Source organism: Akebia trifoliata, chromosome 3 (genome assembly GCF_017979445.1).
Source record: "Akebia trifoliata isolate Shusen 1 chromosome 3, ASM1797944v1, whole genome shotgun sequence".
Lineage (NCBI taxonomy): Eukaryota > Viridiplantae > Streptophyta > Magnoliopsida > Ranunculales > Lardizabalaceae > Akebia > Akebia trifoliata.
Window position 1 is genome coordinate 37,826,078 of NC_141377.1, and position 72,089 is coordinate 37,898,166.

Genomic DNA, 72,089 nt, shown 5'->3' on the forward strand with positions numbered 1-72,089 from the left:
GGAGCTTAGGATATGCACGTGTTGTTCTTGGATATGGATAGTTTTACATAATTCTCCGAAACCATGAGAATGAGAGTTTAGGGCTAATTTTTTAGGATGATGAGTGAGGTAATTTCTAATGCTATTAATATTGGATTACAAGAATTATTTGTTACACATTTCACCAAGAGTTTTGATTCCATTTTTCTTAGTGTTGATGGAAATCATTTCTGATCGATAAATCCCTAACTCATCTCTACGTAGGTTCCAAAAATTAGTTTGGATTACCATATAAACAAAATTGTGTTTCATCATCATTAAAAGCTTATCCTTGAGATTTGGGGTTAACTAAATGGTTCTTGTTCTTTCATTCAATTTGTTAAGAGTCACGTCTTTTATTGTTGGAAATTTAGTTCATAAAATAGAAGAATATGGAGTTGGAAAAATAAAAGAAAAAACCAGTAGACTTTAAAGACTGGAACAATTGTGATTTCTTCAAAATCAATGTGCCATTGGACCGAAAATATTCTCAGACTATCGACCCATATTTTGATCTTTGCTAGAGATGGTCAATACACTGCAAATACATGATAGAATGGTTTTGACTAAATAAACCTCCTTGTTATAGTGAATATTTGAAATACCCCTTGTGTTTTTTCAAAATTTTGACACGTCCCTTGACCTTGACCTTCTCTTATAGACTAATAAAATATCATAAAATCTAAATGCCTTCCTTTTAAAATGAAACTTATATATTTTTAAATTATTGAACCTCATTTTCAATCTATTATGTTTTCTTCTACTTTTATCCATTTTAAGAAAACCCTTGACTTTTCAATCCAAAATTTCATACTCACCTACTTTAAAAACCCTATCTTATTTTAAAATTTTAAGTGGATAGAAGGTTGAAGACAAGGGTGAATCTTAAGGCCGAAGATTAGGGTAAAAGATCCCCCCCTTCAAAAAGTTGAAGGTGGCTGATTTTGAAAAAAAAATTAAAGATTTTTAATTACAAGTTTAAGCAAGAACACTACTCTCCCAAAATTATGCTGCGTGGGGATGAGACGTATCTCCAACCAAAACTTGAGGGACATGGGGTACGCTTTGAAAAGAAATTCGTGGAGCATGATGTGTGCCACCAATTGAAGTTAGAGGCGTAACGTTGGTCCCCAATAGGTACTAAAGATTGAAACTTGTGGAACATGAAATGTGCAACCAATGCCACAAAACAAAATGAGTTGTGATAAGTGGCATACTCAATTAACTCCTTTGATGTGATGTGTGCAAGAATCATCAATCTATATTTCTTGGGATACACAATTACACATCCCTATAAAAAGTATGATTATGTATCTCGAGGAATACAAATCTACGATTCTATCACATGTCATGTCAGAGGGAGTCGATTGAGTATGCCACGTGGGATAGTCAGATGATTATCTTGATTCATTCAATCAAACGAAATTGGAGTGGATCATGAGGGATGCTCATAAGTTTGGGGGACACAAGAAATGTGGTCCCACCTTTTGTTGTAGATATGTTTGGTGTTCGATGTATTTAGTGAAGAAATATGGCATGATTCCTCTCATCCAGACCCTTGACTTTAGTGATTGGAGGCATGATTGATGAAGACATACAAAATTTCTGAACACGGAGAGAGGATGGTATAACCTCTTAGTTAGGTGGTGGTATAACCTCTTAATTAGGTGGAAAAGGTCACGGAATTGGTGATGACTTATTAGTTACGTTTGTGACCCATCTACCATTCGACACTGTACAACTCTCTGTACCTAACATGGTTTTAAAACTTGGTTTGGCGTTGCATCTCATCTTGTCCAGATCCAATACCGAGTCGTCTCGAACGAGTTTTTCGATACGTCTCATGAGACAAATCAAAAAATTGAATATGAGTCTTAAATCTAGATCAAAAAATAATTTTGTGAGTTGGTCTCGTTCAACTCTGATATTGAATTAACTCGGACAATACGTCTCGGTCTCGAATGAATTTTAAAATCATGGTACCCACCTGTGAGTGATAATCCTACATTGCCTGGGTATCATAACCCTCGACCATATAAAGATCGAGGGCAATCCCCACCTCACAAGTTAATTTTGTAAGGCACTCTCCACTTAGTGCCAATTTATCATTATCACTTTTGTGCATGGTTTTAAAACTCTATATGAGATAGAGACGTATCATCCGAGTTAACTTGATATCGAAGTTGAACGAGACCAACTCACATGTCACTTTTTAACCAAGATTTAATATCTCACGTTCACTAGAGATTATCCTCACAAAAAATCAGCCCAATCCAAAACTTTAAGGTTATAGAAGATAAATTTTATCTCTTAACATTGTCCCTTAAGATTGTCTCTTAAGGTTATATATATTATTATCATTTATATCTATAGATATAAAATTAATTAATTAAATTTTAAATTATTATCATTTATATTATAAAAAAATAAAAATCCACAAAAATTGGTGGTTCACTAATTAAGAATTTAAATCGGACCACTAGTTCGATGTTTAATACACTAAAAAAAAGTTGATGAATAGTTATTTTAGGCTTGAAATGGTAGGCGAGTTAGCTATTATTTCCTTGTCGTGTTTTCCCATTTTCCTATCTAAATTGTACATTCTAAGTCGTACCAAACATCAAATACATGTCAGGAGTGTCGATTGAGTATGCCACGTGGGTAAGTCAGATTATTATGACTCTTTTTTTATGAGGTTAGACAATAAACTAATTGTGGAGTCTAGTACCTAAGAATCGTACTTTTTAATCGATGGTTCATGTAACTAAGCATGTTTCTACATGGAACTATCTAATTGGTCATTTGATTGAAATGTGTCCATGGAACAAATGAAGAAACCTTTTATAAAAGATGAAATATAACCTAACATTTAGTCCAAATCAGGTGTTTAAAAAAAGAATTTAAACGTGTTTAAATTCCACTTTGAAAAGTTAGGAGAATGTGGATTTCAATATGCAACTTTTATGACTTAGGTAGCGACTACTTTCCAAGAAAGGGGGTGATGGAATACTATTGTGGCAGTCGAAACCTATTTTAACTGGTTCGTTGGATCGTTCGATTTGAACTTGGGTTCGTGATTCGTCACTCTATAACGAACTCGGTTCGTAGAGATTGGTGGAGATAATTCATTTCTTGGTTCGCTTTGGTTTCCTAGACCGATTTGTTAGCTTGGTTCATTTGTGCTTATATATAATTCAAGTATTCAAGTTATAAGTACAATTATAATGTTAAAAAATTCCAAGTTAAATAGAAATAAATTAATAAAATAATCTAAATTTTTAATATGAATATATATACATATATAATCAATTGGCTTGGTTCACCAAACAATTTAAAAATTATTTGGTTCGATAAACCAAATTGTTGGGTTCGTCGATCTTAATGCTTTGGTTCATTGAACACAATCAAAATTCGATAGATTCGTGGTTCGTTTGATTTTACGAATCTAATACGAACCGTACCACGAATTGATTTGCTTCATACTAGTTCATAGTTTAGACTAGTAGCAACGAATTGGGTAACATAAGTTGAAACAACAGACTCACTTTACAATACCTTGCTCTTTATACAAGAGTGACTGGAAAAATATTTAATGTATCGTGAGCGATATACTTCAATCATTTATGATGATTCGTTCAAACAGGCACAAGCTCATCGTCAAATGCTATTTAATTTGTTATTTGGGAGATGGCATCCATATTTCAAAATTTGATTCAAGTGCATTAAATGTAAAATAAATGAGTGTTTTGACAAGTTAATTTTACAAACAAAAATGGAAAACGATGTACAAGGATAAATAAATGAGTTTTTTAATAAGTCGATGTCATAAACCAAAAAGATTTTTAAGGGTGGACCCTTTAAATTTAATGTTGCACACCTTACTATCTATGCTTTAAAATTCCTAAATATCTTGAAAATTATTTTTAATATTTTGAAATTTAAAATTAGTATTATATTCTATTTTAAAAAAGAATTATATATATGATTAGGATTCGTATAGACATAAAGCTACTCATAAAGGTACAACGTATTTTGTTTTATATGGGCAAAAATGTTTGGAATGGACTGATTTTTTGTGAGGATGATCTCTATAGTGAGGAGACCATCCTTGCCAAAAATCAGCCTATTATGAAACTTCTAACCCCATATTTACAAGATGAAAAATTTTAGACCATCCAATTTTTGTAAATCAGTTTTGATGGGGTTAGAAGTTTTGGAATGTGATGATTTTTTGCAAGGATGATCCTCTCACCATAGAGATCATCCTCACAAAAAATCAGCCTATTCTGAATCTTTTTAATCATATAAGACAAAAACATTGTAGCTTTATGCGTAGTTTTATGTGTCTACGGAACCCGACCCTTTTATATATATATATATATATATACCGTGGAGTCTATAACCCACAGTCAACTGGGTGGAGTTTCCATGTCGAATCAAAAAATTGATTCGGGCGAGTCCAATACAAACATAACTCAAAATTCAATCAAGTCAAGTCAATCGGAGAAGTTTTAAAATATAGGTTATATAGGATTGGGAGCTTAGGATATGGAAGTGTCGTTCTTGGATATGGATAGTTTTTACATAATTCTCCGAAACCACGAGAATGAGAGTTTAGGGCTAATTTGTTAGAATGATGAGCGAGGTAATTTCTAATCCTATTAATACTGGATTACAAGAATTATTTGTTACACATTTTTTGATTCCATTTTTCTTAGTGTTGATGGAAATCATTTCTGGTTGATAAATCCCTAACTCACCTCTATGTAGGTTCCAAAAATTAGTTTGGATTACCGTATAAACAAAATTGTGTTTCATCATTATTAAAAGCTTATCCTCGAGATTTGGGGTCGGCTAAATGGTTCTTGTTCCTTCATGCAATTTGTCGAGAGTCACGTCTTTTATTGTTGGAAATTTAGTTCATAAAATAGAAGAATATGGAGTGGGAAAAATAAAAGAAAAAACCAGTAGGCTTTAAAGATTGGAACAATTGCGATTTCTTTAAAATCAATTTACCATTGGACCAAAAATATTCTCAAACTATCGACCCATATTTTGATCTTTGCTAGAGATGGTCAATACACTGCAAATACACGATAGAATGATTTTGACTTAACAACCTCCATGTTTTAGTGAATATTTGAGATATCCCTTGTGTTTTTCAAAATTTTGACACGTCCATTGAGTTTGGCCTTCTCCTATAAACTAATAAAATATCCTAAAATCTAAATCCCTTCTTTTTAAAATGTAACTTATATATTTTTAAATTATTGAACCTCATTTTCAATCTATTATGTTTTCTCCCACCTTTATCCATTTTAAGAAAACCCTTGACTTTTCAATCCAAAATTTCATACTTACCTACTTTAAAAGTTCAATCTTATTTTGGAAATTTAAGCGGATAGCAGGTTGAAGACAAGGGTGAATCTTAAGGTTAACGATTAGGGTAAAAGATTTTTACAACCCGCCCACCCCCGCCCCCTGACAAAAATAAAATAAAATAATAATAATAAAAAAATAAAAAAATAAAAAATTGAAGGTGACTGATTTAAAAAAGGAACTCAAAGATTTTTAATTACAAGTTAAAGCAAGAATACTACTCTCCCAAATTTATGTTGGGTGGGGATGAGATGTAACCCCAACCAACACTTGAGGGAGATGGGGTATGCTTTGGAAAGAAATTCGTGGTGCATGATGTGTGCCACCAATTGAAGCTAGAGGAAGCTACGTTGGTCCCCAATACGTACTCGAGATTGAAACCTGTGGAACATGAGAAATGTGTAACGAATACCTCAAAACGAAATGAGTCGTGATAAATGGCATGCTCAATCAACTCCCTTGATGTGACATGTGCAAGAACCATAAATCTATACTCCTTAAGATACACAATTACACATCCCCATAAAAAGTACAGTAGTGTATCTCGAGGAGTACAGATTTACGATTCTATCGCATGTCATATCAGAGGGAGTCAATTGAGTATGCCACGTGAGATAGTCAGATGATTATCTCGATTCAATCAAACGAAATTGGAGTGGATCATGAGGGATGCTGATAAGTTTGGGGGACACATGAAATGTGGTCCCACGTTTTGTTGTAGATGTGTACTGTGTGTACTTGATTAAGAAGTTATGCAACACGTGTGTACGTATTAAATCGATCATGGTGATGGCCCTATTTGTTCAAATATATGGGCTTATATTATTATGCAACAGCATGAGATACATTGGATCACGACTACTCGTTAGTAGGCCGGGCTTGGGCCTAACCCATAGTGCATCAATTATTTGTAGTGTTACGATGGATGGACATCTCCCAATAACACTAGTGTATCTCGCGACAAATCCATTGTCCCAACTCATGTGACACTTTGACCACACTAGTGTCTCTTCTTCATGCAAGCAATTCGAAGATCTGATCTTGGCAGCCTCTCCCCATGAAGAGTCAATGATGGTGATGATCTAGCAGCTACAACTGTTTGATTAAGTAAGGTCTTTTAATCCATTGAAATGCATATCTCGAGGAATATGATCCTCAGAATTTCCATCACATAATTTAAATACTTTTGGTTAAATGGGGATCTATGAGAGACTCAAAAGTGTTTCATTGAAAACCAAGATAGTTCCATGCAAACGCAATTTCGACTTATCACTCTAGTTTTTGCTTGTTGCTCGATAAAACTTAATGCTAAGATAATTTACCTTGTTTCGAAACCTCAAATTGATTGTTTGGGCAATAAACTTTCTCCAAATCTATCTTGCTCTCTAAATATTAAAATCTAATTTGCAATATAAAAATCTTAGTCCATCTTGAGAAGTTTGGGGTGTCCAACTCAAAATCAATTGGCAATGAGTAGAGAGACCTAGGAGCTTATAAGGGGAGAGACAAGGCAATGACTGTTTGATGTGGGATTAAACTAAACACACTCCTCCAAGTACGTGGAGATATGAATTGGGTGACGTGGAGGGGAGAAAAACCCCCTTTGATACCATGATAAATTTGAGGGTCTAACTTGAAACCAATTGGCATTGAGTGGAAGGCCCATGAGCTTATAAGGAGAGAGACTAGGCAAATTTTCTCCAATGTGAGACTAAACTCAACATATCTCCAAATCTTGTTCACAACCCTTTTCCTATCTGATAGCATTAGCACTCAGTGGGAGTAATTGTGAGTCCTATTTCATCAACAAAACCACCAAGCAGTGCACGCCAAATCTGACAAACAAATTAGAAATTCTAGAATTGGCAATTACTTTATTTTATTTTATTTTATTTTAACATTGTGAGTTTGGATCAACATATTAGTCTTTGAGGTTCATGTTACTTCAATAAAATTAAGTTTCAACTTCTTAGAGGCACTATGAGTTGTAAGATAAGATTTGTCATTAATAAGGAGCATTTGGAACAGTGGGTGATGAGATGTGGTCAAGTGGTTGTTCAAACTTGTATGTATAAATTTGACTATCCAAAAAAGCTTTGGATCCTATGAATTATCTAACGTGTTATTGGAAGGTGCCACTTAGTAAAGTTGGTAAAGACTTGAGAAGAGTAAATCTCATGACCTAGGTTCAAATGCCATTGAACCCACCTTCATCTCTGCTAACCACTAACACATTGCTTGCCTAGAAAAAAAAAATCTAACGTGTTAACGAAAATTTTGATATTTACTTGATAAAAAATTATGGGAAATTACAAAACAAGGATAGTATGAATATGAAGCCAAAATTATTGTGTCATGGCACATTTTTGAAAAATTTAGAAGGTAGAAATGGAAGAATTATTTATTTATTAATATAAACCCTATCAGAATCATGTAATTAGAATCCAATAAAATCATGGTAGTCTAATGTCACATGCATCGATTTGATGAAACTAGATATGATATATTGATATTGTGAGATTAATTCATTGATTGATTTCTTCAAACCTTGATGAAGTACATGAGAAAAAAACATAACAAAGTACAAATTAAATAAAGAGACAAACTTTACCCCCACCACCATAACAACACACCTATCACAAGCCCTTAGAGCCAACCAACTTTGTAAACCCAAATGTTATAGCCATAGCTAACCATCCCCCAACCAAGACCCTTAAACAAGACCTCCTCACAGGTGCCCTCCCTAACACTGCCCCCACCCATCCAAACACCACCAAGGCTAAGCTCACTGCTCCAACCACCACTCCCAACCTCACATTGTGCTCCCTTATAAATGCAGCAGCTAGAAGCGGCACCATTGCTCCTACCGAAAACGCTAGGGCTGAAGCCGAAGCCGCTTGGACAGGATTTGGCAAATCAGTCTTACTCTCATCATCGTCATTGTTCCTCTTATCCCTCTTCATTTGAGCCAACTCTATGTCCAATTGAGAGTACACGGATACGAATTCTCCTATGGCCATACTACACGCCCCACCGATTAACCCTGCAAACCCACTTAGGATCATAACCTTGACATCCTCTCTCACAGCTCCAACTCCCATCATTAATGATGCTATGGAGACCAAGCCATCGTTGGCTCCAAGTACTGCGGCTCGAAGCCATTGTGCTCTTTGCGAGTAGTCGAATTCCTTTTCTTCAGGTTTTATGCTTGTTTGTTGCTCAACGTCATTAAAGGATGTTTGATCATGAGTTTGAAGGACTGCCATGAAGGGAAGGAAGGATAAATATTATATAAAATATTGAAGAGAAGAAGTGTGGAAGGCACACGCCCTCTACAAGGTATTTATGGAGATAAATTGAACTGTAGAGTTGATGGTGATGGGCAAAATGGAGCAAAGGTGGATGGCCTTATTAACAGAATGGGAAATGCTGGCCTCATTTAACAATAGTATACTACTTTTAGAAAAAAAATTTAAAGAAAAAAAAAAAAACTAAAAATAGAGAGATCCAACAAATTTTAAACTCAAATCTCATTTCATTTATCAAATAATAATAGTAAAAGCTTAATGGGTAATGATCCTTTTAATTAAGCCGATTATAATCATAGCTTCTTAAGGAGCATATTAGCTAGTCTATCATCCCTTCCTTGATCATGTCTTGAATAATCAAGAATAATCCTCTCGCCCTTCTTATTGGAAGTCGTTGAGCAAAAAATTTTTTGCTTTCTCTTGATCATTAATCACTTAGAGCATAAACTTAATTATACCGTCCTTCGATTGAAAGAGAAAGAACATCCATATTTTATCATACTCATTGGGGCCAAAAAGGGTTTTATCATTAGGACTTCTTTACTGTGTCCATCCATTAGACGCCACTCGATTGCATTTATAAAAAAAATTTAAATGGTAACTAATTATTTTTTTTTAGTAAACAATGTAATGGTCTATTTGGATTGATAATCTTAGAGCTTTTTATTTAAAGCTAATTTTTTTAAAAAAAATTTATGCAACAATGGCAATCCAAACATACTGTAAATATTGTAAAAAAGCATCTAAACCATCATCCAACAAAATGTTTTATATCTCCAGTGAGGAACAGAGAAAAAATGGAGGAATCTCATCTAAAAAGAGAAAAAAAGAAAAGGAAATGCTTTTAAGGCAGTTATACCAGACATATAGCTTCTTCATGACTTATGCATGACCAATGACTTAAAATAAGACAAAAGACCTGACCATATTTTGTCATGAAATGTTAAGATTTGAGAATCCTATACTCCAGGAGTTGAGTATCCTTAACTAACAAGTCTTTTTTAGTTATCAGGTGGCACATTTTTTCGGCCCACTAATTCATGAATGTTTTTATTTTTTTAAAAAGAAAAAAATGTTATTTATGTGGCATGGGTAGGCAGATATGAAAAGTATATGCTAAATGGTATTAAAAGAGATATGGATTGGGGTATCGTACACAACTCCTGGAGTAGAGAATAAGCACTCAAATGGAAATCAGGGAAGCGTTTCGAATTGATTTGTGACTCTTTTTGCTTTTTTTATTTTTCATTTTTTTCTTTCTAATTCTAAAGCAGAAATATTAGACAAGTAAATTAAATAGAATATAAGAGAAGTATATTTGATGGATGGATTGGTGAATAGGAAGGCACTTGGGAAAAGAGTAGTGGGAGATAATAATATTAGTAAATGGGAGGGAGGGAGTGTGCATTCCACACTACAGCCACCACCCCCACACAATTTTATAATTCAAAACCAACTTTGTGCGCTCACTTTATAGAATTCAAAGGCAAATTTGGTTCACACTTTCAAAAATCAAAACCACTTACCTCCCATTCAAAATCCCTTTTTATATTTTGTGGTGAATGTGATATGAATAAGGTGGTTGGTTGCTCATGTGACGCGCAATGATTAAGATAAGAGAAGGAAAATTCAGGTTCTCTCCACCATATTTGGATTGAGAGGAGAGAAATTGAGATAATTTTAAAATTTTAAAATTTTAAAATGTCTTAAACGAGATCTAGAGGCGGAGTTGGAATAATAAAATATTTTAAAAGGGTTTCTCTCCACTTTTGGAGAGAAAGAAAACTCACTTTTTTTTTCATTTCTTTTCTCTCCATTTTTCTCAATCCAAACACCTATGGACATTTGGTTGTTGTTTCTAATAGAATTATAACTAAATTTTCTCAAATATGTTCATTTCTAATTATCTTTCCTTGTTGTGCATGTCATTTATCATGTTGTCAAAATTCTCATTCAAATTGATTAGTACACAATCATCACAAATTCACTAGTAGTTCATCGACTTACCAGTCATACATATCTTGATCAATCTTTCCATACTAAACCTTACTTTTGAGAAAATTTACTAAAATGTATCGTTAAGAACATTGTTTCATGCTTTAAGCATTATTCATAGGAATACCTAAAAGAGGAGCATCATTATAAAAACCTTTGAAAAAACATCTCCTTTGCCTTACACTGGGTCTTCCACCTATTGGTGAAATTTTTGATATCCTTATGTTTTAAAAATTGATGACTTTGACCCTTGACCTCGGTCTCCATATAGATTAATGAAAAGGAGAAAATGAGCCAACACCCCTTCATTTTTTGTTCCTCTTGGATAAGGTTGGCAATGGGTTGGATAATATTTGATTAACTGATTCATCCGACCCAAGTTATTCGGGTATGTTTATAATTCTTTTTTACCCGATTAAAAATTTCGAGTAATTTTTTCTGTAATTATTTTATCTGAATTTTTTTTTTGAGTTGGATATGGGTAAGTAAACATCCTATCAGAATATGATAAATTCACAAACAAGATATCAAAAATTAAGGTTCTTCCATCATCTTCACAATGATGTATATATACTCGATTCAGACATCCTCTTGAAATTTGGGTACAAGTCAGATGTGGATATCCTCTAAAAAAAATTGGATAAATAGTTAAACGTGGGTATCCTTAGCAAAATTGGGTTAAAAATCAAATACAGATAATAAGATATAGAGTTGGATAAGGATTTGGATATATGCTTCATCCAACCCACACCCGATCCATTGCTAGCCCTACTCTTGGATGATGATGAGAGGGACAACAAGAGCATTGAGGTCATTTTATGTTTGTTTATTAGGGAAGACTAAGGTCAAGGGGAGCATCTCATTTGTGTGAAGTCCGCAGGCAACACAGTCTAGAAAGCATTTCTACTTTACAGTCCACATACATAGATTCAAAACATTTCTTCTTATCACAACAATTAATGAAATTGATTATCACACGCCCAAAAAAGAAGAAAAAAAACACCATTTCAGTGAAGCAACAATATCTAGGGGCGGCAATGGGTTGTCTTCGTGTTGTGTTGAGGTAAGGGTACTATGAAAATTTACTAAACCCAAACCCAACCTGAATAATCGTGTCAAAAACTTAAACCCCAACTGAACCCGTTTATAAATAGGTATACTTGACCTAACCCATATATAACTTATTTAATAAAATTCTAATATTTATTAGAAAACATAAGTTTCATTTCCACCACAAAAAATAAAATATCATTACTAAAAATAAGGTCACATAACTATAAACTAAGTTTAATGGTGAAAAATAACCTTCTTTTAAAAAAAAAAATTCAAAGTTCGTAGAATTTTGTCCTTTACAATCATGTGGCATCAAATGATGTTTTTTGGATGCCATAAGGTGATGTGGTAAAAAAATATCCTTCCTAACTGATTAAGGAAAGTGTTTTTCAATATTATTATTATTATTATACTTTCCAAAAATTATTATTATTACTAATATTATTGGCTAAGCAAAGTGCATTTCATTATCTCATGAGGCATAATAGCCTTACTTTGTGAGATCTTAAATCTTACTGAGGGTCATTTTGCCGATATTAGAAATCAAACACTATATACCTCTAAATTTTAAGGAAAAAAATGAAGTAAAAAAAAAATATAAATATAAATATAGATAAACAACTTATTAAGAGAAGTATTTTTTTTTTCCAAACTAAAGCTTAACCATTTATTAATTTTAAGATAAACACCCATTATATTTATAGAATTTGATATAAAAAAAATATATTATGAAAAAGTTCTAGGGAATTCTAGAAAAAAATGAGTGATTTAAACAATTCTTAAGTAATTATTGATATATTTAAAATTACATGTTAATGATGAATAACTAAACGTGTCTAAACAGGTTAGGTGGATTGACGCCTATAACTCAAACCCAACCCATTTAATAATCGTGTTAGACGGGTTGACACTATTATGACCCAAACCCATTAATTTCGTGTCGTTTTCAAGTCGTGATCGTGGATCATATTGAGATTACCACCCTTAACAATATCCCTCTAAACACTATGCTCTCCTCATTCTCACACTCAGCATCCTCCTAAATCAATTCTCATATTTTTCCCACTAGTTTATTGTGCATTCTGTCTCAAGCAAGAAGAAGAAGAAGAAGAAGAAGAAAAGGATTAGAACACCGTAAAGTTAAAAAAATAATACTTATATCTTATATGTGTTAGAATAGTTCCACATCTCTTGGGTACTATTGGGATGTGCAATATATAAAGTGGGGGAAGCCACTCCTTGCAAGTCGGTTTTCAAGGATGAGTTAGGTCTATGGGCTTTAACATGGTATGAAAGCTGATGTACCTCAAGAATGGGTTGAGTTGGGTTAGTATCTCCACCCCTACGTGAAGGGGGAGAGGCGAGTGTCTCTAGCCTTGGCTTTGAGGGGGAAGTGTTGGAATAGGCTCATATCACATGAGTACTATTGGGATGTGCTCCAACCTTGAATGGAGAGAGAGAGAGCTGAGTGTCTCCAGCCCTTATGCTAAGCCGGTTTTCAAGGATGAATTAAGCCCATGGGCTTTAACAATATTGACCTATGACCCCTCTCATTTGACTGTGGCGTTACAAGTAAAAGTTGACCAAATATATAGGCTCCCTCTCAAAAAATAAAATAAAAATTATTATAATATTTTTATAACGGATTCATTTGCTGCAACACGGGGTTGTGTCGGTGTGACTTGTGAAGCCTCATAAAAGACTAAACGGTGTCGTTGATAAAGTAAGATAAACACAAAAGAAAAAGAGAGTTTTTATTGCCACACCAACTTTTGTTAACTTCATACCAATATGTGTGCTAATTCTTATGAATTGTGGCTAGGTTAGAAAAAGTTGGTGTGACAATAGAATCTCTCAAGAAAAATGAACTTATTAAAGGAAATTGTGAGTGAGCTTGGTGTGTCACAAGTTTAACCCCAATCGCACATGTATTACTTTAGCCCCTTTTTGATTTTATTGATTTGTTGGTTAATTTTCTTATTTCATTTCTCAATATATTTAATTATTAAAATTTGAAATTTGTCAATTATTATTTCAATTTTATTAGGAAGTTCTCAATAAGAAAAATACTTCTTTTATATGTTTAGATTTTATTACAATTAGGTCACGAGTCTCATGTCAATTGCGAAATACCCCATTTGTTTCAACACTTCTTAGAAAAAAGGGGGCTTCCATTGGACAAAGAACGGGAAGAAAGAAAGCAAGTGTAACTGCAAATTTCCTCATCCTCAAATCAGTCCTTCCCATAGAGTATTGTCTTAATGAATAAGTGATCGTTGGAATAAAATCTTGATAGAATTTGAAAAAGTTGGAATAAAATCTTGATAGAATTCGAAAAAGCAAGCACCAAGTCTAGGGCAATAAAATAAAATAAAGAAAAGGCCGTTCACATTTCTAGGATTAAACAAAAGGATTCGCAAACACAAGCGCTAATGCCACAAACAATCCATAAATTGTTAAAGCTTCCATTAAAGCTAGACTTATGAAAGCAAAACCCAGACAGGTGTCTCCAATTCCACTGTACACTTGGATTAAGTTCAAGACATTAAGGCAATTGAAGAGAGGAGTATAAAAAATGGGTTTCTCTAGGGAGCTTTTGTTGCTCAATCTTTCTAGGTACTCATAGGAAACAATGCTGCTTGACAAAACTAACTAATTTGTTTTGATTCCAAGCATAGATGTAGATGCAAAAAATCTGGCACTACCTCGAGATCTACAATCACCTTATTGATTCTCCCTTGCTCCTGTGAATCCTCCTGGGTGTACCTATACGACAAAGCCTCTGACGACCAAGTTAAACCATAAAACAATTTTAGCAGAGTTTCAATATATGAAATTGTATATCTTTCATTGGCATGGGTGTACCCTTTTTATAGACAATGAGACGAGAATTCTCTCTTCTATACGTTTTCAAATCCATCCTCATCTTGACTAAGTAACCTTATTTAGTTAGAATTTTACCCTATTTTACGATCCTTATCCATTTAAAACCCTTCTATTAACGAAATCTTCTAATTAAACACTCAAATCCTCCGTGGTAACACTCTATTCAAGAGGATACCCTCGACCTTATACATTCTGACTCCGTCTTCCTATTACCCGTGCTCTAAATCACCCTTCCCCGATCTCTGAGATTGGTACCTTAATCTTACAATCGACCTACACGTATCTCTAAAAGACACATGTCAATCTTGGAGCTTACATTTTTGACCCTCAACAATAGATATATTGGTCAAGACTTTTGGGTCGCTTAGCTTCAAGATAAATGGAGATAAAAATGCACCTTACGTTTGGGTACGTTTTTCAAGTTGTTGTGATGTATTTCTTAACATTCTTGGGGTTACAAGGTGTGATTACAGGCCGGACTTTAGCCCAGCTCATTGTGAACAGGGTTTGGGTGGTATTACAAGGTCCATTTACCAATCAGACCGAACTAGGCCTAATTCATGGTAAAGGCAAGCCTCGGTCTTGCGAGGCAGGCTCATCAGGTATCTCGGTCAAATAATTTATATTATAATTTTATTTAAAATATAATATATTTACGGTTTGGCCCAATCTGTAAAATGACCCGTATACCAGTGGGTCAAAATTGGACATGGGTATTTTTTTAATGGGCTTGGCTCAAACATTACATAGACTACAATTTTGAAGCCCAATTAATTCCGGAGCTGAATCTGACCCATTGAAAGCCTTATGCTTCAAGGAGGTGTCAATGACTTGAAATTTAAATTGTTATTAACTGATTCTAGAAATTAACAAGGTGGGCTCCCTCTCGTTATCATCACCATTATCAAAGTTTTATCCCAAAAATTCATGATTAGCAAAAACGAATCTTGATCCACCATTCAATTTTTTCAAAAGTCATGTCTTATGTTAATCAAGTGTATTCAAATATGCTACACTCACTCAATTTATGTTACTTTTGGCCTTCTCATTCTTTTAGAATCTTTAATTTATGTTACTTTTAGCACATCAAGAAACCATATTGATTGTCTTTCTCTTAGTTTAATATTTATTAGGATTATTATTACCTTTTCACGAATATGTTCATCAGTAGTTTTATTTTTATAATTTTTCTACTCATCCATCTCTACTACTTTCAAACTATTTACTTAATGTTTCTTGATTAAATAACGTTGGGTTTGATAAAACATATACAGTCGATCTCACTATCTTATAAAAACAAAGTTGTGTGTCGGGACATGTTCGTGTGCCACTATGGAATTACAAAAACACATTCATAAGGATACTTTTTTTTTTTTTTTTTAATGATAGGGATGTTCAGACCTGTAGAGGCCCGACTAGGGGTAAGGCAAGTGGCCTCTTAGAGCATCATATCTCACCTCACTCAAATTCTCAGGTACATACAATAGCCTACAAACCACATATATCAGGTAAGTTGGGATAAATTCCAATGAGTGACAAACAAGGGTTTGAGCGCAAGACTTCTCTTCTTGGAGGGAGACCCTGACCACTATGCCCAATAATCATTGATTACATTCATAAAGACACTTGTCAGAGAATGAGTGCCTAGAAAATACAATCTTTTGGAGGGTTTGTCGAGAATTTAGAAAATTCTCCTAAGGTCAACTATAAATATCTCTCCATAAAACCTTGAATAATTTGTGGAGAGGAGACATTTCTTGTCATCTAATATCTTACCTTTACTCCTTGTTTTATGTTCTCTCCTCTCCAACCCTATCTTAACCGAATCTATTTGATTGCTAGAGTGTCAAAATCAAACTTTATATCGGTTTTTATTCAATTTATGGGACCCCCAAGAATTAGTAGACTCATGAAACTATTAGAAAAAATAATTTCATAAGGTCTAATCATTTGAGAAACCCTTCAAATGATTCGATGTCGATAGGATAAGAATACAATGGAATCCAATGGATTTGTGATTATCGCAAATCTAAGAATAATTTTACTCTAAATGACTAAATTTAAAATACATCACAAAACTAGCATGTGCCCCCATGGTTTTAAAACACTATATTTCCAGGGGAGGATTTACCATGGGAGCACTTGCCTCCACAATAAATTTTTAAATTTACAAGAACTCATAAATGCTACTGCGAAGATAGAAAAGCTGAAAAAAAAAAAAAAAAAAAACTATTGTTATTGCCCACTAATTTTTTTTAAATTTATAAGGATCTTAGTTGCCCTCACGTAGACAAAATCCTGACCCTGTCATTGTGTATATCAGCTCGTCATGCCCCCATCCTTCTTCAATTAGTATATGCTCATGCATTAAATCTTATTTTTATATAAATACTAAATATCTAAATTATTGAAAATAAATTATTTTATATAAAAAATACAGAATCTAATCAACTTTTTGATTGATTTTTTTATGTATTTAGCCGATATTTTCAAAATGTAAAACAAATCATCTCATATAAGTCAATGACTTACTTGGCCGGATTATCTCAGTTGTCGAAGATTTTTTTAAGAGTGATACTGGAATGACTTCCTAGGATGATGTTGTTCTCCGTCTTTTGTGACCAAAGATCTGAAATCTAAAGTCCATCCATGATTTTTTGAGGATTATTGGAGGTGTGGGGTTTTGCTTTCTTCTCTCTTAGGATCATCTTAGGCAACAAATTCAAAGGACATTCGAGAGGGAGACAGTGACCGAGTTCTTTCCCTTATCCCCATTACAAGGATAATGGATCAAGGATCCAACGTCACAAGTAATGGGGATGATTTCCTATTTCCTTCCTCTAAGTTCAAGATGAACTTGTGGATCAATTCTTCCATGGTTTTAATTTCATTTTTCGCTATCCAAATTAAATAAATAAAACTAAAACAGAAATTTACCAAGGGAATGATAGTGGAGAACGAGGAAGAAATCCAATTACGCTCCAAATATATTTCTCTAAAGATTTTGACGAAGTTTAGCCTTTCAAAAGTTCCACCCCTTATTCTTCTTATCCTCCCCTATTTATAGGCTCACAAGGGCGTTTCTAATACAAAAATTTCAAACAAAATCAGATTGCTCACCTTTTTTTATCAGAGCATTCACTTTGTTGATTAGAGCGATCAAGGCAGTTTATTTTCTCATTCTTTTACTATTCTTTTAATATCCTTCCATTTTCTTTGTTTCTCATCCTTGTTTGCTTGGGCACGCAAAAAATGTCTTATTTTAGACACAAACAGGAGGTGTCCATTTGTATTGTACAATAACTGTGTGCAACACTGCATTGAAGTGGAAGTATGCACATAACCATAGATGTGTTTAACTCGTATCACAAGGAAAAGCATCTATGGCTTTGTGCACATTTCCACCTCAACGTAGTGTTTAACATAGTGGCGTAGGAAGTCGCTTGAGCATTTTCCTTTGTTCAACCATGATGAATACAACTGTTCGGTGATGGCCCTAAGATAGAGTGAGTTGAAAAGATCCAATATACACTATGACCTTTCAAGTGTGAAATGGGTTCCATTTGACTCGACTAAGAATTGGCTCAAATGGGTTCTTGGACCCTATTGAGTTTAGTCCCACATTGGATGCTCATTGCCTTGTCTCTCTACTTATAAACTCCTAGCTCTCTCCACTAATTGTCAATTGGTTTTGAGTTAGATCTTCAAATTTATCATGATATCAGAATGGGTCTTTCTCTCCAAGTTACCCAGTTCATATCTTCACGTGTTTTGGCCCAGTCCTGCCCACACATGCGGGGGCATGTTGAGTTTAGTCCCACATCGAACACTCATTGTCTTGCCTCTCCTTATAAGCTTCTAGGCCTCTCCACTCATTATCAATTGGTTTTGAGTTGGACCATCAAATTTATCAGACTCTAATATCAAATCAATTTGAACCAATTTGAGAGGATGTGACTTGGTCAAATTGGAGCGATTCAATCCCAACTGTATTTAAAATTTTAAAAACCACGACGACACAATCTCATTGGAAGTTTCAAATCATGATTCTTATAATATAAACCTACCTAAAAATACATGCCAGTGGTCACAATGTAAGTTACCAAACGAAGAAGCCGACACGTGGCGTCATTATGTCTTAATTTATCTAGAGATATTGAAGCGGTACTGCTGTATCACTTACCCTTCTTCCTATCCGCTGACCTGGCACATTTTGTGCTATTAATGGCTAGAGCACGAGAGATCCACTAAGTAACTAAGGACCACTTCTTTTTTATTTAAAGTTCCCACACCATCTAATAAGTTATCTAAGCCACCCTCATAGAAAATAACTAGTGAGTGATAGCTATGTCACTAAAGGCAACATATACTTCCTATATAAAGTTCCCTTCTCAAAGGCTACAATCAAACCATATACACACATCTGACCCACAACTTCTTTTATCAGTTTCCATTCCAGCTATGTCGACTCCCGGTGTTTTTCTTGCACAAGTGCATGTGTTGCAAAACCGCCAAATAGAGAAGATGAAGAGAAAGGATGAAGAAAGAGAGCAGAATGGGATGAAGGTTCCTGAAAAGGAAAAAAATGGTTTCGGTGTCTTCAAATGGGTTAAGAAGATCCATCCAAGTGGTGTTCCGTCATCAAACATGGAGGAAAATCTGTAGTCCAGTGAACCAACAAAAGTGGTTATCGGGTTATATGTGATTATGCATATTCGAAGTTGTTTGTGTAAGATGGGTTTGCATGGGTTGGTTATGACTTGTAAATTGAAGTTGCATTTTAAGTGAAATGAACTAAATTTGCTAATTTATGAGAAATTAAATAATGTTATAGTGACAAGGACTTTGTTGCAAGTTTGTGAACCAGAGAGAAGTAGAAGGAGGTTCTCAATCATAAAATCTCATCTCCTACAACAACGACATCCAGACATGGTTTCAAATCCTTGTTTGTCGTCTCTTCTCATTCTTGGACGAAACCGAGTTGTCTTAGATGAGATAAATAGTAACAAGATATGGCCATGACAAGAACACAATCCTTCACCCACGTCTTTAGAGAGTCCAACAGGGCTGCCGACATGCTTACTTCCTATCAAAATAGTTTAGGTTGTACTGAATTCGATTGTGAGTTGTTCTCTACCAACCTTGTCTCTGTTATGTATCAAGATGTCTATGGTGTCCCGGTTCTTCAATTGTAGCTAGTCTGGGTCTGCCTTAACCCTGTTGACCTTTCAAAAAAAAGAAAAGAACATAACTACACTACATCTGATAGAAGTAGGAAATGTCAATTTACCTTGCGTTAGCTAGTAGCCACTTAACTAACTATACTACACTTTTTCTTCGGCCTTGACGAAATTACCCTAGAAAGGAATAGGTTGAAAGGCCTATGTTTGCTCCATAATTTTCAGGGTTCCTCGTTCTTGTAAAATTAAGTAAAACAATTGAAGGACGAGACCGAGTTGTTTAAGACGAGATAAACCATTTAACTTGGTTTACAATTATTTATAATATAAGCTGACATACAAATAGTTATATGTATATATATATTTAAATAAAGTCAATCAAAATATGCTTAGTCCTAAGATCATTTTTTTATTTAGATAATAAAAATTTATATTATAAAACAAATAAAAAATCCTGGTTGATCTGGCCGAGATTTTCAAAATACAAAACCATGTATCAAGATGATTTGGTCTCGTTATCTTGGACATGAAGAGAAATAGTTTGCAAGCTTGTGAACTAAAAAGAAAAATGATGATGAAAAAGAAGGGGGTTCTCAGTCAAAACACCTCATCTTGTTCACAAACAATATCAATGAATCATCTGTCTCAAACAATTTTCAAAACCATGTTTTTTGATAGAATATCTAGTGTGTAACTACAAAGTGGTAAGAAAACAAAAAATACACGAAACACACAAGAATTTACATGGTTCAACAGTGTCCCTACATTCGTGGATCAGAACCAATCTTCTTCAATAAGAAATCAAAGGAGAACCGTACAAGAAAAAATACTCAAGGTTTTAATCCCTAACACAATCCCTGAAACCCTTGTATGCTCCTTTCTCTTTCTCTTCCAAACCTTACAAAGAGAATACTGCAATTTTTACAATCCTAGAGATTTCTATGTACAAAATTGGGAGTTACTAAAATGTGTTTATTTCCCTAAAAATAGAAACATCGAAAATAAAAAAACCCAAAAGAAAATATTATATAATTCCCTTTTTAGTAACCCTAACAAGGAAACATGATACAAGCCATCTTGGCTTTAATTTTGTTACACTGAAGACCTGGGACAATAATCTGTCACTCCGAAGACTTGGGAGAATAACATGTCACATGTGCCCATCGCTCCACCTTGGCCTAAAAACCATAACCACCTTGGAGAATAACATGTCACTTATGCCTGAAATGCAACTCCAACTTGACTCAATTACTTGTTTGTTAATATCACAAATAAACATTGACCTTTTAGAATTACTATCTACATACACCATCGAATCATCATGATCTATCCCAACCCAATGACATGGCTAATGCTCATGTGTAGCTGTCCCGAGCCGACTCCTTAGTCAACTCTAGAAAGAGACCTCAACTTGTCCTCTCGAATTGTAGGAACCACCTCACAATCATTTATCATATTCTCTTGTTTACCGGATTTTCTTTTCAACGCGTAAACCAAGTCCTATTGACCAAGATATCCTTTACCCTTCTTTACTATTGATTGAAATTACACTCTTATCTAATCTCTCGACCTCGAACTTCGTGATTGAACTTTTCACTGCTATGGTATTAATTAAAACCCAAATGAAAACAAAGTACAATCTCAAAAAACACAGTCAATTTGTACTAACTCTCCATACGAATTCGATGAGGAAATAATGAGAATAAAAATCACATACGAAACACATAAAGATTTAATTGGTTTGGCAGTGTGCCTACATGCACAAAGTAGAACCAAGAAAAAACACCCAAAGTTTAAATCCCAAACTCAAGTTCTAAAACCCTTGTACTCTCTTCTCTCTTTCTCTTTCAAACCCTAGAAAAAGAAAACCATTGTAGTTTTTACCATCCTAGAGATCTCTATTTATAAAATTAAGAGTTACTAAAATATGTCTATCTCCCTAAAAATAGAAAAAACTCAACAAAAAAAATAGTAATAATTATCTATTTAGGGGAAATAGAATACGAGACAATTGCACAACATCTAGGACGTAGTTTTAAACTCTATGAGCCCAAGATAGCTCAGGCAAGTCATCTCAGTCTTTGAGGCACTCCCTGTAGATAGGAGATATTTAGAGTAAATTGCTTATGGAATTGGCCATGATATTGAGAACTTGTCAAATCAACAACATTTGGAATTTTTTTCATATAAATTTTAATTGATTTTTAAGAATTTAAATATTTTTTATTAATGAAAAATAAGATTTTATTATAGAACCATTCTTCAAATATATATATTTGATTGGTAAGCCGGCAGATTTGAAGTTAAGTATCATCACTCAAAAACTTTACCAACTAAGCTAACTAGCACCTGCTATTCATAGTGATAATATAAAATGTGCTAATGATTTTATGACTCAAAAATTTTCACTTGGTCTGTAATCGGCTGACGTGGCAAAGGCACAAAACTGTTGATCGTTCTCCTTATGTATCCCAAAGAAAAAGATCTATGATTTTGTGCCCTTGCCATGTCATCTGCATACGGACATAGTGAAAATTTTCGAGTCAGAAAATGATGACTATAAAATAATTATTTTTAAATATAATATTTATAAAATTGATCGGAAACCATGGTATGGGATAAGCAAATAACTTTTGAGTGTAGGTCCTAAATCCTTGGTAAAAATGTTAGGGTAGAATCGAGGTGCACAGTGGATCTTGAACATGGTTAGATTCAAAATCCTAAGGATGCACAAAATTCCAAATTGAAAACTGAAATGCCTTGGATTTAGAGTCCGAATTTGCTGTTAAGGCACACGAGTGCCAAGCTCTTACATTGCAATTTGGATAAATATTTATAACAGGTCTTCTTTAATCCATAAATTTCAATGTGTTGTTATAAGTAATTTCCTTCAATTGTGTCAACTTATAATTTTATACTGCCACATAAAATTTAATGGGTTGTCATATATTTCATTAATTGGTGTGAGATTATAAACTCTGAAAGAAAAGATATGCCTTAAGTTTTCTTCAGATCACTGACCAAGCCATATAAAGAGGCATGCTTTCTTAGGAATTATTGTTAATTTTCATTGCAGTTTATTTGCTTTGGATGCTATTTGATGAGAACCATAACCTGATCTTCAGCGACTGCAATAGGTCGAGCTGACGACAAGCATATTGGAACTTGAAGGGAAGGTATTGATAGTGGAGTCTAAGCGAAACGAGATGTGTGACTGTTACTCAAACGTCAAGCTGATTGAATGAATGAACAATTCAGGCCTTTAAGACTCGAAAAATGATTGTATGTCACAGAGGAAATAATTCATCAAACCAAATAAATATTCTTATTTTATTGTTCTTTGTTTTCCTTATTTTTTTGAGGGGTGAGAAAGCTTTCTTGATTGATTTCCTTCACAAGCATGAGAAGGGTTGGGGAGCTAGACAGTAGTTGAGAAATATGCAAGTTTACAACATAGGTCATAGAATACACAGTTGAAATACATAAGGCCTCATAATCTTCTACCATGTACAAACAGCCTTCTGTAACGCATCTCAGGCAAGGGAAATACCAAAAACACAGGTAAAGAAATCTGAATAAACGAAGAAGCTTTGTGTGTCTTGTTATTTGAAGTCACAGGATTGAGCATGAACATCTGTTCTTTGGGGAATCACCTAGCAGTTTTTCTGTCACAAACATGTTAGTATTAAGAGGATAACTTTGCTTTCAGAATTCCATTGTGTCACAAACATATGTGTGTGTTCTAAAAAAAATTGAATCCAAGCTTCCTACAGCCACATTGAGCCAGTTGTCATGGACTTGTAGCTTCAACACGCTTTCTGCATGTGTGGCAACCACCCACTCGATTGCTTAAGTAAGCCTTCCCATGAAATGACTTAGGAGATTCACACACTCACAAAGACACTAAAGAGTTTAAAGAACACACTGGAGAGTTCACAATTTGTTGGATGCTTACAAACATACAAGCTCCCCTGTTTATAAACTTGGGGAGGAACAATGTAGAAAATCTAGAAGATTCTATACAACTATACACTTTAAAGAATCCTAGATGTTTCCTAAGACATTTCTAGAATATTCTATGTACATTCTTGTTGAGATAATGATCCAAAATCACTCTTCTTAAAGGCATTTAGGTCTCCTAGTTATTTGGGGGGCATTTTGGTATTTTTTGTAATTTCTCAAGATGGAACCTTTTATGGGTTTGATCTCAAAAGTGTATTTGGTTGAGAGAGTTTTCTTAGAGAAGGTTTGAGAGTTGGTTGGGGTTTTTTCTTTGTCTCAAATACATGGCCATTGTTGGAACTCTTTGAGAGGGTTTTGATTTACAAGCTTGTGGAACAAAGTTGGTGCAAGAAGGTAGATGAGTTTGATGGCATGTGTTGGTATGAGAGGTTCTTGTTGATTTTCTCTCCATTGTAAGCCATTCTCTATAAACTCAACCTTGTAATTTTCTCCAAGATTGATAGTGATAATTTCCTTGCCGGATTGCCCGTGGATATAGCCCTTATTGGGTGAACCACATAACTCTTTGAGTTGTGATTGTTTTTCCTAATTTTTCCTTGCCTCCATTAATTTCTTTCAAACATATTTTGCTTGCTATTGTTCTTGGGACATCTTTTATATTATTATTGTGGGAGTTCTTTACTACAATTCTTACAACTACATTAATTTCCTAACAACAAGAACCTTCTAGACTTAGAGAAGTCTTACTCCCTAGAGTTATCTAGAAAGTTCTTAGAAATATTTGGGTTTGTAAAGGGGAATTTCTTGCCTTGTGACACAATGCTACGAATTTGAACTGTTGGGCCTCATGTTGTATATGAAAGCCAAAGTTCATAGTTGCACCATGTCCAGCCATATTAGGATAGCTAGGCCATTGGCTTTAAAGATAGTAATAGAAGAAATTATCCAGGAAAAGAAGGTTTCTTTTGAAGAAGCTCCATGGAACAGATCCAGTAGAGATGGGTTGAGACCTATAGCTCAGAGGATTAGGAAACATGGCTATGAGTGATGGACAACTCCCTCATTGCCGACAAATGGTTCAAATCACTAGGGCAGGCCACAAAGGTCTATATGGCTTCTACGTGCCAAAGTTGTAAGCAGGCTTCCACAGTAAAGTGAATTAAAAACCCAAGTAGGAAAACCTTCAAACATTCCAATGTAACACTTAACTTTCCTTGAAAGTTAGAACTCTTGGCCTGGAATAAACTGCATTCAATCCATTCTGTATCTTTAGTAAATGTCTTTGGATTACCAGGCCATCGCAGACTCGATTGAAGAAGGAAGGAGTTTAATCTTATCCTATTTCGGAAAACAAACAGCTTAGAGGTCAGAAAATATACACGTACAAGGTTTTGAACCCAAATTTGTGGTATCAACATCCAATGGATTTAGTCAACTAAGTGAACTGAACTTGACTCATTCGGAATGACAAACCCATAAACAATCAACAAACTCTATGGAGAAATTCACTCAATATAAACAAGACTTGGAGAAAGATTGCATAATCTTCCTACCAAGATTGACTAGAAAGAAAGGTTCTGTTTATGGGAGATCCAAAACAATTTAGTAACATCCCTGATGTACTTATTCCAAAACTGGGTATCCTACTCTTCTAAAAATTTTGTGTGTTGTGTGAAATTATGTATGTATCATATGTAATAAACATGAAAATAGGCCGAGTCTAGTACCATTATTCTTATCTGGCAAAGGAGGCTGCACAACGACATGCATAGTAATGACTCCACCTGGAAGTTCACTGACTGGTACCCTGGACTCGGCGAGGGTTCTGTTATTCTCCAGTATTTTCCCCGCGTTGACGAGCTTCACATCGTTTATTGCCTTTGGACCATTTCCTTGGTCTACCAAAGAAGATATCTTTCAGTGAGAAAATAATTAACTAAGTAAATGTAAACCAAAAGAAAATGCTATGAACTAGTGAACTAATTTCGGAATCCTTCCTGAAATATAATGAAACATAACCTGACTAAGAGAATTAGAAGCATGAAAAGGAAAAAAGAAAAAGAAAAATAGAATTAAATAAAAATTGACTACCACAACTTTTCATGAAGATAATTATGAAATTCAGTTCTGATCTGTCTGAAGCAACTCTTAATCATAAAATTAAGATCAGATAATCCATCAATCTGTCTACTTAGTGTTAACCATCCAACTATTCCAAAAGACCAAGCTGTTGGAGAGGGGGAGAACTATGAATATAAGAGGGTCACGGGGCTTAACTAGGGTGTGACACACCTGAGAGTGGAGGAAAATATACACTCAACACTCCCCGTCAACTCAAACCTGTTGGAAAAAAATTTGACGATGGAGGAAGAAAATTAATTTCTAGGCTCGAAAAGATTCGATCTCTTTTAGACAAATATTCTTCCCTACTGGTTGAACTAAAGTACACAAGGGATCGACGAACAAATGCCTTCAGGATACAAAGAAGCCTTACACTCAATATACTAAATCAGATTATGTACGATCTGATTTAGCCTAGAACACTCGGAAAAATAACAAACTGATGATGCCTATATCTTAAGCTTAGAGAGAGGAGAATACAAAATTTTTCGGTGAAGAAATCTGAATCCTGGTTGGCTTTTTATAGCCATTTCTGTGTCTGTTGACCAAGAGTCATAATATAATATCTCTTGGTCTAATAGCCGTTAGATTGTGTCTTATCTGAGATCTAACGATCTAGATTGCACCCTATCGAAGGAATGTGTCTCATGTCCTTTAACTAATACCTTTTAGTTGAATCTGTTTGATCTAGTGGCTCTGATCGCGTCCAATCAGTTGCCATTTGATCTAACGGATCCGATCGTTTCTGATCAAGTACCATATCGATCCATCGCACTTGATCATTCTGATCAGGTACTACCTTAATCCAATGCATCGGATCGTTCTCGATTCGGTATTATTTCGATCCATCGTATCCGATCGATTCCCGATCGGATACTAACTTGATCGTGCGGTGCTGATCGTACCCGATCCATCACATGTGACAGATCAACCACCACCGTTGGATGGGTTCGTATCCCGAAAACTTTAAGGCTCCCTAGCTCCTCGTGACGATGCGTACGTGCAAAGTGCGCCTCAAAGCGCCCAATGCGCCCTAAATGCCCAATCTCCCTTTCGCACGTCGCACGTGCTCGTGCGCGGGTGGTGCTTCGCACCACCTCGAAACACTGGATCAAAGCCTAAAGGTGTGACACAAATACAACTAACTATGTTGGCTATTACTTATAAGGTACACCACTTACTTACTTGTGAGCGATGTGGGACTAAACCTTATATAAACAAAAAACCTCAAAATCTAACTTAAGAAAAACAAATAATAAAAAAAGACTATAAAAAATCTTATTTTATTTTGAAAATATACAACAAAACCCGTGACCCATACGAACCTAGAACTTTGATACCATATTTTTTTTTTGATAAGTATAAAGATTTTATAAATAACAAAAGAAGGATAGTACAAGGGGGGTCGAGAGAGCCTCCAAGAAAGAAAGCAAAAACAGGAAAAACAAAACAAAGAGCTCACCAATTACATAAGATATCCCATCTAAAAACAAAGTTCTCAAAAGAAAATCCGGACAAGTCCTTACTCAACTTCGCCCAAAAAAACAGCAATCCTAAAGTCTCGATGTACACCGTATGTGAATTGTTCTCCTTGCTTTGGAACACCCTGTTATTTCTTTCTTTCCAAATACCACATGCTATAGCCAAAGGAAGGATAGCCCATGTTAACCAACCAACTACTCCAAAAGACCGATTCGTTGGGGAAAGGGGGGTTGAGAACTATGAATATAAGAGGGTCACGGAGCTTAACTAGGGTAGGACACACCCAAGTGCGGAGGAAAATATACACTCAACAGAGATACACTGTAACATTGTTAGTGTATCTCATCAAAGATGGAAGATTGTGATGGGGAATGATATATTTGGAATATATCAATTAGGACATTCTATATTAGAAAGTATTGGTAAATTAGAATATTTGCATTACGCTAGTTTCCATCATCTTGCTTGATGTAGTATTTATGAATACCCTATTGGGATTTACATAATTACATCGAAGAATTCTCAATAAAATTCAGATTTGACAAGGTATCAAAGCCTAACCTCTACTGAGAGCACGATCTTGGTGCGTCATTCTTCAGCAATGGAGCCACCTCCATCACCGAACATAAATTTTTATTTTCCTTCTCTTCTATTTTACTACTTTAGTTTTCTTCAATAAAAATCACACCTTCCACTATACCTTTATAAGCCTCCTAAACCACTCATTTATGTTTCACGATCTCTATTTCTTTTTATCTTAAACCTCTCCAACAAGAGTTCTTCTATAAGCCGCATGATCCTATTTCTCATGCTCCTGGTAGAATCATGATAGATCTGATCTAGTGAGCCACCGTTTCCAACAAACTCAAAAATGAGTGAGATGTGACTGTGATGGACTTCACAGACATACGGTGATCACCAACAAGCACAATTGGATTTTTGGGCATCAATAAATATGTTACTTTATGAGATCAATAACAAGTATTTACAACCAATTGCACATTCCTTTTTCAAAGGACCATGCAATTGCGAGAGGGTATTAGAGAATAAGATGCATGGTATTAAGGTGCATTAGATACATTGTATCATTGTGAGTGTATCTATCTAAGATGGAAGGTTGTGATGGGCAATTACATATTTAGAATATATCAATTAGGATATTATGTATTAGGAAGTATTAGTAAATTAGAATATTTCCATTAGGCTAGTTTCCATGTATTGGTTGATGTATTATTTATAAATAACCTATAGGATTTATGTAATTAGCATCCAAGAATTCTCAGTAAAATTCAGATTTCACACTTAGCACAGTTAGTTTTCGGAAAAATGAGATGATCAAGAACTTTAAAATGAATATCGGATAAACATTCCAAGCTTCGAAATTTAGTAGATAAGGATCATCACTATCTGCCCTACCATCTCAATTTAAACAGTTAGAATCACATTGAAAAACTAACTTGTGAGGAATCTTTCTGAGGAAACTACCAGAAAAACTGGGATTACAAATTCAATCCTACTTGACCCACGAAGACACCCACACATGGAGAAGAAGAGAAGTACAAAGGTAGACCAATAGATACGGTGAGGGAGCGAAACTAGAATAAGAAGAAAGCCTTATCCCAATAGTTGGGGTCGGCTAAACGAATCTTGTTCCTCCACTCCACTCTGGCCAAAGTCTTTTAAGGTCTATCCACATGACACAATTAGTTAACCGTGAAATCAACAAGAGGTCATCAATACCAGTTTGTTATATTGGTAATTAAAGACTGATTGCAGATCAAAAGCATTCAAAACCTGTCTCCACTAATATCTATAGGGCGGAACGGTACAGCCTACAACAAGAGACTCGCAATAGATCCCAATTAAGATCCAACCCAATATAAGCACAAGAGAATACTCAATTACAAACATTTATAAATCAAAATATGGATTCAAATCCTAATAAGACTCTCAAGCAGAGAAAAAAAAAATTAAAAATTTGAAAGAATCCAGACATGTAAAGATCCATAATGCATAAAATTAAATTTAAAATAAAGAAGAAAAAAAGATATATAACCTTGAGGCCATTGAGAAAGTATGATTTCTTTCAGAGATCCCACAGTGGTAGTAGGATTATATTTGTTTGGCCCGATGTCGGTGCCATCGGAAAGCCTGAATTTGATCTCAATCAATTCCTCTCCAGCCATTTAAAGTGCCTTTCTAATAGAACCCAGATCAAATTTGCATAATCTTCACCCCCACAAAACAACAAAAATTCTACAACAAATTGAAAGAATTCCCTCTAAAATTCCTCTTCACCATAAAACCTCCTGTTTTCAACGAAATTGATTACTACAGAATATATCAACAAGAACCCAGAACTTATCTCATGTTGCTAGTACATGAAAGTCATCAATAAGATTCACTGAATCCTCTCTTGCTCATTTGTGCTCATTCAAGACCAAATTGTTCTATTGTTACTGAGAACAGAAGATCTACCATAAACCCAGATCAACTCTCCTGATTTCTTGCCCAGGAAAACATTCAAACTGACAAATCCAGAGACCCCAAATAAGATTCTCATTCAAAAAAGCATGATTGATGGATTTGACCAGAAAGAAAAACCCATTTCAAAGTTGTAAAAACCCAATAAGAATTTGCAATAATAAGATGAGAAAGATAGAGATGGATGCTTGTTTGTTTTCATGCCTCTCTTCTCTCTTATTATTGTACAAAATAGTACAAATTAAGAAAACTAACGTAAATGGAAAGGAACTTTCCAAGTGACATAATTTTTTTGAGAAAATTACCGTTGGGTGATATCTATACCCAAAATATTAAGTGGGACCCACCCAATCTCTCTACTCTTTCTCTGTTTTCTTTCTGCCTCTTCTCTCACACAAACCAAGTTTTGAAGGAGTTAATATTTATTTAAGTTTGAATTTTCTTTAAAATTAATTTAAAAGATTCTTAGAAATTTGAAAAGATTGTCTAACTTTATAATTTGATGTGTCATCAAATGTAATGCAAAGGTATTTTTAATTAAGAAAATACAATTTGTTTCGTCAAAACCAATATTGTCGATTGATGACATAGTCTGAATTTATTTAATTACAACAAAACTCATATTGAGAAATAAACAAGTTGAAACCCACCGATAGTTAGTTGAGATGGTAAGAAGCGACCACCCTAGGTCGTTTCTGAATCTCGATATACCCCTCCATAGGAATATGGCTACTTAAATGTTGTAACATGTGATAGAGTGTTGGATGGTGCGTGCGGGCCCAAGTAGTTTAGTCTCACCAAAAGTAGGGATACTCCCTAGATTATCAAATAAAAAAATTAAAAATCAAAACAAATTGAATGAACTTCATCGAAGTGGGAGAACGAAGAGAAAAAACATTATTTAGAATGAGAGAAATGGAAGGAAACTTCTCTAGCTCCGGTTTCTAGAGTGATGTAAGACATACAAGGATATTTTGGTAAATTTAGTGATTAAGTTATAAGAGACTTTCGTACAAATATAAAATAATATTAGTGTGTTATTATAATGAGAACTATTAGGAACTGACCTAAGTTCCAATTCTAGAAGTAGTTTGGATGAAAAGTTGGATAATACGTTGGAGTGACAACCCTCACATATGCCAAATTATTTTATGTCAAGTTTATATTCATGTAAGTATATAACCACGCCACTCACACTACTATTATTTAATTATCAAAATAAAAATAGAAGAGTCGTGATAATCTGACTACTCCTCGTTAGGGGTGCAACTTGATTTGGTTTGAGGTCAAATTGGTATCAAACCAACATAAGTCGGTTCCACTAAATAAGAGTTAGAACCGTACCAAATTCCATTGGAACCAAATCAATCCAAACCGAAATAAAGTTGGTTTGCTTTGATTTGGATTTATGGGTTGCCAATAATCTATAAATTGTAAATAACATTTTTTTAACGAAAAAACAAATATATAATAAACATAAAATTTCATACAAATACTCACTAATCTATTCATAAAAAATCGTTAGTTTATCCATAAAATATTGTCAATCTATTTCTTAACTCCTAAAATAATTCATAATAATTATTATATACATATATATATTTATTTATTTATTGCATAAGGGTTTGGTTCTATACAAATTTGATTTGAGAATCAAACCAAATTGATAGATTCTCTATTTTCACAAGCTGAAATTGAACCGCAACTTATTCCGCAACTTATTCCAACCTAAACCAAACCACCCCAAAGCTATCTATTTGGTTCTGTTCTCGGTTTGAACCGAACCAAGTTGCACCCCTACTCCACATGGCACACTCAATCGACTCCCCGATGTGACAAGTTTGGGATTCGTAGATCTATACGCCTCAAGATACATCGTTCCCTCAGGATAAACATTTTTATGGGAAAGTGAGGTTTTGTATCCTGAGACAAATCTACGGTTCCCCAACTTGTCACATCAGGAAAGTCAATTGAGTGTGCCATATGGGGTAGTCAAATTATCAAGATTCAAAGTAAAAAAAAAAGGAGATTTAGGCATACCCACAGGATTTTGGTGAATATCAAGATATTCTTGATTTTTCAAACTAATGACAGATCTGTGTGATGTTCTTATCTCAAAGACTAAAATATAATGACCAAAATGTCCCATCATTTCCAACAGGGGGTAGAATTTTTTACCTCAAGATTCTATCTTCTTCAAACTTCCAAGATATTCTTGATTTTTCAAACTAATGACAGATCCGTGTGATGTCCTTATCCCAAAGACTAAAATATAATGACCAATATGTCCCATCATTTCCAACAGGGGGTAGAATTTTTTACCTCAAGATTCTATCTTCTTCAAACTTCCAACCTCAAGAACAAATTAAAAGTCATTTTGAACAGTCTCTCTTAGAACATTGAGAGACTGAGAGACTGAAGAGCATATCATTAACTTGAAAGTCCCTCTTAAATATTCACCAAAAACGGGAAGAATATGTCTAAGGGTTTGTTTGTTACAAATTTTTTCGACGGCTTTTTGGACTACGTTGAAAAAGTGAGAAAAGCACGTTTGTTGGTAACAACTTCTGCTTCAACAATTTTTGTGGGAAGCCCAAAATTATGTTTTTGAGAAGTCTTGTTGGATTTGCTTTTATGTGAGAGCCACTATGAAAAATCAACATTGAAAAACATGTGGGGATGAAATGACAATTTCACCCCTCATTCTCCTTAACTCATCAACTAAACAATAAAATTAATTTGACCTCTCTCTACTACTTCTTCTATTACTTTTTCGTCAACTTTTGTAATAAACAAAATTCTCCTAAACGCAGTTTCTCAGACTCTGAACATCTGCTTCTCCTAGACACAAAATCCTGAAGGAAAAACTAAAATCTGTAACAAACAGACCCTACAACTCTCAAAAGAAACGTAATAATCATATTTTAACACGTTAATGCCCATATTTATTCATTTAATTATTAAAGTAAACTCCAAAATGCCATTAAGATAATAAAATCTGTAATATAGTTATTAATATATCAAAAGAAATTATTTCCTGAAATCACCTCTCACCAAATGAAAATTTTACAACCACTCTTCTACTGCTTCTGCAACTCTTGAAATTATAGAAGGCCAAGGTCTCCATCACCTTAGAGATTAACCTAGATTCCTATTAAATTAATATTAGAAGAAAGCTTAAATTTTCAATGTTGTGGGTGCTGCACTTACTTTTTGAACTAGTTCTGATTCTGATTGGTGGGTGCCACCTACATTAGTGCTCGAATCTTATTTGTAAAAGTGGCACGCTATCTACACCCACTTACTGTTTAAACCCATTGTACTTGTGGGTGTACACAACAAAAAATTGCTTGCTAGTTTCACCCACCGATTTATTTTAAAACAAACAGTAACCTTTCAAACTTTTCAATAATTTTTAATAAATACATACCAAAACATTTAAAAAAAGGTTCGGTAATAACATATCAAACACTTTTCACATAGGATCTCGTTTAAGGAATTGTTCGATATGTAACTACCGATCTAAAAACGATAAATTCGACAGAAACTTATAGAAAAATATTCTATTATAGGTAGGTACATACCAAACAGTTCTTTACATGGGGAACCCATGTGAAAAAATGCATTCGGTGTGTACCTACTGAAATAGTGCTAATGAGTTTGGTACTGACTTACCAATCGTATTGAAAATTTTGAAGAAAAAAAAAATTGATACAAAAGATAAAGATAAAGTCGATTTTTAATATGTTCATTTGCAAAACGTTTAAAAATAATTCCAAGAATAAAAGATGATGAAAATAAATGATAAAAACTCACCTTCATCTATCAAAATGCTTAATTATACTAACTAATGGTTAAAAAAGCAAATTTTAACAAATAATATACCCCACAAATGGATTAAAACACTGTCATTTGATGAATCTCTAAAGAAAAATCAGCCGGTTATATGAATTTGACTAAACTTTGATAGGATTTTTCGATGTGAATGTTACGGTAGGGATTGATCTGCTTTGAATCAGTAGAAGGGAATAGTTGCATTTATTCAGTGAGCGTTAGATAGGTGTATGCAGAAAAACATTATAAAACCCAATAGGGTAGTTACGTACTTACAAGTTATTGACATTTAACATTTAAAATGGGTGTGATGAGCAAACAAAAAAAAAAATGTAGAAACCATGAAAAGCCCAACAGATTCCCATTGGGTTTTAAAAATATAGGTTTTAATCTATACTTTTAACAGAAGATAGGAAATGAGTCAGAAACCTTTCTTAGAAAGTACCATAATAGTTTTATTTTGAAGTTAAAAGAAAAAATTTTAATTATGAAATGTAGGACGCACTCAGGTCTTGCCAAAGAAACAAAATTCAGCTCCAATATTATAGGATACACTTAATAGCGTTTGGATTTTGGCATTAGAAAGTTGAAACTGGTTGAGAAGTCCATTATATTCATCTCCCTCTCCCCACATCCAACCTTGATCCATCTCCCACCAACTTCATTATATATACATAATTACATACAACTGTTCAAATTAAAAACAACAATTAGAGAAGAATAGTTGATTGAAATATTGTTCAAATCAAAAGCATATTTGGCTCACATGCAGATGGTTAGGACCCACAACAGACCTTCTGATGACCTTCATACAAGCAAAATGTGAATCTTAAATGAAGGTGTCAACTTTCTACCCAACTTCACCTAATTAATATTGTTTATTTTATTTCATTTGCTTTGGAAGAGTAAAATATGCTATTCTGACAATATAAGCAAAATATTTTCTTCACCTTATAAGCCATTGTGATCCAATGGGATCACCTTTGGTGAAGATCTTCAAGGCAATAGATTGGGCTATAAAATGGTGCCCCATTTCCAAACCCTTGAATGGCACTCTTAACGTTCTTTGAAGCTTCCATTGCCGACAGTGTTCTAGGCCCATGGGACATGTTTCTTCCTTGTTCAGATCAGTCTTCTATTCTTCTTTGTATCTCGAGTGACAACCCATACATATAAGGCTTCATTTCTTTGTTTGGGTCTCCTGCCAATTGAAATGATGATGATAAAATTGACATTTACAGATGCTCCAACTAATTAATTTCCATCAACCAAACAATTAGTTATTTCAAATACTTGTTAGGACATTTCAATCTTATCAAATATATCGCAGTCCTTCTATATTGACTAGTGATCAAAATCATCACAAAAGATTTTCACAACAGTGTCCTCTACATATAAAACCTACAATACCGTTCCTTGTACCACTGCTGCTGAGCAGAATTCAAGAATCGTCCAAATGAAGCCATGGGACTCCTCCATCTCACCAATGAGATTAATGTGTGTTTTCAAACTGGTTCTCTAAGCAACACATAACAAATTAGTTGAACAGGTTATCATCAAGAGATCATTTTTTTTAAAAATAAACTATAGACCATTACTGTGGAAAATAATGCGAGATCAAGCTTGTAGAAGAAGGGTCAGCACACCGAGGAGAGTTAGGCAATTGAATCCTTAGAAAATGGAGTAATATAAAAAATGGTTGAGAATCTAAGATCAACTCTACAAATTGTTAAAGAGGCCAACTAAATTATATAATTGACTTTTCAAAACCAAACTGAGTAACAACATCCTCCATTTCAGGGTGAAAATAAAGGAAATCGATTCTTCCCAAAAAAAAATTATTTGTCTTATTACCCTAAAAACCATTTTACATCTGCAGATCCGCAGCACTTGCACATTTATAATTCTAGTGTTGCTTAAACATATGAAAGAAACATCAAGTTATAGACAACGATTCACGGAAGAACCTCAAAACTAGACAACTTAGATAGCATTTGATCTTTGATGTCACCACCCCTATAAGTTTTTGACTTGATAATCTATGAATCATGTGTGAAAAAATGTGGTTAGCAAATTCGTGTAAGGAAACTCTACATATTGTTTGAAGGAAAAAATATCATTGAATGAAACAAATAATGCATGTAGTTTTTTACCCAAGCTGAATTGTGTATTGCAAGTACTAGTACACAATACAACCCAAAACTTCGACAAGTAGGAATATGGAACGAGATAAATGAAAAAGAAAAACAGAAAGAGAGGAAAATGCGAAGCAAACTGCAATTTCTATCATTATTAACAGCTCTGATAAATTAATCGAACCCAGACACCTCACCAACCCCGTATGGGATAGGCTTTGATATGACGATGATAAATGTCTCCTAGGACCAAAGACTAAGGAAAAAACATTCTCAACTTCTCCCCAAATGTTCCATCTCAATAGATTAATTATTCTCGACAGTACTGTCAAATTGATTACCATAACATGGTCCAATCATTGATCCCGAAAATTTCTACAATAAATTAGGTAGGTTACTAGTATAGTATAGTTCCCTATCCACGATTCTGCTATTGTACTGGAATAATTTTACTGGAATACAGGAAGAATCCCTTGGGTGGGTAGAAATAGAAATCTAATGAGTAAGATTGTGAATGTTTTGTTTATGTACGAAGTAACAAACATTATGATTAAGGCATTGAGAACAAAATGAGGAGAAAATCATCCATGGGTAAGTGCTTCTAAGATGCAATTGTTGGGTGTTCAATCTTTGATGGTATTTTGTTTCTTCTCTTTGATGTATAGGGGATTTTTTTTGGTAATTGAAGAATCATCTTCGTAGACATATCATTCTCATCAGTGTGGGTCAAAACTATAATGATCCATAATCGACATTGAAGAAAGCATTAAGAACAAATTGAAGAGAAAATCATATGTGGGAAAGTACATCTTATATGCAATTCTCAGGTGTTCAGATGACCTTTCACCTCTGCTCTCTGACAATTTATATGGATTGGGGAATCTCTTAGGAATTGGAGAGAGACTATTTTAAGTGATAGTGACCAAAATTCCAAAGCCAATTGCAAAGAAGCCGAAAGAAGGTAGCCTCAAAACTCAAATTTACGGAAGTGAAGGAAGACTTGGTCAACATTACTCAATGAGACTAAATAAGAGAGCATCTCTCAAGGACATTGACACAGTAGGTGATTCTACCCTTCGGTGATCATCATCTGCTCCCACACTCAGAGAATCCAATAACCTTTAAAAAAAATTAGCGAGCAACTTACAGATTTAAGGAGTGATCATTTTAGATATTGAAGTTAAAACCAAGTTCTGGAATGGTGTTGAACTAATTCCCATCACATCAGTCTTAGAGTGTCCGTTAACTTTCTTTTCTTTTCTTGGTGGACAAAATTCTTGAGTTAGATCCCCAGTGGTTCTTAATGCTCTTAGCCATATCAGTTGTTATTAGTAGCATTACTTTCCAATTTCATTAGCAAGACAAGGATACTTCATATGTAGAAAAGAACAAAGCACACTAACTCAATAAAGTGTTACGAGAAGAATAACTCCATACAACACTTAAGAAACAAATATACATGATATTTTCAGCCGAAGTCAAACACCAAAGAAAGAATAAGCTATTAGAAAAAAACCTATCAGCTCAATTGTTTTCTTATAATGGAGGAAATGCATGACCATAAATTCGTTTATGCTTAAAGTAATCCAATTAGAAGTCTACCAAAATAAAATAAAACTACAAGAAAGATCAGAAAGAAGTGGTGCAGTATTTTAGAAACAAGCCTAGATAAAAATAAATAAATAAATAAACAAAAATAAAAGATGCAAACACGTCAATGCATTTAGGCAAGATCAAGAGAACAGTAAAACTATGCTGCAGAGTGATGTGAGGTGGTTCTCCCCAATTCTTGAAGATTTTCAAATTTTCATTAGGAATTATTGAATATATACATTAAAGAGAAACTTCATCACTAGATTGAGAACTGCCCAATCAGTTGAAACCAATATAACTATCATGTAGCCTTGAGAGCGTAAACCAATCTATTGAAAAAAGAAAAAAGAAAAAAAAAAAAGGGGTAAACCAGCCACTTCATACTTATGAGACAACATATACAACTCTAGAATTGAGTAGAGAGTATCATCAAAAGTTGAATGGTTGGTACTAAAAGACCTTCATACTCAAAGGTGCAGCCTTTTCTCCGGATGTATCAAATCGAGATCTTTAATGGTGAGAACATATGCCAAAGATATTTCAAATTTGCAGCAATTCCATCCTCCACTTCAAACAGAAACCCATACCAGTGGCATACTACTCCATTCTTGACTAGGTGAAAGACATTAACAAATGCTACTCTGATCAGACAAGTAATAAAAGCCTGATAATGATCTCCGTACTATATTAAAAGCTCCCGAAGCAGCCCTACTCCCAATTACATACAATACTATTGTAAAATGGGCAGAGACCCCAATCTTGATATCATGCTAGATATCAAGGACCTGACAGCTAACTAGTTCAACAGACCCAAAATTCTCGGTGGCAATGACCTTCCAAACATCTGTTTCTGCTTCTACCAATGACTCTGACTGCCCTCGCAAGGATTCTGCGGGAGATGGGGAAGCTCCGAAATGGTTATGGAAGTCAGCCTGCATGACCACAATGTCATGATTGGCATCTTTTGTTATGACATGAAGCTTCCCGAGAAAACCCGCAAGTAAATACGGAGACTCCGAATCAGCAAAATCATGAATAGGAACCTTCCCTACAACAACCTTCCAAGCATCCTCTTGGTGATTGTAAATCTTGATCTTACCGCTATCTAGAGAACTTGAAGGATCCAATGCATATAACTCCCCGCCTACTACAACACTCAATTTCGTACCGGCCTGCCTTGCGGGCCAACCATCTCCCATGCCACTTGGCATGTCTACCCATGAATCCATCTCAGGGTCGTAAATCTCACCTCCAACATCAACAAAAAAGGGCCAGGAGTATAGACTTTGTGGCACATACAACTTTCCCCTATAAGGAGTCATTCCAGTGGCCATAGGCTTTAGCATATCAGCTAAGAAGGCAGTAGGTAACATCTGAGCTTTTGAGAATGGCATACTAGGTAATTGAGACCACACCCCAGTGCGGGGATCAAAAACTTCAGCAGATGGAAGAGGGGTCAATCCATGTTGACCTTTACTTACCCCTCCAACAACATAAAGTTTATTGTTCAGTATACCCGCCTTACAATATGCCCTACCAGTGGACATGGAATCCACTTCACTCCACATATTTAGAATGGGATCAAAACGCCAGACACATCTCACAGCCGAAGATCTGGAGAACCCGCCTAATACGTAGAGACAACCATCAGCAACCCCAATAGCACAACCACAAAATGGTAATCTATCCAATGGATCTCTCTGACCAAGCCAAGCTCGTATGACATCTGCAAACCCAGAGAAGGCTCTCTTAGATTCCTCTCCGTATGCAACATTAGGCATCGGTGGCAACCTTTGCCATTTTTTGGACAAAGGATCAAAACAATGCCACAAAAGCTTATCATCTTCAACCTTAGTCAATATATAAAGCCATTCTTCTGTCGTTCCAAGTTCTTTTCTCAAATTAAAGAGTTCAGAACTCATAAGAGCCTTTTTCCAACTCTGTGACACAGACTTCACATTCAAGTAGCAAATTCTAGGTAGTCTGGCGAGAATCTGAATTGAAATCTCATCGGGAAGACTGGGAATCAGTCTTGGATTTTCCTCGTTAATGATTGATGAAATCCTCTGCCTCTTGTAGGTTGCATTTTGTAAGACCTCATTGCACTCGATCGTCCTACACTTGGTATCAGCTAAGCTAAAAAATGCCCCCATAAGAATCCCTGTGTTGACCTCAGAGTTTAGATCCCGAGGAATTCCAGATTTTTATTCTAATTCCTTTTATCTATTCCCTGTATCATACTACTTATGCCACTGTAATTCAACTCATCAACATAAATGCTGAATTCTACAATGAGAGAAGAGAAGAGAAACTCGTCAGTATCAACAAGAGGTCAGAAGCAGTGACAAAAATATATGAGCAATTAACAAACATTTCAAAATTTCCTCACAAAAAAGCAAAAAAAATAAAAACAATATAGAAAAATTAAAAGCAAGTCTTTGAATAATATATATATATAATTTTACAAAGAACCAAAAAGAAAAAGGGAAATTGTTAAACCATGTCCTTCATAATGCACTCTTTTTTTAACCAAAAAAATAACTGTTAAACAATATAAAATGCTTCAAGATCACTCCTTTCTTCCGCCATCACCAACCCACAGATAATTTCTCATTAAAAATAATATACAGATAATTTAAAACTCACCAATTTTGTTTTCCCTTCTTTTGTAACTCCTCTTTCAAATTCAAAAACTATTGAACCAAACACGGCAAAATTGTGTAAATTTGTCTATATAGCTTCAAAAATTGCATTTTAATTTAGAAAATTAAAAAGGAGTCCAACACATCGTCATAAATTCTAACAGAATTCACACTCAAAATTTAACAACGAAAGATCAAAAAATTAAGAAACACCCAACAAGAAAAAAATGCAAGACATAATACCCCAACCAATTGGAGAAACCTATACCCAATTTATCAATGATTCGGCTTAAACAAAACTAATCCATGGAAACATGTAATAACAAGCCATAAATTTCACAAACCAGACCCAATTTCGGTATTTTAAAAAAAAATGTCAATTTGTTTGAAGAAACATGAACAGAAACTAAAATTAACTAGATCTTCGATTTTAAAGGAAAAAAAATCAACGACGAAATTACCTCGTACGATCTTAGATAGGACGAAATAGCCCCGATTAGGGTTTCAAAGAATCACAGAGAGTCTCTCTTAAGTGCTCTCTTTATAACATTTTCACGTCAAATCATAGAAGGAGATGAACACGTAACCCATGTGGACCCGTAATGGGAACAACAACACAAAGTATTACTGCGATTCTCACATATCTGACGTGGGATGTACACGTAACCATAGATGTTTTTCCTCGCGATACTATTAAAAACCATCTACGGTTATGTATGCATGTCCACTTCAGAATTGTGAGAATCACAGTAAAACTGTGTCACCCCAGCACGACTCGAATAATCCACGCTAACGTGCGCTTTGAGGACGTACGGTTGCTTACGTTAGAGATCTGACAAGGGTAATGACTTTCAGCTCAGCATTTTCTATTTCAAATTAATAAAAAGAGTGGTACTGGAGTGACGCTAACATTTACTGCGATTCTCACATTTCTGACGTGGGATCCGTTCATAACCGTAGATTTATTTTCTCGAGATATGAAAAAAAGCATCTACAGTTATGTGTGAACCTCCACCTCAGAAATGTGAGAATTGCAGTAATCTAATTGACACCAGCATTAGTGAATTAAAAATGATAATAAATTGACTAGATTTATCTTTTTTGGGGTATTTTAGTAAAATCCCCCTCCTAAATGGTAGATACTAGAGTTATCTTAATCAAGATGGTTAAATGTCAAAACTACACTCATTTAGTTAAAATTACCAAAATACCCTTCTTTAAGTTCTTATTCCCCCCATTTTAAGAAAACCTAGATTTTGGTTCTTTTTTCTCAATCCACCCATCCCTATGTTGTCGCCTTCAATCCTAATCATCCTCGACACAAACAATTTCTTCTTCGTCCCCACATCAAAAAACCCTAGATTTTGTTCTTCCTCTTCACAATTTTTAGAACGAAAATGAGTTACAATCTTGGTCCTTTGATTTCATTCTCTTCCTCAATCTTGTGTCATGATGCAGGTTCAAATCATGTGTTCGATAATCTCATGGGAAAAATAGATATTTTTTTACCCTAAATATTTTCTCTTGCTTGATGCCTATGGTTATGGGCTTATTAATTAAGAGCAACTCCAACCGTCCTTTAAAACACTAAATATAGAGGTTCGGCTGATTGAACCAAACTCAACTGTGCTTTAATTTAGAGAAAGTGACTTTAGATCACCATTCATTACTTCAAGTTTGAAGTGGAGAGAGAAGATTTAAAGCCCCACCTTACTATTCATATTTTTCAATAAATTCTATTGTGTCCCATTTTTTTGTAAATGTCAATTTTAACCTCCTATTTTCATGTAACATGATTTAAATGTTACTTTTTGTCCTTTACAAGTTTTAAAGTCTTTTCATTTAATATTTTAAAAATCAAATCAAATCAAATCAATTAATCAATCAAGCTCGATGGAAATTTGTCACAAATTATGTTTGATTGTGAATCACCAATTTTGTAAGATGATCCAACCAAATTGATAAATCATTGTAAACAATTGCTAAATTATTATTATTATATTTTTTTGGGGTTTAGGATTTTAAATGAAACTAATCATAGTTGTAAACAATTATAAAATTTGTTTGAACAAGTGTTATAATGTTTTGTAATGTTGAGATAATAATTTGAGACAAACCTTTTGTAATGTTCAGGAGTGTGTTTATTTTTAATTGGGGTGTGATAAATAATTTAAGAAATTGAGGTGCAATAAGTTAAAATTGGGGTACCAATGGCAATTCTATTTTTTTTTTTCTTAATTGAAATATAATAAGTAAAACTTGGAGTGCCAATAGCAACACTTACCTTTTTTTAAACTTTTAAATGTGTTTGGATAGTGTTTTAAAGTCATATGAATAGTGATTTAAAGTGGAATCCGTTCGAGTAGAAAAGAGGCCTTGAGCCTTTATTTTGAAATAGATGCCAATTTGAAGGCTTTTTGTAAAACTCTCAGTTTGGAGTTGCTCTAAGATGTGGTGTAGCCTTATTTTCATGCAATGGATTTAGCCTAGTCTTCCTGCAATGACTTGAACCACGTCAGATTCCCATGGAAGTATGCCAGTAGAGCTCACATATCTATAGTTGCAGACGATGTTACTTGAAAATGTATAAGCACACAAGTGGTTCATAGCTTCTTACTTTGGTTTTGATCAAACTATCCAACTTCTTGACTTCATTAATTCTCTATTTATAAAATCCTTCACTCCATTCACTCTTAAGCACAACAAAAATCGAAACCAAAGATTAAATCATGACTAAGGGCCATGGTTTTTAAACTCGTCCGAGACCGAGACGTATCGCCCGAGTTAACTTGGTATCAGAGCTGAACGAGAACAACTCACAAAGTCATTTTTTGATCGAGTTTTACGTCTCATAGTGTAATTTTTTGAGTTATCTCACGAGACGTCTCAAACGTATCGGAAAACTCGTCCGAAACGACTCGGTATCGGAGCTGAACGAGACGAGACGCGATACCGAGTTTAAAAACCATGCTAAGGGCCGAGGGGGGGGGGGGGGGAGGGGATGAGAGTTAAAATAAGAAGGGGAACAAAAAGAGGTAATTTGCCCAAGAGGTAAAATTGTAGGTCGTCTCATAATTACAGTATTGTTAAAGATGATAGTCGATAAGTTTCAATTGAGATAGAAGACAGTGGTATTGAAGACGATGACATTCAATTAGGATGGAAGGGTACTTTTGTAAGTTCATCAACATGAGGGTGTTTTGAACATTTTACAGTCTCTATTAAGAGACCATCGTTTTTTGTATCGGTTTGACTCAGTCAACGAAAGTCTGAAAGAGGTGGACCTAATCTTGTATTTTGGGAGGGGTGGGAGTAACACTAATATCGCCAATTTATCGAGGGTGGGGGGGGGGGGGGGGGGTTACTAGTATAATGTGGACGTACATTGCACATGGATGTATGTTTATTTTATAAAATTAAATAATTTATTTTAAATAATATTTTTTATTAAAGAAAATGTGAAAATTAATTTTATTGTTAAATCATATAGAATTTTTCTTTTTTTTTTCTAAGTAAGCAAGGGGTTAGTGGTTTAATGGAGGTTAATTAATTATTTTAAATAATATTTTTTTACTAAAGATTATATGAAAATTAATTTGATTGTTAAATCTTTATAGACTTTTTTTTTCAAAGCAAGCAAGGTGGTTTGAACCTAGGTCATGGGATCAACAGGGTTTGCACCAAAAAGACTTGTTGAGTTTACCTTTTGACATTCAAAAATATGATCCGATGCTAAAGAGATGCAGAAGACAAAATTTTATGAACTTTAAAGAAGACAAAAAAGACTTAAATAAGGTTATTTTCCACTCTTCAATATTTATTTGAAATTTGGAAGTTTGATGAGAGTTCAGGGCCATATTCAAAATCTTGGATCAAGTCAAAAAAAGAAAAAAAAGAAATCCATTTGAGTTTTTCAATCAAATCTAGGAGTACGTGGTATTAGATTGCCGATCTAGTAATCCATTTAAGCTTAACTACCATTAATATGATTTGAAATTTTACCAAGTTAGTGAGGAAAGTTTTTTTTGTTAGTGGTAAGTGAAAAGTAGTGAGGCAAAAATTTCAGGTGGATTGAGGAGTTGTTATTGCAAGAGGAACTTACCAACTTGGTAAAATTGCAAATCTTATTAAGGGTTATTGAGTTTGCCTTTCGTCATCAAAAAAGATGATCTAATGTAACAAAGATGTCGAGGACAAAATTAGATGAATCTTAAAGAAAAAAAATCTTAAAAAATATTATTTTTTACTACTAAATTTAAATTTGGCAATTTGTTCATTTTCAAAACCTTAGATCAAGTCCAAATTTATTTTTATTTTTTTTTATATAAGTTTTTCCATGAAATCTAAAAGTTTGTGGTATTGGATTTGCAAATTTGGTAATCCATTTGAACTCAGCGGCTATTAGTATGATTTGCAATTTTACAAGCTAACGACGAAAGTGCTTCTATTATTGAAGGGTACATGAGGCAAAAATTCTGATGGATTGGGGATTGGGGAGTGGGGAGTTTGTATTGTAGGAGGAAGTCTAGCCTTACTAACTTAACAAGATTGTAAATCCTATTAAAAGTCATTGAGTTCACCTTTTGGCATATAAATATATGATTTGATGTTACAGAATGTAAAGGACAAAATTCTATGAACTTTAAAGAAAAAAACTTAAAATATATTATTTTTCACAATTAAATTTAAATTTAGGAGTTTGATAGGAGATCATTAGCTGTTCATTTTTAAATCTTGGATGAAGTCCAAAAAAATTAATTTTCTATTATTATTATTTTTTTAATCTAAGTTTTTCATGAAATCTGGAAGTGTATGGTATTGGATTGCAAATTTGGTAATCCATTTGAGCTCAAATTTGAAATCTTACTAAAGTTAGTGAGAAAAATATCTCTTATCGTAGGTGCAAAGTCGGTGAAGCAAAAATTTCGCCTATAACTGGGGCGAAGATGAAGCCAAATAAAAAAAGAAGACAAAAATGTTGATTTCAATTTGCTGGACTTATTTATTTTTATTATGGATTTGAAACAACGACATCAAACTTGTTTTGCAATGTGCAAACCAACTAAGTTATCGGTTTACGTCTATTTTCCTTTTTCTGTTTTATGAATTATACAGGGACCGACTAGTTGCACACCACCCATTATCAATTACACTCTATCACATAAAAATTCCCTTTTGCATTCCATTTGGATGATTACACTTCAAAAATAATTTAAAAAAATATTGCATATCTTTTTTTTATTATTACTTTTTTATTCTTCCTCAACTATGTACAAAGAAATTAGCGCTAGTTCGATAATTTTTGTAAAAAATATTTTTTTCGTTTCAAAATCATGTTTACAAAGTTATGTTCTCTTGAAATACACAAGTTCAGATTAAATTCTAAATAAAGATTAGAAAATCAGTATCTTTATTAAATTGGAGTCAAAGAGAACACGAACAAAATCAATCATAAAACACGATCAAAGTAGAGCACGGCAAATAATACGAAGTTACAAGTTAAAATAAAACTTAAATCCTATAAGATTAGGTATTGGAATGTAGTCAGTAGGTTAAAATAGAGATTATAAAAATACAAAAAAAAATAAAGAATTTTTTAAGATTGGTGTGCAACTAGTCGGACCAATTATTTACTTAACAAATATTTTTATTATGATTTTTTTTAAGAGTAAGGACATATATTAATGACTTCTTTTTTTTTGTTTATAGATGAATTTATAATTTTTTATGAATAGATTAATGACTAATTATATGAAGTTTCATATTTTTTTTCATTGAAAATATGTTCCTTCCAAGAAATTTAATAAGATAAGATTTTGGCAACCCATAAAATCAAATTGAACCAAACCAAATCAACCTTAGTTCAATCTGGTTTAGTTCAATTTTATTGGCATTCTGGTTCGATTCTGATTCTTATTTAGTGGAATCAATCTCTTTTGATTAATTCCAATTTGGCCGCAAACTGAACCAAGTTCGATTCTGATTCTTATATATATATCGAGTGATGGTAAAATTTTATATTTTTTTTACATGCAAGTCGATTTTTATGATAAATATGATAAAATACATCTTATGAATCACTATATATAAAAAATTCTTTCAAGAATACAACACATTATTTACAAATGTATTATCAACATAATTATAATTTATTTTATTAAACATGTGAGTCAATATTTTTCAAAAACTAAAATTCATCTTCTTTACGAGTAATAAACTGTTAGTAGAGATGGTACATTTTAAGCACGAATGCATAATTTATTTTAAAACTTAAAAGAACTTTAAATCTTCAATCATTTAGAATAAGAATAAAAAATAATTTATCGAGTTGGCACTTACCCACTGGATAGAACCAAATTGATTAGGGTTCCCATTGGTTTAATTCCTTTTAAGTTCGACTAGAAAAAAGTAATTCAGAATCATAGTCAGAAAATTCTTTGAAATTTCCAAAGCATTGTGAAATTCTCCGAATTAGGGTTTGTCAATTACATCGGTGAATCTATGAAATCATTGATTATTCTGAAATGTGGTAACATTTCTACCTTTTATCTTCAAAATTTTATTTTCTTCACCATTCAAATATCAATAAAAGATGGATTTTTTAGGAACGTTGAAGATGATGGATTTCGGTAAGAAACCCAAAGGCATAATTTATACATGAATCGTTATAATCTGACTTATTCACGTGGCATACTCAATCGACACCCCTTACATGACATGTTCAGAACCGTATAGACCAGATCTACAATTCTGAACATGTCACCTTATCACGACTCTTTGTATATTATTCTCCAAAAAAATTCTGACTTATTCACGTGGCATACTCAATCGACACCCCTTACATGACATGTTCAGAACCGTAGACCAGATCTACAATTCTGAACATGTCACCTTAGGGGTGTCCATTGCGTATGGCACGTGGGTAAAGTCAGATTATCACGACTCTTTGTATATTATTCTCCAAAAAAATTCTGATTCTTTTACAAAACTTCCTCAAATCTATCAAAATTAACTGAATTAAATACCTACCAAATAATTACCGAACCCAAACTTTGTTATTATGTCTAGAGATGACATTTACAATGCCGAATCGACTTTGAATTTGTATGTACCCAATAGAGCATTGACATTGTAATAATTATCCAAGAATCATCAATAAAACTATTTCTACTAAAAGGCATGATGTTTAATTTCTCATGAGACAGCCACAATCAATCTTTTGACCAATATAGGGAGATTTCTAGTCCTTAGATTTTAATAATTTTTTATACTAATTCTTAAACATAGATTTGATATTTTTTTATTACTTAAAAATTGGAAATCATACCTTTTTGTTATTTATTTGTAAATTTGATCATGCTTTGTGATGTGCCGGATTTATAAACATACCCTTCACGTTTTTTAAATACTTGAAATACCCCTCTATTTTAAAAAGCATGACGTATCCCTAGACCTTGGTCTACATTAGAAGAATAACACAAAATAACTTAAATGCCCTTTTCTTCAACTTCTAATCAAAATTCCTTGAATTTTCTTTTTCTCTTCAATCTTTATGGTAAATTATTTTTAACTTAATTCAATCTTACCTTCATCCCACACTCTTTCTTTTAGAAAAATACTCAAATTTTTTAATCAAAATCATCTTCTACTTAGTCAAAAATCCAATGGCATCACTCAAGTTTGAAGGTTGGAGGAGACATAATACTAGGGTTGAAATCCCGAGGGGTTGGCTCAATGGAAATTTTGGACCGATAAGTGATTAATGGATGTAAGTCGTGAGTTTGATACCTAGAGCATTACTTCCTCAGGGGCCATCCGCAAGGGTGCTACCCTTACTTACCTAGTACATGCGATGTGTGAATGTGCCTCGGGACTAGTCCTTGGACAATACCATGGTTTATGAACTGGGCAAAGCCTATATACGAGATAGGCTCGTTGTCTACAAGGCTAACCAAATATCAAACAAAACAAAAAATACTAACATTGAAAGTTGAAGGTTGAAGTTAACTAGTTTTGAAAAAGAAGGTTAAAGATGAGGGCATTGAGCTCTATTCCATTAGTAAGGAAAGAGTCGTGTTAGAGTAATATTGAAATGTACATCATGAGAAACATTTCTGATGTGGATGTATGTCAGAACCATAGATACTTTTCATCCGGATGAGGAGGAGTGGATCTAAAACACCCTAAATTATTGTTGATGAAGCTAAATGTTGATGTCTCCAAGACCGTGGTCAACACTCCATTGTTAATTGATTCAAAAGTGACATGTGGAACAGTCATACAGTCCCATTAATCCTTAAATGTTTACCTCACCTTGAGGTGAAGTTATGGATTAAAACTGACACGACGAATCATCTCATGGTCATTTTTTTTTAATGTTTTTTTTTATTGTTCATGATGAACACTTTCATCTAGCGAGGATCATGTACTCCAATGACGCAAGGTCTCTATCTTGCATGTGGTGCACATTTTTTTGGGACTACTGACAAACAAACATAATATTTTTGGTAGGCCTAAAATTCAAAAAGCAGCCCATGTGAGTGCTCTTTAGACCTTTTCGAACTAAACATTTATATAAAGAATGCACATCTAACCTATATAATAAATCTAGAAAAGATAATCATGAAATGAGAACTGTCGTCATCGTCGTCATCATAGTCTCGTCAAAATATCTAATTTTGATTTCAACAACCCATCATCCTAATTTCACACAATAAACCGAATTGAAATGAAAAATGCTAATATGTATATGTCAAACACATTCATAGTACCAATTACAATCTTTGATGCCCTATACATAGAACTCGAAAATTTAATTAAAATCAAATCAAATCAAAGAGACCAATCACGATTACTTTTAGAGTTTAACATGGAAAGCAATATTTGAAGAAGAATAATACATGTATATATCATTTATTTGAGTGAAGAGTGAGCTAGTCAGTGAGTGATGATACCATGATATGAATTCAAAACCCACCTTCACCTACTAATTTCTAATTACTAATCTCACTTGTCTCGATAAAAAAATGTTATTTTGAATTCTAAGTTCTTAGCCAAAGAGATATAGAAAGAAAGGTTAATTTGAGAGAAAAGAGAGCAACAAGAAATGACCAAAGAACTCTCTTGTGAAGAGTTTTTTTTTTTTTGCTCACAAACTCCTCAATGCTTGGCACGTCAAGCATACAAAAGTAGTTTTGTAACTAACAAGGGTATTTTGAAAAATTAAGAATGCCATTCAATACACGTGAGCCCATATGATTGGTAAGAAAAAAAGATCTCCTCTTCTGACTGATGGACTTGCAAATTGTATGATAGAAGATATGAGTTGGAGGCTCATTAATTCCCAACAAAATGATCAAGAGATTTCTACTCTCTATGAAGCATTCATACACAAGCCACGCGACACATAAAAGATGGCAAAAGGAGAGACGGACAAATATAGAATCAAATTGACAAGATAGTCGAACTACACCATTATTATAACAATCACAATATTCTATTAAGTCATTAATTACTTCAATATTTTCTTACATCGTTACTTCTTAAAACATGAGAGAGAGAATCCAAGGAACACTTTGAGCTTATCGCACGTATGTGAGGAATCCAAGATAGTAATACTAAATTAGAGATTCATATTAAAATATTATATCTTGGATCCATCACAAGCTTTTGTTTTACACTCCCATCTCTTCTTACAGAGTCTGTTGCTTTTGCTCTCATTCCCCTTCTCTCTTGGGGGAATCTTCTTCTTCCAAAGTTCTTCTTTTAAAAACAAAATAAAATAAAATTTTAATAGAAATCACACTAGGGTCTGAAATTTGATTTGTTTTTCTTTTGGTGGGTTTATTTGCACACACCAAAATGACCAATTGTACCCACTTGCTTGCGATACCCACTTTAATTTTAAAACAACTATTTGACACTCCTAATAAATGTATTGTTTAACCTAAATTGCTTATTTCACCCGTCTAAAAGTATCGAACCATTTTTCTTCTTCTTCTTCTTCTCCTTTCGTCTCTCTCATTGTTTTTTTCTTCTTCTTATTTGCATCTAGAAAGGTTTTAATAGGGGTTTTAGCATTGATCTTACTTATTTTTCTTATTCTAACACTTTCAATCGAGTTGAAGCTATTCACATGAGAAAGTTTTGTTTGATAGGTACCTATAGAATATGTTTTGTAAGATCGGTAGGTACTTACCGAATTGATTTTGTAATGTTCAATTGAAAATTGTGTTCGATAAGTACTTACCAAATCTATTTAGTAATATTCGTTAGGTATATCTATTGAATTTGCTAAAACAAGTTCGATCTGAACTTACTGAACAAAATCTATCAAAAAATCATTGAGTTCTTCGATTCAAACTCGTCGTTTTGAGGTTCAACAGTGATTTTTTTCATCATCCTTCATGATTAAATGCAAAAAAGTGCAAGAAATAAAAAACATGAAGAAAAAACAATCTTAAAACCTGATTTCCATTGATTCAATCTCTCATAAAACTTAGAAGGAGAAGTAGAAGAAGAAATAGAGGAAGAAGAAAGAGAAATGAAGGAAGAGGAAGTGGGTTTTCAATTTTTTGTTCGGTACGTGATGGTGTGTAATATGCCAAAACGAAAGGCTAAAATCATAATTTACTTTTTTTTTTTACAAAAGTCACTTACGTGGGTGCAATTGACTATTTTGGTGTGAGCAAATAAACCGGCTCTTTTCTTTTTGAATAATTACTTAATACATCATGTGGGAAAGCCTTCTTCCTAAATTCCCCTTTACTTTTGGGTAGTAGCTTGATAGTCCAATTAGTAAAATTGTCTTTCTTAACGTCCCACGCCTTAACAAAAGTTTTAAAGTATCAAAATTACCTCTTTCTCACTACTTTCAATATACTTGAACTTTTAAATTGGGATTGTAATCTATTCCTAGTGACTTGGGATGGTGAATGACGAATAAAGAACAATATACTCATAATTTCAAAAATCTAAATGTAACTTTTTCTCTATTTCAATGATTTGTGAGAATGAATAACAAACGACGAATAAAATACACATAATCTTGAAGATTTAGAGGTAACATTAGATTTGAATGTCTATTACGCCATAATAACATATACATTTTGGGTAGTTTGAAAAGATATATCCAACATTGAGCTCAAAAAATCAAAATCAAAATCATTTATAGGTGACCACAGTGATTTCAATTTTTTTACTCTGTCCAAAATACTTATATATAATAATAACGAAATGGACACTCAGATCACACGTTACACTATGATAAAGATTATCCAACTCAAATCTTAATCAAAATGTAACATTTGACCAAGTATCCGCTTCACCTTTATTATATACAGGGGTGGAGCTAGTATGAGTAATTGCCCCCAACAACATTTTTTTTTGGATAATGTTAGATACCCTTGCATTTATGATTTAATTTGAGATACCCTTGTATTTTTAATTAATTACATGTCCCATTTGTCCTCACTTCTGTTCAATTTTTCCCCACCCCACTTCAATATTTTGAAGATGACATTGCCTCTAGACTTGGGTCTTCCCTCATAAACTAAATATAAATGACCTAAATATCATTTTCTTCAATTCTAACAAAAAAAACCTTTGAATTTCTCCTCAAAAACATTCATCTTCAAGCTCTTCAACAATACCATTAACTATAGTTGCCCTTACTACAAGAAAATCTCAATTCCACCCTGATTATACATGCATTTTGGATATTTCGAAAGATCTATCCAATAACAAGCTCAAAAAAAAAAAAAAAAATTGAAATCTTTAAGTTGATTCGATCATGGACCTCGTGGATTTGGATTTTTCGATACCAAAACTAGATATTCAAAACAAACACTCAAATCAAAGATTACAACTAAATATTCAAAATTATGAGTATGATGTTCTTAGCCCGTTATTCATTCTCACAAATCATCAAAATGAATATAAAAAAATTACGTTTAAATCTTTGAAATTATGAATATATCATTCACCATCACTAATCTTCAATATAAATCATATCATATTTGAAAAAAAAAATTAGTACATTAAAAGTGATACTTTTGATTCTTTAAAACTTTCCTTAAGGCGATGGAGCATTAACAAAGAAAAATATTACCAACTCAACAATCAAATTACCAGCCAAAAAATAATTAAGAAAGAATTCCCCGTTCTGAGCATTAAGTAATTTTTCCTTGGGTAACACTATTTGCACCCACCTAAAGTGCTCCTTGTACCCACTAACTCTTTGTACACACCTAAAAATTAGGTTTTCTCTTTGCACACACTTAATCAACATATTTTTTGTTGTATTCTATATGTCCATATGTCCACCTCAGAACATATCGAGCCTCCTCTTCCTTCTTCTTCCCCATCCACCTCCTCTTCCTCCCCCTTCCCCCTTCTATCTTTTTCCATTATCTACCCCTCTTCTATAAGTTCAATATTTTTTCTAAATCAAATATTTTTTATTGTTTAAATTCGAATCGAATATTTTTGGATATTCGATAATTTATTCAGATGCAAATTCGAATAGTGGTTAGTGATATCCAATCGGATTCGAATTCGAATTCTGATATTACTATTTCTTTTAGATTCGAATTCGGACATAGCACTATCTGATCAGATACCTATCTGTTGACAACCTTAAAAATATTGTTCCCTCCTCTTCCTCTGAGGAAACGATAGTTCTTTGGAACCCTGTGGTCACTCAGGACATCTTGGTTATTCGACCCTCATTCTCTCACTACAAAGCTGTCACTTAGTACATTAGTCATTCAAGACCCTTAAGCCTCTCAGAGCTGCTCTTTCAGGCAAGATATATTGGCCACTCATAACCCAGCTATACTAGGGACCCGATTCTGCTCTGTCTGCACAGTCTTACTCAGTCCACCCAGCTATATTAGGGACCCAGCTCTGCTCTGTCTATCCTGCTATGATCTGTATACACAGTCCTGCTTAGTCCACCCAATTATGCTAGGAACCCAATTCTGTTATGTCTACCCTATTCTGCATGAGCAGTCCTGCTCAATCATCGAGTTATGCTAGACTCAACTCTGTTCTGTCTACCCTACTCTGCATGCCCAATCCTGCTCAGTCCACCCAGCTATACTAAGGATCCAATTCTATTCTATTCTGCATGCACAGTCCTGCTCAGTCCACCCAGCTATACTAGGGACTCAGCTCTACTCTGTATGCACAGTCATGTTCAATCCATCCAGCTATACTAGGAACTCAACTCTACTCTGCATGCACAGTCATGTTCAATCCACCCAGCTCTGCTCTACTTCCCTACTCTAGGGGTTTCAATGGGTCGATTTCGGTTCAGTTCCTAAGAAACTTAGTATCGCAAACCATTTATTTTATCAGTTCCAATTTCGATTTTAAATTATTTGAAACCAGAATCGAAACTAATAAAACCCACGGTTACCCATCGATTCTGGTTCTATCCATATGACTCTAATTGGAACAACATATGTAATGGACAAATCAAACACACACACACACACACACACACACACACACACGCGCACGCGCGTAAAACTAAAACAAAAACCCTTTAATCTTTCTAATAATAAACTTCATCTTTCCTAAAGAAATTTATTAAGATTATGTGAGAATCAGCCATGTTTCTAACCAACCAATAAGAAAATTACCTTTGAAAGTCATCAAAAGTTCTCAAAATTAGTTCATAAACTTCCTAAAAGAAAAAAAGATCAAATCCTAGGCAATTCTTATAATAAAGAAATCTTATAGTTCAACCACTCACAAGATCCAGATCCACAAAAAATAGATCCAACAGAATAATATTTTGTTTTGACACAAATTAAACAGAAATAAATTGAAATTTCAAACAACAAACAAAGCATCACCAAATAATTAGCACACATCTTGGTAACTAAGCAAAAAAATCTTGGTGACTACAAAATTAATGATCTTTTTCTCCCCTTCAACAATTAAACCTGTAAACAAATAACAAAGGATCAAAGAAAAATCATATTCCAATCAAAGCTTTTGGGTTCATATAATTAAAAATTAAGCAAATTAATATTAAAAAAATAAAATAAAAATAAATTTATAAATACCTATACTTACTTGATATTTTATAGATCTAGTGTTACAAATTCATTCTCATCATCAAGTGTTACAAATACCTATACTTACTTGACCACAGTTTCAAATGCGTAGTTGTTTTTAGCAACTCTTTCATCTAACACAGAATAACATATAGAAAAAATCATAATTTATAAGTAATTTAATAATGTAGCAAATTGATCTACAAATAAATTAAAATTTTACCTTCTAGTTTTTTTCTAATCCAATCTTGCACACATATCAATCCTTCAACAATCTTTGGATGCATAGTAGATCGATATCGATTAATTACTCTCCCACCAGTACTAAAGGTTAATTCTGAAGCAACAGTTGATGTAGAAATCTCTTAGATATCACATGTCATTTTTCTCATAATAGGCAACTTATGTGCATTATACTTCCACCAACCTAAGATGTAAAATGTCCCATCATCCAAACATTTTTCTTTTTTTATTGGGTATGTAGTTTCTTCCAAATAAGACTCCAGATCTGTTTTTACTTGAAAATTTTTTGAACTTTCTTCAAGGTATGTTTCAAAACTCCTTAACTTTGATCTGATGGATTACGTAAAGGCATACAAATAATTTCATTAGTATCACCTAATGAGAAACTTCCACTAGTACTGCTACTAACACCTTCATTCCATGGAAACATCTAATTTGACATAGATGAGTGGGTTACATATTTATTGTAACAACTTTTCAATGTTTTATGAATTTCGATTACTCTCTCACTGGATTTGTCTCCATACATTTGTGGAAACTAAAATTCAATCGATTTCATCTTTTGTCGAGGATCCAATAAAGAAGTTATAGTGAAAACAAAATTAGTGATGTTATAGTATTTGATAAATTTATCTTCTATTATTATTATCATCGGCACAATGAAATAATGCTGACTTGTGTTCCACTCCATAAGCTGCAAAGAAATACTACAAGCTAAATCAAAATATTGATTCACCATCGCATATCTAGTTCCTAATAAAATATGTGTAGCATCGTAAAAAACCTTCAAGCATTCAACAACAAGTCTTATATTATTTCATTCCATTTCAAGTTAGACACAATTGAAATAAGAATCTACTTCAGCAAAACAAAATAATGCATCTTTCAATTCTAATACTACCTCAAACATCATATATGTAGAATTCCATCTTGTCGATGCATCTTGAATAAATCTTTTGGGGGTGATCTTGACTTGAGCACATACATCTTCAAATTTATTTTATCTTTGGAGTGAGTGTCTGGTAAATTTAATTGTCGCACGAATTTTCTCAAGTTCACTTTCAATCTCTTTTAATCCATCTTAAACAATGAGATTAAGGATGTGTGTAAAACAACGTATTTGAAGCAATTTTTCTTCTAAAATAAGATACCCTTTGATTAGAGCTTCTTAAAAAGTTCACGAACTTAATACATCATTATTTCAAGCATTGTCCAATGTAATGGTTTCTAACTTCTATCTATGTTCCACTCATTCATCTTCCCGAACAACATATTAGTAATATTTTCTCCAGTATGTCGACCACTCACATTGGAAAAACATAAAACTCTCTTTTGTAATTTTCATGCCTTATCGATATAATGGACTGCCAAAGTCATATAACTTTTGTTTTGACTTGAACTCCAAAAATCAGACGTAAAACATATGTGACACTGGAGTTTCTCAAGATTCTTATACAAAATATGTTTTTCCTTTTCATAAATCTTCATGGAATCTAATCAATCTGTATTACGTGTGATTGCCTTAAATATTGGTTGCATTGAACTTAATATTTTTTTTTTAAATCCAAGCTGATGAACTATTGAGAAGGGATAATCATGCAAAATAATCATCTCGGCAATTGCTTCACGAGTTACTTCCAGATCAAACTTGAAGTTGTGAAAACCAACAGACTCTTCTCCTTTTCTTTATTTACTTTGAGCAACGTCTGACTCATTAATTATTGTTTTTTCTTGAAAATCAAACATGTTGAAGTAAGATGCTTATACAAATTGCTAGTCCCATTTTTACTATTCTCCCCCAAAACTTTTTTACAATGCTTACATTTAGCGAATGCAATCTTTCCATATACTTCAATTTTTTTGAAATTCGTTCCGAACCTCCAAAGTTCTTTTTTATTTTTTAGGCATATCAACAGTTGATTCTTCCATAGAAATTGGTAACTCTCCCTTTTCTTTTTTTGACATTTTAGATTTATAAAAAATAAATCAAAATATCTACAATGAAGTAAATAAAATGACATTTTAGAAAATCTCACCCGCATGAATTTCACATACAAAACAACACAAACATCCAAGTTCTTGTACCAATAAAATAGTTTCCAAAATTGGTTTTTACACCATCAAAATAATCCTAAAAATCTGATTTTTATATTATGAAAACCAACCCCCAAAGATCTATTTGTTTATACTATTAGAATAACCCCAAAAATTAGTTTTTATGACATTAAATTAGTCCCTAAAAGCAGTTTTTTAGCACTAAAAGCAACCTAAAAATAAATAAAGTTTAGTCTCAAAAATCAGAATTTTTTCATCATCACAGCAACCTTGAAACTTTATTTTTATAGTATAAAACCAGTCCCAAAATCCAATTTTTTGTTATATCAAAATACGTCATAAAATCCATTTTTTCTTTTAGCATCTAAGACTAGTCTGAAAAAATTGTTTGAAAGTGTAAAATCAAGCATCAAAGATGAAGATTTACACCACTAAAACAGTCTCACAAAACCAATTTTTTACACCTCTAAACAATCATCAAATCTTGGTTTTAAACATTAAAATTATCCTACCAAAATCCTAACTCAAAAAATTGCAATCCTACTTGCATTCATTATTTTCTCACACAATTCATCAAACACATTGATGTAACACAAGAATCAATAACAACAATTGCAATTTTTTACATCATCGTAGCAACCCCGACAATTTGTTTTTACAACATAAAACCAATCCCAAAATCTAATTTTTTGTTATACTAAAACAAATCATAAAATCCATTTTTCTTTTAGCATCCAAGCCTAGTATGAAAAAACTGTTTACAAGTGTAAAAGCAGGCATCAAGGATGAAAATTTACACCACTAAAACAATCCCACAAAACCAATTTTTTAATCGATCCTCACCCTCTCAAAATCAAAATCATATACACACAGACCTCTAGAGAAAGAGATTGCATACCTTGAAGCAACGAAGACGTCGCACCTTGAGAGCTATTTGGTTTGGAAATGAGATGTAGAGGAAGATGAACAGAGGAAGAGGATTGAGGAACCCTTATTTGAGAATAAATGATATTCAGTTCGGATCGAATAACCACGAGTACATGTTAGATTATATCCATCGGTTTCGATTCATAATGGTTTGATTCTCAAAAGACTCGATTTTAATTAATTCCACTAAAATAGGATCCAGAACTTGTGTTTTCGATTGTAGTTTCGGATAAATGGATACCCATTGACACCCCTACCCTGATCTGTTTTTCCACTCAAGACAGAGTATAGTTGCGAAGACCCTACAAACCCAAAGGAATCAAAGTTGCGCTCGACTTTGTTTTTTTGCTACTCAAGACAAAGTAAAGTCACACCCAACTTTGTGTTATACCACTCATGATAGAGTAGAGTCGCGAAGACCCTACAACCCCAAAGGAGCCAAGGTCGGTCCCAACTCTATGTTCTGCCACTCATAACAGAGTAGAGTTGTAAAAACCTACAACCCCAAATGAGCCAAGGTCATGCCCAACTCTGTGCTCTGCCACTCAGGACAAAGTATAATCGTGAAGACCCTGCAACCCCAAATGAGCCAAGGTCACGCCCAACTCTGTGTTCTGCCACTCATGATAGAGTAGAGTCGTGAAGACCCTTATTTTATACCTCCATGTTGTACACAAACCAATTATCATGAGTAAAAATCGAGCAAGGTTGGGTAAACCGAGTCAATTCTTAATAGTTGGCACTAACCGACTAGAATTGGTGATCTCTTATGATGTATATCCTCCCAAGAGTATATCACAATGTCAACCATTCCCACATAAGCCTAGTCATATCCAAAGTGGTCTGGTGATAACAACCACTTAAATTTTTACTCTTCCTGTACATCATACCTTTCACATAGTCATGTTAAAATACCTGGTAATATCATTAGCATTACATTTACCTTCTTATCTTTTGTATTTATTTTTTCCCATTGATGTTGACGCAACAACATATTTAGAGTTTCGTAATCTACATGTTTCTTTCTCGTGTGCATCTTTCAATGGCTGTTATCCCAAAACAACACTAACTTATCACCTTGTACAACCAATCTGTGACAGAGGTTTTAAATTGATCATGACTAATCGATCGTCATCATCGTCGCAACACAATTAAATCGTTACATGTGATTTCTTGATGTGCCACTACTTTTGATTTAATTAAATCCATGCTGATCAAAAGGTTTAACAATCAAATCAAAATCCAATGGGGTGCCCAAAATTCCTCCATTGTTCATCGATCCACCTTACCCCTCGATTTCTTTTACTAAAAGCACGCACTATAGTCTCCAATGTAGATTGAGATAATCTTAGAAGTAGTTCTTATTCAATCTCACCTTGTGGTTTTCGTGAGTGTTCTTGATTCGTTCCCATAGACGGCATCAATTTGTGGAGGTGAAATCTCTGATGTCATTGATTCCTCAAGATTTAACCCTAATAATCGATTTTTATTATTCTTGATGCACTCAAATGATCAAAAATCATACAGAAAAAAAAAAAATCAAAAAAAGAGAAAGAGAGATAATACAAGAAGTAAGATTTATTTATGGGATTCATCCAAAAATCGGACTATGTCCCCGGGCTCCGAAGAACCATTCCACTATTCTTCAAGTCATTGCAAGATTTACAAATCCTTGCCTCCTCTCCTTTTTATTTTCTCCTAAGAGCTCACCTTCTCTTCTACTTATTCGTTCCTCTTATATAGATAGAGATACACACCTTAAAAGAAAAGTCAAACAAATCTGAATTCTCTACAAAATCTATCATTATCTAAAAATACATATTTTCTAATCAATTTATGAGATTTTTTTATTTCTAAATAAGATTATAATCTTAACCAAAAATCTAATCAAGGATATATCAATATTTCGAGATATATAATAATTATCGTGTGATCAATCATCAATATTTATCTTATTTATCACGTGTCTAATATCGATTTTATCTTTACATAGTTGATTTTTCTTCTACATGTTACGAAAAGTATAAAGAGTAAATTAAAAAGGGTAAATTCGTAATTTGAATTTCTTTTCATTTAAATTCAGTGGGTACGTTGAGTAGTTTTGGTGCATGCATAGAGCCGCTCCTTTTTTGTTTCGTTTCATTTTTAACTTGGGATGAAACAAGACATTTCAGCATTGGTTGTCCTATAACAGAGAATTGGTGTGGCCGTACAAGTTCTTAAATATTGAGAGATTTATCCAGCAGATCCAACTGTTCGTTGCATTTTTATTACAAAACCTTCTTTAAAATTCTGACAATTCCAAAGAAATCTTAATTTATAAAATTTATTACCCACCAAACCGTGACTTTATTAAGTTTGTTAGCGACACCACGTCATAAAATTTAAATTTATGATGTTAATCTGTTACTTATCATACATGGGAGTGAATTCTAAATACATGCATGAATCTGATGCAACAGATTATAAAGAAAAAAAATTTAATAAAAATTATTTGTCATTGTGAAATTTTAATTTGAATTTGAGAGTTCGGTAACAACTCATTTACAGCACCTACTATCAAGATAAAAAAAAAGTATTGTTTTTAAAATTATTTTCTATTTAATATATGTTTTTCCAAGAAATCTACAAGTCAGTGTTATTGGATTTCTCATTTCACAACCTATATATCCGTCAACGAGCCTTAGTAAGATTGTAAATATTGCTAACTTAGGCATGATAGCGTTATTCATAGAGTAAGGGAGTTTTAGTAATAAAAATGCAACAGATAGGTTTGCCCGGTAATTCTCTCTAAATTATTAGGATGCAATTCATGTTCGCGTCACCGTCATGACATTCCTCGTTTGTGGGTGGCAGTGGCAAAAGTCGATCTACCAGAGGTCAGATTGCAAGCTATCTTCTCAAGATCCGAAAAGAAAAATAATTGATTTTTTTTTTATTATTTTTTTTTTTGGGGTTCTATTTAAATCTCTCAAACTTCTTCTGTCCAGCGTTGTTGAGGGGTTAACTACAAACCCATCAAAGATAAGAAAAGGAAATATTCTCCAAATCAGTCCAAGTTTTGATTTTGATTTCTGGGTTTTGTTTGAAATCCTTCAAAATTCAAAACCCAGAAGAAAATAATAAAAGATCTTCAAGTTCAAACCCCATTTCTGTCACTACTAACCCATCAAAGGGAAGAACCACAAATTTTCTCAAAATCAGACCAAATCTTGGTTTTGATTTCTGGGTTTTGTTCGGAATCCTTCAAAATTCAACTCCAGAAGAAGAAGAAACCATTAACCCTGATCCAAACCAATGGGTGTTTCTAATGAACCAGTGGTTTTGATTACTGGATGCACACAAGGTGGTATCGGTCACTCCTTGGCCCGAGCTTTTGCTTTGGAGAATTGCCTTGTTGTAGCTACAAGTAGGTCTCTGTCTTCAATGAGAGACCTTGAGAATGATCCTAGATTTTTCCTCCAAGAATTGGATGTTCTATCTGAAGAAAGCATTAGGAAAGTTCTTACTAATGTTCTCCAGGAATTCAATCGGATCGATATCGTCGTGAACAATGCTGGTGTCCACTGTGTTGGCCCTTTGGCCGAAATCCCTCTATCTGCTATTGAGCATACATTCAACACCAATGTCTATGGTAATTTGCTCACTTTAATCAGAATTAAATAGTTTTGATTTATTTCTGTTTTTGGTAACATGTTTTGAGATAGTGTTCTGTGTTTTATTGGAATTATATATCTACTCGTTTTGATATTGTATAAATTGTCTATATAACGATTCCCCTCTCCACGCGGATCATAATTTCTATTAGTTTCAGATCTATTTGGTTTTGTAGATGGATCAACTTGAGTCGTGGATTGAGGTAGTAAGAAATAATATGAGGACGCGTGCCTTGGCTTTAGATGATGATGATGATGATCACAGTGACTAGGATTATGCTTGTCTTGCCCAACGTAGTTTCTGAATTTGACCTCACTCAATTCCACTCCAACCATAAAAAAAGGGCTGTCAGATAAAATCCACATCAAATTTTCGCAATCCTCACCCCCCAAAACAGCTAACTATAAAGTTGAAAAAGTTCCCTCTAAAATGCCCAGAACTTCTTGTTCTCGACAAAATTCATCATTAGAGACTAAACCAACCCATATACAGATCAAATCTCACGTTCCTAGTGCATGAAATCACTCAATTCATCAATAAGATTCGCACAAGTCAATGAAAAACAATTTCTTATCCTAGCCCAGTTTCTGTAATTTTCATAAAGAATTCCAGATCAAATCAACTGATCTTCTTGCGCAAGAAATCATTAAAACTGAGAAATCCAGAGACCCCAAAAATATTTCACTCAAGAAGCATGATTGATGGATTTGATCAGAAAGAAAACCCATTTCAGCTTACGAAAAAGAAATACATCATTTATAGCCCCTTTGTTATTGTGTAGCTCATCATATGGATCATGGTTTAAAGTTGTGTACTATCTTGATCGAGACATCTTGGTTATCAATAAAAACGTTTACCTTGAAACATTGAATGTTTTTTAGATTGTCTCAAAATGTTTCGTAATGTCTCAACTCCGATTGTTTTCTTTGTTATAGGTCCCATGAGATTGATTCAAGCTGTGGTACCACACATGATAGCCAGAAGAAAGGGAAAGATAGTAAACGTTGGAAGTGTTACCGCCTTGGCCCCTGGACCATGGGCAGGTGCTTACTCTGCTTCTAAAGCTGCTCTTCATGCCCTGACTGACACACTGAGGTTTGTAAATGTCATTAACCCAGTTTCTTCTTTTAAGTTCTAGTAGATATTTGTTAGGTGACTCACTAAATGCAACTTGAAACATCTTTTTGCTTTATTATTCTGATCTTTATGTCTCCCTTTTTCTTTTTTAATCTTATAATTTTGATATCCTTCACACAATCTTTGGATTAATCAGGTTCTTATTATCTTTTTTGCAATTTCACCAACTTGGGTTGGCCTAAAATAACCATCTATATGTTGGAGACAATTCTCCAAATCTCTCTTTGTACTGTTGATCCTGGGTTAAGGTACCTTAAAAAAATGCAGTTTTGTGGTTTCTCAAGAATTGCATGATTTGTAGTCTCGTGTCACAGTACATCCCACCACTGTTTAAAACCGAGGCATCAAACCCAAAAAATAATGATACAGACCCAAACAATGGTGAGTAAACCAAGACAAACCCAAATCAAGTGTCTCGGGCACCCCAATACCAAAGACATCTCAGCTAAGACATTCTTAAACAAAAAAAAAAAAAGAGAAGATTATTTGTATCATTGTTGTAAATGCTTTATTTCCATGTCCTAGTCTTGGAATCTCAGCTATAATAATCTTTATAAGCCAACCTCTTGTTGCAGATTGGAGCTTCGGACTTTTGGGGTTGATGTTATAAATGTAGTCCCCGGGGCAGTTAAATCGAACTTGGGAAATACTTCCGCTGCCAGATACAACCATATGCCTGAGTGGAAGTTTTACAAACCATTTGAGGGCGCCATTCGCTCAAGGACCAACTTCTCCCAGGGCTCCAAATCAACCCCAGCGGAAGTGTTTGCCAAAAAGACTGTGGCCATTATTCTGAAGAAAAATCCGCCAGGGTGGTTCTCCTTTGGCCGTTATTCCACAATTTCAGCGATCATGTATCACCTCCCACTTTGTATTAGAGACTTCATCCTTAGATTGGCACTAAAAGGTTGAATCCTCTCTCTCTCTCTCTCTCTCTCTCTCTCTCTCTCTCTCTCTCTCTCTCTCTCTCGATGCAAAGGTGATTAGTTTCCGAAGGGACATCATAGACATGAGATGCATGCATGACCATTCATTAGTTTAATGTTTTGGTTGTTGAAACAGTTGGAGAATTTGTTCCATCTTTGTTTCTCTTTTTATTTAGGATTCAATAAGCAAGGTTGGTTGAAAATTGAACCTCATCTTATAAAGGTTTGTGTCAAGGTTACTGAAAATCTGAGCACCAGATCAGAGAAAGAGAGGTACAATGTGTGTTGATGACAAATCATTGACAACAGTCCTAAAGTAGAGGAAATGATCTATTAATTGGACGATCATCATCATCATCAATAAAGTCTTTATTTAAAAAATTTGGTGAAAAATCGTGTTGCTTGATTCATTTCTATTTAAATTTATGTCTTGTTGCTTTAATATCCACTATTTTAAAAACTCAATCCTCATCTTTTTGGTTCTTCATCACTTTTTTAATAACTTTTATTGTCACTTCTAATTGGGACTGTCATCGATTTTTGTTGCACATACCAAATCATGTCAACTGATTTTCAATGTAATCAGTTGTTGCTTCACAAATTTGTTTCATTTTTAATTTTCTCTTTTAATATTTTTACTCATTTATCTTGGCGTCTTCTTTTTTGCTGGACTTTGTCCATGAACATATTATTTCTCGTTTATCCAACGATCAAATCCATAAAACATAGCTGCTTTTACAAATGTTTTATGACATTTTTTTCTTTTAATTAATTCAATTCGACTGTGCAAGTCAAGTATACCTCTACTTTAATCATCCAACTCTAAAGTGGACAAATCTACTGTATGATATATTTGACAGCTTCTGCAACTGGATTCTGCTGCTAAAAAAAGCTGGATTGTGCTACTGGAAAAAGTTGCGACTGAAAAAAATTTGTTTGATGCAGTGGTGCAGGAGTATTGTGTTGTTTACCAGAATCTGATCATTTCTGTTTGGTACAAAAATATATTGTGATGGGGGGGGGATCATTCCCTTAAAAAAGCAAGTTCTTGACATTGTTTTCTAACACTTAGGAAAGGGGCCGTGGCCTATAAAATTTGGACAAAAATGGCTTCTTTTCGTCAAGATTTTTCTATGATACTTGATCACTTCGTCCATTTTGATTTTCTTGTGTCAAAAGTACATGCGTTGATGGACCAAAAGAATGTCACATAGCAAGACTTGGCACCGAAGTGATCTCAAAGATCTACTAGTTCCTCGCGTTTCCAGAATCGGTTCCTTGGAAAGGTTATCAGAAGAATTAACGAAGTAAAGAATAAGCATTCAGTTAGTAGGCAGCTTAGAGCTCGATTATACAATTCAAACTCAGTCATGAGGTGTCTGCATCGACACTACTCACAGGAACTGATAGCTCAAGAAAAGGTCCAGGAATCCATTGCAACCATGCTGTTACTCTTGTCAATTTGATTAAGTTAAATTCCCCCTTTCAAGATGATCTCCATCTCAAATCAAAATCCTCAAAGAGCAAACCCTTCAAATCAATGAAAATTGAAATGAATCTTATTCTGTAGCATGACGTATCCACTGGGATTAGTTCTACTTCCAAAGGGGGTGAGGACACCTTGTCGCATTATAATAGTTGTCTGCTCTGTCATCTCAATTTCAATTTCTAGGATTTCTGACCATAGTAATAATCTCCTCCCTCCAGAACCCGGATTACAGTAAATAGGTCGAATGGGTTTCAAAGCCTGAGAGCCAAATAGGGTTGAATAATGCTCAAGTCACCTCCGGACGGAACCATAGATGATTTTCACTGAGATACGAGTGAAAAAGCATCTATGGTTCATATCCACTTTCACGTCAAGAAGCGCGATATGAGGTTCCAGCTTGAGGTCGCTCTAGCATGACTCAATAGGGTTTCACCACAATGACAATAGAGTATCTGTATCCTTCTGCTTATTTTGTGACGTACAATGATCTAAACTACCACTTAAGGTATACTAATTAATGAAAATAACGTCAAAATGATGGAGAAGGAAGAAAACAGTGGGAAGACAATGGAGATGGAAGAAAACAGTGGTGACGAAGGCGAACAACTGTAAGGTCCTCTTTGAATCATGATTCTGATGGGCACTGACACCAAAATAACCGCCTTTCGGTAATGCTTCAGCTTATACAAAAGAATATTTGTTAAGTCCAAATTAATTTTACTCCACATCCCATTTTGCACAAACAAAATTTGAGAATTTTCCAGAAAAAAGGGTCCATCTATTGTAAGAGAGACTATGGGGTTATACAAACTGATTAGAACTATCTACTCAATTAGAAAGAAAAAAAAAAAAACTTTGACCTCATTGAGGCTGATGTGGGTGAGCATAGTACACCATACTGGGTGGCTGAAGTGGGCGAAAACTAGGAGGCGCTGGAGGTTGTTGAATCAATGTAGTTGGTTGCTGCTGAGTCAAAGGTGCTACAAAGTTCATCATATGGGGACCAGGTGGTGGTGGGCCTGGCGGAGGTGGTGGTGGCTGGTTACTATATGTGTACGGCAATCCAGTCATAATCCCTCCCGGTGGTTGCAGGTATTGTTGGGAAGGCTGGTTAGGAAGTAGATGATATTGGGGTTGGGAGGTTGAAACTTGGGCGGGTACAGCGTGTGGGTGCATCATAATTGTTTGATACGGATTGCTTGACGGAACGGGAATTGGTTGTGTAGCAATGAAAACACTGGAATCCAAGACGGTCATGGGTTTTTCAAGTTTTGGCTTCAATTCAGTAAAAGAATTATTTGGGACGGCGGCGGAAAATGAATTTGAAGAGATGGAAGTTGTTACCAAACCAGCGTTCTTTGCCGCCTCTGCTGCAAAGGTTGAAAGAACTGATGTCATGATCTGTTGCGATGAGGTTGAAGCAGCTAGCTTATCCGCAACCTCAGCTGCAATGGCAGCTGCTGTCCTTCTTGTTGTTTCTCCTGCTTTAGAATTCCTGTCTATTTGTGTTGAAGGTGAAGGATTGGAGACTGAAACATCGATTTCATTGTTGAGCCTCTTTCGCATGATAGAGGCTTCCTCCATCTGAGCTTGAGCAACCTAGAGATTGGAAGAGAAATAAGACATTATTGAAAATGGCTGTCGACTCTAATGAAAACCCATCAAGTAACCCAAATGAGCAAAAGATTAGAGAAGGAAAAAAGGGCAAAAAAATGATTGTCAACCAAAAATTCTGGTGTAAGTGACCAAGATACACACCTGTAACTGAGTTCGAACATTCTCCAGTTCAGATTCCTGAAGAAATTCACAAGGTCAGTACGCAGAAATCTAATTCACTTCATGTAGTTGATTTGAATTTTGAAACAATCGTGAACATGATGGTAATCAAGCTATGATCCTGTACCTGCTCATGTAGTGCTTCCTTTAACTGAGACACCAGGGCTGCCCTAATGTCTTCTACTGATTTAAGTTTCTCAATGCACTGCTTTAAAAGGGTCTCCTCCTCCTCCAACTCATCAGCCAAAGTTGTCCGCCTTGGATCTCCCTCTGAAGAAAAGATAAAGTGTATTTCATTCAACCAGATGCCATAAGGACTCTTAGCATGACACGAGATCCAAAAGATGAGCAGATAAACATGATGGTGAAAATTTCATAAAATTTAATGAAGGATTTTTTTTTTTTTTTTTAAATCCATACCCAATGATCGGAAATTCATTGCAGAATTTAATAGAGGGATTTTTGAAGAACCACAGTAACAAAGTAACATTATTATGCTATTGTTTTTTTTTTTTTTGCTATTGTTACACATCATAGCACTATAAAGTTACCTTTTCTACATGCAATGTCAACATTTTTCTCCATCTTCCTCACACGATGGACAGCAGACTTGCATTTGTTCATGATTGAGTCTTCACTGGGATGTTCACTGAGCACAGAGTGAAATGCGGACACTATTTTCTCTGCCGTTCCTCCAATGGACAATTTCTAGATTTGAAGTGATGATTCAAACAGTAAATTTTGTTTAGAACTTGTAAAAAAAAAAAATTGGAAGAAAAGAGATGTATATTAGAATTGTGAAAAAATATTTCTTTACTTTTATCAATACCTGAAATCAAAATAACACAGTTGAAAGAGATAAGGGCAGAAGAGGGTTGGGTTCTTACTATTCTTATGGAGCGTGAATCCCTCTTTACGATTCTAACAGAACGTGAACGTTTTCTGTTGAACTCCAAGGGAGGAAGTGATTCTTGTCCAAGCATCAAATCTTTAAGGCCCTTTGCCCGAGATCCAAATACTCTCCTTTCCTCCCAGATATCAACCTATCAATTATTAGAACACTAGTTTAATAAGTCTAGATTACTATTTAAACATTATCAGGGAAATCAAATAGCACAATGATTTGATCTGCAGCTGAAATATCGCGACTTTTTGGTACTTAATTTTATGCATCAACGATTTATAAGACTATTTGTAAACTAACTAAACAGACATCCCTTGAACGGGCACCACAGACATGACTATCTCAATGACCTTAAGACTGCCCAAATATCTGCATAAGTGAGAAACTTCTTGCATACATTTTAAATCTGATGTGATCTCTCACAATCGGGATGAAATCATATTCAATGGGAAAAAATTGCAGTTTGTTGAATTTTGTGTTTTGACCTAAGAAACAGCTCCACTCTAAGAAAAGCACCATCATCTTTGATATAATGCTTATGATGAAATACTAGAATGAAGAATAGACCCATTTGGAATTACATCTTAGCCAATCTTCCAAGGTCATTTCAAGGACCAAGCTCTAATTTAAATCTATAGTGATCAAGCCCTGACAATGGTAGAACTTCATTATGAGATCTTTTGATATAGCTACTACTTAATCCTCGTTTTCTGATGCCTCTTTCATCAGGAAGCCATCTCCTCTATCATCAAGTATGTCATTTTTCTAAAGTACTTTGTTAACCGATTCAATACACAATCAACTTCTTTTTTTTACTGATATGTAAAGTACACTAATTAGACAAGCATCAACCTCAAAAACACAAATCAGAAATGAATTTCAATGTTCAATCACTTAATCATAGGGATAAAAGTTGAAACCATCATTAAACAATGACTACTGGCTTAGAGCTAGACTGCTGGGGACAAGAACATGTATGCCGTGTTAAAATAATAAAAATAATGTCCCCGGGATGTTCTTTATGATGTCCTGTGTATTCTATTCTAGCTGTCTCGTATTCAAATACAGCTAAGATATAAGAAAACACTTGTTCACTCACTCTGTTGGGTTTAAAATCCCTCCACCCAAAGTCAAGAACTAAAAACCAGTCTAGAATGCAGTAAGAAGAAAGCGCATATCCAATTGAGTTCTTTCACCAAAATAGAAAGAGAGAAGAGGCTGGAGTCGTCTCAGTAAAGGACTAAAGGTACTGCCGCTAGAGTCTATTCTGATGATGAAATCCTCAATTTCAAGAAGTTATACCCCAAACTAATCAGTTTCCATGAGTTGACTCTATAGTACACTCATCTGACCCCCCAAATTCCATTATCATGTAAGCAAGGTATTAAATTTCGATTTTGGTGTCCATTTCGGTTAGTCTGGAAATGGAAATATTTCGATCGGTGTGGAAATGAATACAATTTTTGGAAATGATCGAAATATTGAAGAAATTTTCATTGAACCCGTAGGACATGATAAAATAGGCATTAAAACAAACTCATTAAGTCATCAAATACAATAAACTACCATATGGAGTGTGAAATTGAATATCAACAACATTTTGTTACACATACACACATGTATTGAGAGGCTGGCAATGGAAATAAGAATAATAACGTTGCATTAACCACATACAACTTAATATGTCAAACATTAAAATGAAGAAACTATTAAGTATTGCATTCATGCATTATTATATTTCTTTTATTTTTTGAATAAGTATATGAATAAATAATGTATCCAACTAATCGAAACATGGTTGATTGTATGCGTGCTTATATATGTATTAATATGCATAGAATATATTAAAATAAGATGATATAGATAACTAATTAATCATAATTCATTTATATTAACAGATCAATATAATATGCAATTTTTTATTAGTTATTAGTAAATACTACGTGTAATTTATAAGTTCTTTTTAAAAGCAATTATAATTTTTTTCAAAAAAAAAAAAAAAGAATATTTTGGTCGAAATTTACTATTCATCAAAAAATTGCATTTTTATACCTAAGATTTGATAATTTCGGTCGAAATTCACTATTCATCGAAATCTTTAGTGAAATGAATAGTGATTTCCACTAAAATATATACAAAAAGAAACTGTCGGTTAAATTTCGTGTCGGAACTTTGTGGAAATGAAAATATTTCGATATATTTCATGGAAATATGACAAAATTTAATACTATGCATGTAAGAACACTGATACCCAAGGTATTAAATTTCAATTTCGGTGTAAATTTCGGTTTTGATTAGTCTGAAAATGGAAATATTTCGATGAATGTGGAAATGATGGAAATGACAGAAACATTGAGGAAATTTTCATTAACCCTCTGGGAAACAATAAAATAGGCATTAAAACAAACTCATTAAGTCATCAAAATACAATAAACTACCAACACATAAGCAGATGTATTAAGAGGCCGACAGGGGAAATAACAATAATAATGTTGCATTAACTACATACAACTTAATATGTAAGCCATTAAAATGAAGAAACTATTAAGTATTGCATTTGTGTGTAATTATATTTCTTTTATTTTTTGAATAAGTATGAATAAATTGCTAATGTATCCAACTAATTTAAACATGGTTGATTGTATGTGTGCTTGCTTATATAAACGTACTAATATGCTTAGAATACATTAAAATAAGATGTATATATAACTAACTAATCATAATTCATTTATACAAATGGATGAATGTTCTACACAATTTTTATTAGTAAATACTATGTGTAATTTGCAAGTTCTTCCTAAAAGCAATTATAAGTTTTTTTCAAAAAAGAAAATATTTCGGTTGATATTTACTATTCATCAAAATATTGCATTTTTATACCTAAAAATGATAATCATGGCCGAAATTCACTATTCATCGAAATATTTCAGGAAATGAACAGTGATTTCTACCGAAATATATACCAAAAGAAATTGTAAGTTAAATTTCATGTCAGAACTTGTGGAAAGGGAAATATTTCAGTATATATTTCATGGAAATATGTCGAAATTTAATACTACGCTGATAACCACTTTTAGGCTCACCATCTCAGTATGACAACACAACTATTTTGCTCGGATCCTTCCATAAGAGTACTAGTTTCTCCAATGTGACACTGCTCGTTTATTTATTTATTTTTCTTTCCATATTGCAAGATTTTTTTTATTTATTTTTAACTATTTTACCTTTTCGACAAGTATAAGAATTTTATTAACTCAGGTCGAGAGACAACATGTTGACACTTTGAGGATCAAGAAAACCTACCAAAGGCTTACCAAAAAGCATACAAGAAAGCAAAAGAAAATTTCAAACTAAAGACTCCTTACATACAATTGGGTCCCATATAAAAACAAGATCCTCAAAAAAAAAAAAAAAACTCTTCACAATCCTTGAACGCCATTGACCAATGAAACACTAAGGCCTTGATGTTGAGAATAACATTCTGCATATCATTTTTCTTTGCCTTCAAAAGCCCTGTGATTTCTCTATTTCCAAATTGCTCAGGGTATAGCTAAAAGGAAGCAATCACCATATAATGCACCTCCTAGATGAGAAAAGGCAATATGCCCATTGTTGCAAACCTTTAGGACAGAGTTAGGTAACACCAAACTGAAGGTAAGAAAGAAGATCCAAATCGAATAAATGGTCAAACAATGAAGAGGCAAATGAACTACCAATTCTGCATCGCATTCACATATGGGGCAATAATCCAGCACAATCGATTTCCTGCATCTGAGATTATCAATGGTCCATATTTTGTTCAGAGAAGTGGTCTAGAGGAAAAAAGTTACTTATAATGGGTTCCTACATCCCTAAACAAAAGATTCTGGAATATGGTTTCTATGGTCTCTTCTCATTGCCTTTTAGAAAGTTTTAACTGCACGTGGAAAATGATTTCTATTGTCTTGTCGAAAAATTTAATTGTGAATGGACCTTTTTGGTCTCAAATCCAGAATCTCTTGTGAGGAGTGCAGATATAGAGTCAAGCTCGCAAACATTGAGACTAATTCTAAAACCAAAATTCCAAGATATAGGATTTATTAGAGAGATTGGGTCATTGATGCATTACTGTGGATTGTTGATAGAATTTATACGCACAGTGTCAATGAGAGAAAACAACCATGCAAGAATATTACACACACAACAAATATAAAAAAGAGTTGTCTAGTTATCTAACTTCATATAAGCAACCCTAAATTATGGAAACTAAATACCCATCCAACCTGAAAATATGGAGGTGAAACCATATAAGTTTGCAATTAGGACATTTTTAAATGGACTAAATACTCTTCCAATACTATAGTTAATAGATAGATGACACATATGTGACAAGGTAAAGACCCTCAACATCAAGACACACCAATAGAGAATCACACAATCATACCAAACCAAGACAATATAATCTAAGAAGTGGAAATCCCAAATCACAAAAACCAGATCAAAGATATATTGAGAAAAGAAACATTCAATTGGCACCTCTATGCACTTAGAGCACAAGTTGTTCCCATCAAAGAAGCAGAAAAGGGCATACCAATCTGGAGATTGCATTCTTTCCATGATCATCACCGTTCTCCAAAACATCCTTGACTGCTGCAGGAAGAACCTTCCAAAACTCTCCAACAAATTCATTTCCTTTACGTTTGCTGTTCTGTAGGATGTCATTGGCAAGATATAAAAATGGAATTTTCCGCTCCTTCTGTGAACTATGGAACTGTTTATCCCATGTAGCAACCACCAGTTCTGCCTTCTTCCGGTGAAAGATACACCAGTGTGATAGCGCTATGCAAAAGTTAAGAT

At 34.0% G+C, this 72,089-nt stretch overlaps 4 protein-coding genes, 1 long non-coding RNA gene and 1 pseudogene across 10 annotated transcripts in view; 1 reads left to right on the forward strand and 5 right to left on the reverse strand.

Annotated features, from left to right (window-relative positions):
- Positions 1-7,901: 7,901 nt before the first annotated feature.
- LOC147406757 (vacuolar iron transporter homolog 4-like) lies at positions 7,902-8,774 on the reverse strand. Its single transcript, XM_086432795.1, has one exon. The coding sequence runs from the start codon at positions 8,661-8,663 to the stop codon at positions 8,034-8,036; it is 630 nt and encodes a 209-aa protein (XP_086288921.1). The 5' UTR covers positions 8,664-8,774; the 3' UTR covers positions 7,902-8,033.
- Positions 8,775-23,244: 14,470 nt separating this feature from the next.
- LOC147406758 (membrane-anchored ubiquitin-fold protein 3-like) lies at positions 23,245-30,102 on the reverse strand. Its single transcript, XM_086434957.1, has 3 exons — positions 29,442-30,102; positions 25,510-25,680; positions 23,245-23,484 (listed from the first exon to the last, which is right to left on the reverse strand). Exons 1-3 carry the CDS (start codon positions 29,569-29,571, stop codon positions 23,432-23,434), a joined length of 354 nt encoding a protein of 117 aa, XP_086291083.1. The 5' UTR covers positions 29,572-30,102; the 3' UTR covers positions 23,245-23,431.
- Positions 30,103-33,919: 3,817 nt separating this feature from the next.
- LOC147406759 (F-box/kelch-repeat protein At1g22040 pseudogene) lies at positions 33,920-40,805 on the reverse strand (annotated as a pseudogene). 3 transcript variants are annotated; one of them, XR_015176579.1, is made up of 2 exons: positions 40,535-40,805; positions 33,920-34,904 (listed from the first exon to the last, which is right to left on the reverse strand). The product of XR_015176579.1 is annotated as an F-box/kelch-repeat protein At1g22040 pseudogene, transcript variant X3 (transcript). The 3 variants fall into 3 exon arrangements; XR_015176577.1 differs by lacking the exon at positions 33,920-34,904 and adding an exon at positions 37,602-39,717 and having other exon boundaries at positions 40,535-40,691; XR_015176578.1 differs by lacking the exons at positions 33,920-34,904; positions 40,535-40,805 and adding exons at positions 37,602-39,717; positions 40,078-40,315.
- An 8,695-nt stretch (positions 40,806-49,500) lies between these two features.
- Positions 49,501-58,166, reverse strand: LOC147406760 (uncharacterized). The gene is made up of 2 exons (XR_015176580.1): positions 57,336-58,166; positions 49,501-54,025 (listed from the first exon to the last, which is right to left on the reverse strand). It is a non-coding gene; the product is annotated as an uncharacterized LOC147406760 (long non-coding RNA).
- Positions 58,167-60,128: 1,962 nt separating this feature from the next.
- Positions 60,129-64,950, forward strand: LOC147406761 (short-chain dehydrogenase RED1-like). 3 transcript variants are annotated; one of them, XM_086434959.1, is made up of 4 exons: positions 60,129-60,998; positions 61,957-62,116; positions 62,734-63,065; positions 64,030-64,950. In XM_086434959.1, exons 1-4 carry the CDS (start codon positions 60,662-60,664, stop codon positions 64,095-64,097), a joined length of 897 nt encoding a protein of 298 aa, XP_086291085.1. In that variant the 5' UTR covers positions 60,129-60,661; the 3' UTR covers positions 64,098-64,950. The 3 variants fall into 3 exon arrangements, with proteins under 3 accessions (XP_086291085.1, XP_086291086.1, XP_086291087.1); XM_086434960.1 differs by having other exon boundaries at positions 60,131-60,998; positions 63,945-64,084; XM_086434961.1 differs by lacking the exon at positions 64,030-64,950 and having other exon boundaries at positions 60,134-60,998; positions 62,734-63,477.
- Positions 64,951-65,167: 217 nt separating this feature from the next.
- The window catches only part of LOC147406762 (uncharacterized), a 9,591-nt gene continuing 2,669 nt past the window's right edge, over positions 65,168-72,089 (reverse strand). The window contains exons 3-8 of the mRNA XM_086434958.1: positions 71,824-72,071; positions 67,237-67,392; positions 66,901-67,057; positions 66,477-66,619; positions 66,332-66,367; positions 65,168-66,172 (exon numbers count right to left, since the gene is read on the reverse strand). Coding sequence (XP_086291084.1) covers positions 65,435-66,172; positions 66,332-66,367; positions 66,477-66,619; positions 66,901-67,057; positions 67,237-67,392; positions 71,824-72,071 — 1,478 coding nt within the window. The 3' untranslated portion in view covers positions 65,168-65,434. The remainder of the gene's footprint in view (positions 66,173-66,331; positions 66,368-66,476; positions 66,620-66,900; positions 67,058-67,236; positions 67,393-71,823; positions 72,072-72,089) is intronic.

Coding starts and splice junctions, on each gene's coding strand:
- LOC147406757 (XM_086432795.1), bottom strand. CDS start 8,663: ATGGCAGTCCTTCAAACTCATGATCAAACATCCTTTAATGACGTTGAG.
- LOC147406758 (XM_086434957.1), bottom strand. CDS start 29,571: ATGGCTGGAGAGGAATTGATTGAGATCAAATTCAGGCTTTCCGATGGC. Junction 25,681..29,441: donor ACTTTCTCAATGGCCTCAAG/GTTATATATCTT, acceptor CTTCTTTGGTAG/ACCAAGGAAATGGTCCAAAG. Junction 23,485..25,509: donor TTTGCCAGATAAGAATAATG/GTACTAGACTCG, acceptor TGTTTGTGACAG/AAAAACTGCTAGGTGATTCC.
- LOC147406761 (XM_086434959.1), top strand. CDS start 60,662: ATGGGTGTTTCTAATGAACCAGTGGTTTTGATTACTGGATGCACACAA. Junction 62,117..62,733: donor GCCCTGACTGACACACTGAG/GTTTGTAAATGT, acceptor CTCTTGTTGCAG/ATTGGAGCTTCGGACTTTTG. Junction 63,066..64,029: donor CCTTAGATTGGCACTAAAAG/GTTGAATCCTCT, acceptor TGTTTGATGCAG/TGGTGCAGGAGTATTGTGTT.